Genomic DNA, 72089 nt, shown 5'->3' on the forward strand with positions numbered 1-72089 from the left:
GCTTCTGCTTTGGGTACTCCCTTCGCCCCTCGCTCTCCTGATGTACCTCTTCACCCTCCTCCTCCAGATGTGAATGAGTGGTACCAGCAGGCGTATGGGGTACCTTTCTCTTCAGCCGATGACGTCGAAGAAGAAACCTATGTTGATGATCCGGAGCAGTTTGACCCTCCCCCGTATCACGGGGATCCGGGTCAATCGTCATCTTACCCTCCGCCCCAGGACCCGTCTGGCAGTGCTCCTCCTCCGGCCCAGTCTGGAGAGGAACACTTTGCCTACGACCTGGCGCAACACCTCTTTGCTCCTCATCAACCTCCTCCCCACTGGTGATTCTTGGCTTGACGCGTCCCTCTCTCTCTTTTTGGTTCTTGGTGCCAAAAAGGGGGAGAACGTTTACTATTCAGTACTTTATTTTTGTAATGAACTCTTGGTCTGTAATAACTCTATTTGCTGCATGCATGGCTTGAGAGCCATAAACCCTTGATGATGTGTTGAGACGAGCTCTCACTATTGTAATAGCTGTAGACCTTTTTCATATCATATGCTATGCAATGATGAGCTTGAATGTGCTTTTACTTTTTATATTCAATTATGTTTCATATCTCATCATTTTTGTGTATGGTGTTGATTGTTCTCTCTTTCTAAATATGTTGCAAATTGACATATCAAGTCAATGTTAATATCGCAAAACTCATGCACATATTTAGGGGGAGCTACATATACACAAAAGACTTTTATCACAAGTATTTGTAACTTTTAATTATTATTTCCATTCTAGTTTGTTTTGGCATCAATCACCAAAAAGGGGGAGATTGTAAGTGCAATCAACCTTAATTGAGGGTTTTGGTGATTAATGACAAAACAAACTAAGATTCTAACAAATTTGCTCCTAGTGTGTACACAGTATTTTTACAGACAGGAGAAGCACAGATCCTACGAGCATAAAAGTATAAAGCACAGCGGATTTAAAATTCCACATCAAATGGCATGCTCCAAGTGCTATGAATCGTCGGCGGTACTAAGTTTATAATTCTTGAGTCATAGGAATCGCCGTACAATTAAGAGGGATCCGCGACGGTTAAGTAAGTTGTGAAACGAGCCAAGTTCAATTCTTTTGAAAACTCCTTGAGATCATCTTTTCCCAGATCATGAATGCTCTTGAGAAAAACAAATTTCACTTCCCACAAAGTCTCCACCTAAGTTCTCTTCAAAATTCTCAAAGTTTGGTTTCAGCCCCCAAAACCGGTTCAACCGGTCCCAAAACCGGTTCAACCGGTTTTGGTACTGTTCATCCTGCCACCTCTGCTCTGACCTGTCTGACAGTCAGAGCTGTCAGAAAAGTCGGAGCAGATATTTTTCTGAAACCGGTTGAGCCGAATTTTGACCCTACTCAGCCGGTTTTGAAACCGGTCCAGTGTCCGGCTGAGTAGACCAGTGGACCGGGATCCCCCTGGTAGAAACCGGTTCAACCGGTTTGAAAACCGGTTCAACCGGTTTTTGCCCTCTTTCTCCCAACGGCTGCCAGCTTTTGGGGGATCCTTTATATACCCCCTCACACTCTCTCTCTCATTTACTACTGCCTTTCCCACGAATCTTTGGCTGACCAACCCTCAAACAAGAGCATTCACTTCACCTCTCACACCCGCAATCGCATCTCCTTCAATCATTTGAAGGACCCTTGGTGTGAGGTGAACTCGATCGAACTCGCTGTCTATTTCATCTCGATTCTCCCATTCTCTTGTTCTTGAGCTCGTTGCAAACTTAACCGTGTGCGGATTTGTTACTCTTGGAACCTCGTGTTCCTTGACGGTTAGAGGTTGCTTGGGAGTCTCCAAATTTGTGGACGACCCCAAGAAGTTTGTATCACCCGCTCCTTGAGCAGATTTGAGAAGAGATTGCCTTGACCTTTGTGGTCGGCTTGTGGAGGATTAGGGTTGGAAAAGACCCGGCCCTTTGTGGGTTCCTCAACGAGGAGTAGGACACCTTTGTGGTGGTTGCCGAACCTCGGGTTATATCGCGTGTTCTTGTGTGTTCTTGATAAGCATTTCATATTCGTTGGTTGGTTCATATTATTCATTCAAGTAGTTCTTGTGTAGGGCAAATCTTTAGCTATTTTCTTTACTACTTCGAATTTGTTCAATAGATTATTAAATTCAAGTTGAGTGGGTTCAAACTTGTTCAGTTGTGATTAAAATCGACTGAACCGGTTTGCACCTGTGCAACTTTAATTTAACCTATTTCGAAGTTTTTAGTGAAAATTTTCAGGTGTAGCCTATTCACCCCCCTCTAGGCTACTTTCAACTACTCAAAGTGATAAAACAAATCACAAAAAAATAAATAATAACTCGTTATTTTTTGAATAAAACGATTGATCAAAGTTTTTTTAAAAATCAATTATATATTTATGAACGTAGCGAGTAATTCCTAAGCACTGTGATTATCAACAAGCCCAATAGAACTTGCACTGAAGTCCAGTGGACTGCCACCGTGGCCCCCACCAGCGTCTGTCCGGAGTCCGGACTCCGGACCCGCTCCTCATCCTCAGCGGCTCAGCCGTCCTTGGCTCGCCACTGGCTTCCGTTCCCCGCCTTCGTCTCCTCCCGCCCGGGAATCCTCCGGCCTCCCGCCCACCCAGATTCCCCCCACCACCGCCAAGCCGCCAGCGCACGAGACGACCCCCGACCTCGTCCCACTAAAACCCACACGCACGGACACGCCCCACTCCACTCGCTCCCACCGCCCGCGCACAATCCAAACGCAACCGTCCCGTCCTCGGGGCCGCCATGCCGCCGCTCGCCGCGCGCCTCCACGCCCCGCTTCTCCTCGTCCCCGCCGCCTCCCCTCGCCCCGCCACGCGTCTCTGCGCAGCGAGCGGGCCCCGCGGCGTCGGCGGTTTCAGGAGAGGCGCGTTGGCCTCGGAGAAGCCGCCGGTTGTGGCCGTCGCGGAGAAAGCGGGCGGCGAGGGTGGAGGAGGACAGGGCGAGGGTCCGTATGACGCGATTGTGATCGGGTCTGGGATCGGGGGCCTGGTGGCGGCGACGCAGCTCGCGGCCAAGGGTGCGCGGGTGCTGGTCCTCGAGAAGTACCTCATCCCCGGGGGAAGCTCTGGGTACTACCGCCGCGACGGGTTCACGTTCGACGTCGGCTCCTCTGTCATGTTCGGCTTCTCCGACAAGGTGAGTTCGCTAGTGTGTGCGTGTTGGGGCGGGTCCTTGGAATTCGCCTTCAGGTGTGCTGAGGTTGCGATGCTCCAGAAAACTTGGTGAATGTGATTATGTGATCGGCTGCTCAGTGGCAAACTGGGATAGGTAGTTTGCAGCACTATTATGGAGAATGATCCAACGGCAGCTGACTTGGCGCGGCCTCTGACAATGGGGCGTGCACTGCATGTTGCACACTGGTGTGCATTGTTGGTTCAAGGGTCATGCACGTTTATCTCTTCAGGGAATTGGCATGAGTAGGTGGGTTAATGGCCTCATATGTGCATGTGTTACTGTCGGATGGTACTTGACGGATTAGGATAGTAGTGTTGGTCTTATCGCTTCTTATATAACCACTCATTACAAACTTTAATCGTTATGACATATGCTGTTATCCAGGGTAACTTGAATTTGATCACACAAGCATTGGAAGCAGTTGGGCGTAAGATGGAAGTTCTACCTGACCCTTCTACAGTTCATTTCCATCTACCTGGTGATCTCTCTGTCCTTGTGCATCGAAAGTATGAAGACTTCATCAATGAACTGATCAGCAAATTCCCTCACGAGAAAGAAGGGATAATTAAGTTCTATGGCACATGCTGGAAGGTACTGTCTTCAGCTCCTTACCTGTATCTCGTACTCTTGTGTCATAATAGTGCAACGTTTAGAAATTATAACAATTGTCTAACAATCACATTGAAACAGATCTTCAATTCACTAAATTCGTTGGAGCTGAAGTCTCTAGAGGAGCCCCTTTATCTTTTTGGTCAATTTTTCCAGAAGCCTTTGGAATGCTTAACTCTAGGTATATAGACTGCAACCCTGTATACAAATAAAAAAATGTACCTTTCACGCTCTATAGAGTAACTGCACAAGGAATTAGCTAAATGAATATGAAGCAAATGCATTCTTACAAAAAAAAAATGTAAAAAATATCTGCTGTGTGTTGGAGTTTTTTTTAATAGATCATATTTGCAATAAAAGTCACAGATCTATCTTGCTTCCAGCTTATTATTTGCCACAGAATGCTGGGGATATTGCTCGCAAGTTCATAAAAGATCAGGAGCTACTCTCCTTCATAGATGCTGAGGTGTGAGAGATTTGTGAGTTGACTCACTTTTTAAGCATTCCATCTTCTGTCAATACTGGTTTAGTTGAAGACTCATGATTATTAATTGTTTTGTAGTGTTTTATTGTGAGCACAGTCAATGCCTTGCAAACACCCATGATAAATGCAAGCATGGTAAGTTCAAGCTTGATCTTCTGGATCTCCATTCCAAATTCATTTGGACTTCTGTTATCTCAGTATCAATATAACAGGTCTTGTGCGATAGGCACTTTGGGGGAATTAATTATCCAGTTGGTGGCGTTGGTGGTATCGCATTATCCCTGGCAGATGGCCTTGTTGAAAAGGGCAGCGAAATCCGTTACAAGGCGAATGTAACCAATGTTGTTCTTGAAAATGGAAAGGCTGTGAGTTATCTTACTGACTTAAATACCTGGACTTATTGGGTTTTGTATCTTAGCTGTGAACTTCTGTACTCCAGGTTGGGGTGAGGTTGTCAAATGGGAAGGAGTTCTTTGCTAAAACGGTGATATCAAATGCCACTAGATGGGACACATTTGGTAATTCAAATTATCTTCAATTGGAACTTTCAAAAGAGGAAAAAACTAGCTCTTTCTGTTTCACTCATTGCAGTTTTTAATTTACTTGAATGTACAGGAAAACTCTTGAAAGAAAAAGAACTTCCAGAAGAGGAGAAAAACTTTCAAAAGAATTATGTCAAGGCACCATCATTCCTTTCAATTCATATGGGTGTCAAAGCATCAGTTCTTCCTGCTGGTACTGACTGCCACCATTTTGTACTTGAGGTATGCCATACTGTTGAGTACTTGAGTTTGACATCAGTAGCGTTTTCTTTGTATGACCTGTTTGAGTCTATGATTGGCAGGATAATTGGAATAATTTGGAAAAACCCTATGGAAGCATATTTTTAAGTATTCCTACAGTTCTTGATCCATCATTAGCTCCCGAAGGACACCATATACTTCATATATTTACTACTGCAGGCATAGAAGCCTGGGAGGTAAGGACAGTGTTCTTATTGAAATGCAAGTTTCATTGATATTGAGATACCATGTATTTTAGTGTCATTTGTTTTCATCTTTGACAGGGTATTTCTAGGAAGGAATATGAAGAGAAAAAAGAGATGGTGGCCAACGAGATTATAAGAAGGCTTGAAAAGAAGTTGTTTCCTGGTCTTCAAGATTCAATAGTCCTCAAAGAGGTACTTTCCTGTTTTCAATTTTATTCTATTGTTACGTTTTCCACAGTTTGATTTTTATCAATTCTTTATAAACTTTAAAGTGCCTTCTAGCAACTGTTAAGTAGTTGATGATGAAAGGGAGATTGTTACATGCTTAATTATGTACTCCCTCTATCCCAAAATAAAATTCGTTTTAGGGCATTAGTGGATTCATACAATACTTGATGTATGTGTTTATTATATCTGTCTAGATTCATTATAATCTATTTGAATATAGACATAAAAATGAAGAGTTAAAGCGACTACTATTTTGGGGCGGAGGGAGTATATGATTATGGATCATAAAAGTTCACATATTATATTTATCATTTTTTATGACTTTCTCACGGCATATCTTTCCAGTATGTGGATACCCCCCTGAGGAGAGTAATGACCACTGACACAAATCTCTTGAGCAAACTCTTTCAAATGACCCATATCAAGTAATTATAGTGTGTTTTCCAGACCTTCCTTTTGGGTGCAGCTTCTTTATGGGCAATTGCCAAAGCGAGTTGAATTGTGAGTTAAAAAAATACCCATAATTTAACTCACAGCTCAACTGGAGAAATGAATCACATGTCTAGCAACATATAATACCACAGAAACTTTTGTAGCCTAGTCACATGTGCTTTAGTTATATGCAGCAAACTTTAATGGAACTGTTCTGACTGCTGCTATCAGTAACTCTTCTAATCAAAACTTGTTTTGTTTCATCAGGTAGGCTCACCAAAGACTCACCGGAGATTTCTTGCTCGAAATGATGGTACATATGGACCAATGCCGCGGGGTAAACCCAAGGGCTTACTTGCTATGCCTTTCAATACTACTGTAAGTATCAGAAATCATCTCCCTTTGGCTGACTTGATATACTGGATGTCTTCACAATGTTATATGATTTTTGGAACTGAAACTGGGCTTCTCAATTTACAGTCAATAGATGGCCTTTACTGTGTTGGTGACAGCTGTTTTCCCGGACAAGGTGTAATAGCTGTAGCATTCTCAGGGATCATGTGCGCTCACCGAGTCGCTGCAGATATTGGTAAGTTAATTTTACTGTGTCTGTCACTGAACAGGGATAGCTTAATGTTTCAGCAAGATAGAATTAGTCACGTGCTTGCTGCTAGGTCTTAGAGAGCTGAACTCTCGACGAACAATGCTACGAGAATGGTTCGTGACTCACAATTTCTTTTTACTGCTTTACCCTTATTCCAGGACTAGAGCAAAAATCTCCGGCTCTAGATGCTGGTCTTCTTGGGCTACTCAGATGGTTGAGAACACTTGCATAGAACGATATCAGACAGTTGAAAATGGACTTCATTTTTCCCCCCGGAAGGCTGATGTTTCACCAGAGTTAGGATTCTGCACGATCTGTTATGATGATCTTGTTATCTGTACCATCTCAGCATCGATTTCTTGAAACTCCTAACGGAAAAAAAAAGGAATACGAATGGGTGTACAGGTTTCAGATTTTGAATTATATGATTACGGTGTCAGGGCCATGGCATATTGGTATGCATATAAAGACTACATCATAGAGTAACCAGATGGTGTACATCATCTGATTACCGCAATAAGCAGAGCACTACATTTGGGAGCAATGTAAATCATGTTACCTAGGATTTTGAAAGTTCTGTTTTGAGATACCCTTCAACTTTCTGAATATGCATAAGCTTCATTGTTCGTAAGGCATGATGAAACCTAGAATGACACATCGTCTAAGAAAATTTAAAACTATGATGAAATAGTTTCACATATTGCCTAGTTTTATCTTTGTTGTTTCTTAGGGCATTGTTTCCTAGGCTACACACATTTATTGAAAACAGCATACGCAGGACACAGATACTAATATTTTGAAAACAGTATACATAGGATTTTATCCCCATGATTTCTATTTCGTATCTGTCATCTATTTAATGCCCACGGAAAAAAGAGCTTAGTTTGTCATCGAGGTTGGGCTAGCAGCATGTGATCGCCATCATGAGCACCTGCAGGTAATTGTGCTGGGTTTATATAGTACTATCTCCATCTAGAATATTTGTTGTCAACTAATTCATTTGGATTTATATAGTACTACCTCCATTCTCGAATATTTATCGTCAAAAAAAACAGAGAGAGTAATTGGCTACACATTCAGAGTCCAGCACAAAATGTTAAACAAAGTGTCTGAAGCTGCGTGTACATGGTTCAGTGCGCTTCTGATAGAAGGCAAATGCAACATTTCCTTCTCTTTTCCTGGTGAAACCAATTATCAATTGCAATATTACATCACTTAGTACTTAGATACTAAGTTACATGTTATGCCAAACAGTATATTTGTTTTCAGCTAAATTCTTCAAAAACACACTAAATTGTACAAGGATACAGGCTGCACGGTACAACGACAATGCAATCGTTCTTGCGCTGAATTATATCAAAAATTTTGATGACATTAATGTAGCAGCTCATTGTACAAACTAAATCAGACAATCAGTTAGCTGGATTCCCGGTGAGCGCCGTGCCAATCAGAGGGCCCATGATCATTGTCCACCGGGAAGGTACTGCAGACTGCTCAAGGAAAAATGGGCATACAAAATTTCTTAACTACCAAGAAAACTGGATCCAACCAAACATGAAAATCAGAGACCTGGTTGTTGTGAAACTCAGAAGGAGAACTTGAATCCTCCATTCTTGGCATCGACAGCAGAATCCCAGAACGACGCTTTCTTCTTCCGAGCAGCGGCCTTCTGCTGAGCCTCAAGCTCGAGCCGCTTGATCATGCCCGGGTGAGCTGCCTCGATGGCACCACGGAACTTGTTGTGCAGATTCACTCTGTCTTCAGTCCCAGAGACAAGCTCACTTGCGTTGGGCTTCTTGAGGAAATCAATAACGTTCAACAAATTCCTCCTGGATGTTTTGCAGGAAACGAAAGAGGCAACACATCAAAAATAAGCTAAAATAGTTTGAGCAAATAGACCAAAAATTCTCAAATGAGTTGCATAGTGGTGAAAAACGTCCAAGCAATAGTTAAAAATTATTTGAGAATTCTCTATCCATGCCAAACTCTTGAGAAAAAACTCATATGCACTTACAAAATAATCAGGATAGACAGCATCAGATGACCAGATAGCATCGAGTTCACAGAACAGATTATAGTGCACAGCAAGCAGCTAAGAAGGCTAACTGGACAACCTTTGCTCAATTGTGAATGTACAGATTGAACTCACACACAAATGGTGTGTTTGGTTTGTGGAGTCACCCAATGCTTCATGAGATGATGCATCATAAGTTCATTCCATCAATTTTGGTGGAATCAACTCACTCCTCATGTATATACTAATTATTAGCTTATGAGGAATGAGGTGGCAATAGATCAACTCATTCTATTCAACAAACCAAATAAAAATGTGAGGAGTGAGAAGAAGATGGATCACTTTATTTCTCAAACCAAACACACCCAAAGAGAACTTAGCTTCATCATTCTTCCTTATCTAATCAGAACCCTAAACAAAAATTCAAAGATGAATAAAGGGCAGGACCACAGGATCAAGTAGAAAGCAGAGAATTTATGTTCTCAGGTAATGTTGGACCAAAATACAATTCTCATTCATCTATTCATTCATATATTGATCATGTTAAACAAACAATTTCTTAATTTGGATGCACCTCATAATTTTTACATTGACAGAGAGACCTGCACTTTGGAGGGTAAAGTAGGATAGATATAACTAACATAACATGAAGCATACATGATCAAACATTGGTGTCATTTGGCTTTGTATCGAGTAACAGAATCCCTTCTAGTTCTGGCTGTTCAAGCATAGTTCGTGAACAGCATTCGATGGAGTGCGACGATTCATATATTAGAAAAAAGAGAATTCTTTTAAGGCGATTGCTTAAGCAAAAGGTGTATATGACGTGATTCCAGAAAAAAGAATGGAAGGGTTTGCGCCTGTGAAATCTAACCTGCTCACATAATTCTGGGTAATGGCAATTGACTCCTCAAGATTGATCACCAAATGCCACCATCCATTAGGCACGAAAACCACCTCCCCAGATCGGCACACACACTCGATAGGCCTCTTTTCCCAGGTCTCACAAGCCCCATAGAAGTTCATGAACCACTCCATGATAGACACAGGGCTGGTGACCTCTGCTCCATCAGCACTCGGGTGGACACCAGGCGGCACAACCTCTGGTGGGAACATCACCCACTTCTTAGCCCCCTTGATTATAGCATTCCATGCGGATGTCGAGTTCGGATCAACATGGAACGATGAACCAGACCCAGCTGGTCCAATGATAACCCATCTGTAATCCGGCCTCTCCTTCCCAAGAACACTAAACAGGTCCTCCCTGAAGTACACCGGAACCTCATAGTCCCTCCCCATCTCTGGTACTCTCTCAGCAAACTTCGCATCGAACAAGTACAATGGCCTCTCCTCCTGGACATTGTCAGCATACCGGAAGTACCTATCTAATGGCATGCTCACTGGCCCGACCGCGAACTCCTTACCCGCTGAGATCTCCAGCAGGTAGTCTCTGTTCCATTTCTGTAACGCCGGCCACATATCAATGCACCCCTCTAGCAACACCGGCCTGTTGGGCTCCTCGACCTCGGCAATGAACTGCTCCACCGACAAGCCGCGGCGGCGCTCGATGTTGTCGCGCGCAAGCCACTCGTGCCGCATCTCCATGTTGGCACAGAGCCAGCTCTGGAAGAGGTAGTCGGAGTAGAAGCCCTTGATTCTCAGAGCGCGAGGAGGGATGAGGTAGGCCTGGCCGCCGGAGGCGGCGGCGATGTAGGTGGCGCGCCAGGATCCGGCGAAGTCGAAGGCGCCGCCGAGCTCGTCGAGGACGAGGGTCCGCCAGAGCGGGTCGTGGGAGGCGACGACGTAGAGCGCCTTGGACGCCACCGAGAGCGCCGCGAGGTCGCGCGCGGGGAGCAAGCCAAGGACGTCGAGGAGCAGGTCGTCTGGAAGAGGCCGGAGCGCGCCGAGCCCCGCGTCCCGGAGGTTAGCTCGCGGGGTGGCGGAGAGGAAGAGGTTGCCGAGCGGCTGGACAAGGAGTCCGATGTCTCTGGGGGAGACAGAGGTGCAGCTTTTCAGGTGGAAGGACGGGTCTCCAGCGGCGGCGAGGTGGTTCTTGGATATGTTGGGGTTGTTCTCCTTTCGGTGACCGCGTCTGCTGCGGCGTTTGGATTTGCGCTTCCGTTTGAGGGGAAGGAGGAGGGAGTGGAAGGCACCCGGCATGCTCGGCTCTGGGCGGCGGCGGCGGCGGCGGCGGCGGCTGGAGAGGGAGGGAGGACAAGAGCCCAGAGGAGTTTGGGGTTTTGGGAGTGAGGGGGAGGAGTTATTTGAGTTTGTAACAATCTCGTCGCGCGGCTTCGCCACTATATTACTCCGCAGCTGCGCATCGCCAATTTGGTATTATGCAGCACATATCTGCGCCATATTGGGACTGTTATTCTTCCGAACTCTGTTACCGTCTATGAACTGTGGTAAAAGTCAAGTTTGTCCCTGCTGTAACCACGACGCAAGCAGCCCCTCCCCTGCTCCTCCTATCATCTTCCCCAAGGCGAGCTCCACCAGCTGGATCTCCAGGGAGCCCCTGCGACCTTGGCCATGGCCGACCTCCACTTCTCCCTTGGCAGGCGCTGCCCTCCTCTGGTCCGAGCTCGAGCAGGTGAGCTCGCCCCATGGCCTCGGCTCCTAGCCTCCAGGCTCGGCTACGAGGACACCACGCTCGCCCTCACCCTCCGCCTCCCGGGCTCCGACTCCGGCCGTTCCTCCTCGCTCGCCGCGCCCTCCGCTGCGCCGTCACCCAAGGCGCGGGTGGTGGGGTGGCCGCCGGTGAGGTCGTACCGCAAGAACGCGCTCGCCGACTCCAGCAAGGCCAACCGCGCAGCCAATTTCGTGAAGGTGGTCGTCTCCCGCCGCTCCTCGGCCTCTGCTCCTCCCGCGCCCGGTTCCCATCGCCGCTCTCTTCCCCAGCGCGTCTTCTTCCCCAGCCGCGCCGTGCCGAGCTGCTTCTTGCGCACGCGCCGTGCCGAGCTCGCCCCCGACCTCTGCTCTTCCCTGGCGCGTCGCGTTCTTCCCTGCACTTGCCCATGGCGGCCGAGCTCCCAGCCTGCGCGCCCTCCGGTTCTCTGTGTCGCGCGCTGCTCCAGCTCCCACGGCGCGCAGCCTCCCTCTCGGCTCACCGGATCTCCCAGCGCCGCGCCCAGCTTCTTTCTCCCTCAGCTCCCGCGGTTCTCTCTCCATCTCCCTCCGTTCTCTGTTGCGTGCCCAGCAGAACTCCCCTGCGCGCCCGGATTCTCTCCTTCCCTACTCGAATTTGGTCAGGCCCGTGCAGCTCCCTGGCGCCCTGCTTCCTCTGTTCTCTCCCTGGACGCGCACAGCGTTCCGTCGAACTCCTGCGCCGTGCCCTGCTCAGGTTCCATGGCCGCACCAAATTCCCTGCGCGCGCTGGCCTACAACTCGACTGCACACCTCCCTACTTGTCATGGCCACCGTGCCCTGCTCCCTGATTTCTGCTCGCCGCGCGCGCTCATCTCTCTGTTCGCCTCTGCGCACAACTCTCCGAGCTCCATGGCCGGTTCCCTGCTCGCCGGGGATGCTCCTGCTCCAGCTCAACCTCGCCTTGTGCGCTCTGTTTTCTTGGTCTCACGCGCGGCAAGGTAGTACTCCGGTCAAGGGTAGATTAGTACGAAGGGGTACATAACCTGCATCAAAAGCAATAAAACAGACGTTAATGGAGCGCGGGAGATTAACTGTCCCAATCTGGCGTGACTTTGAACTCCATAATACCAAACTGGCGAAGTACAGCTGCGGAGTAATAAACTGGTGAAGCCGCGCGACGAAAATGTTAGAGTTTGTAACAATCTCGTCGCGCGGCTTCGCCACTATATTACTCCGCAGCTGCGCATCGCCAATTTGGTATTATGCAGCACATATCTGCGCCATATTGGGACTGTTATTCTTCCGAACTCTGTTACCGTCTATGAACTGTGGTAAAAGTCAAGTTTGTCCCTGCTGTAACCACGACGCAAGCAGCCCCTCCCCTGCTCCTCCTATCATCTTCCCCAAGGCGAGCTCCACCAGCTGGATCTCCAGGGAGCCCCTGCGACCTTGGCCATGGCCGACCTCCACTTCTCCCTTGGCAGGCGCTGCCCTCCTCTGGTCCGAGCTCGAGCAGGTGAGCTCGCCCCATGGCCTCGGCTCCTAGCCTCCAGGCTCGGCTACGAGGACACCACGCTCGCCCTCACCCTCTGCCTCCCGGGCTCCGACTCCGGCCGTTCCTCCTCGCTCGCCGCGCCCTCCGCTGCGCCGTCACCCAAGGCGCGGGTGGTGGGGTGGCCGCCGGTGAGGTCGTACCGCAAGAACGCGCTCGCCGACTCCAGCAAGGCCAACCGCGCAGCCAATTTCGTGAAGGTGGTCGTCTCCCGCCGCTCCTCGGCCTCTGCTCCTCCCGCGCCCGGTTCCCATCGCCGCTCTCTTCCCCAGCGCGTCTTCTTCCCCAGCCGCGCCGTGCCGAGCTGCTTCTTGCGCACGCGCCGTGCCGAGCTCGCCCCCGACCTCTGCTCTTCCCTGGCGCGTCGCGTTCTTCCCTGCACTTGCCCATGGCGGCCGAGCTCCCAGCCTGCGCGCCCTCCGGTTCTCTGTGTCGCGCGCTGCTCCAGCTCCCACGGCGCGCAGCCTCCCTCTCGGCTCACCGGATCTCCCAGCGCCGCGCCCAGCTTCTTTCTCCCTCAGCTCCCGCGGTTCTCTCTCCATCTCCCTCCGTTCTCTGTTGCGTGCCCAGCAGAACTCCCCTGCGCGCCCGGATTCTCTCCTTCCCTACTCGAATTTGGTCAGGCCCGTGCAGCTCCCTGGCGCCCTGCTTCCTCTGTTCTCTCCCTGGACGCGCACAGCGTTCCGTCGAACTCCTGCGCCGTGCCCTGCTCAGGTTCCATGGCCGCACCAAATTCCCTGCGCGCGCTGGCCTACAACTCGACTGCACACCTCCCTACTTGTCATGGCCACCGTGCCCTGCTCCCTGATTTCTGCTCGCCGCGCGCGCTCATCTCTCTGTTCGCCTCTGCGCACAACTCTCCTCGGGAGGGGGCCAGGGGGGAACTGGCGACTGGCGAGGCCCTAGTATGTGTGTGTTAAATTTAAAAAAAACTGTCAAATTTTCGAGCACAAACACTTGTTCGCTTTCCACCGGATAACTTTTTGGTCCACAAATGGGATGATTGTGAAATATACTTCAGGCTCCTTAATTATTTTTAGTCCTTTAACATAACTTTTAAGTGATTCATTCTAAATTACTCGGTATGCTTATCAACTTGAATTCAAACTTTAAATGGACCATTTGAAATGTCGAAGGACTCACCTCATAGATTATGAACTCAAATGAGAATTGTTGTGAGGATGGAAATGTTAGTCCCTCCTCTCTTCTTGACTCTGTCTGCCCCAAACTGCATGGGTCGAGGGTTGTTTTACTTTACTTGCATCACTAGCGGTCATAAAACAATCACGAATCACTGTTGACAAAGGGCCATATGACAAAATGGTTGAGAATGAATGTGTCATGGGTTTTCCGGGTATTGCCTTGTTTTCGCCCATCTTGATGGGACTTCGTGGAGTTCCATTTCGCTACCTAGTGAAGGTCTTCGCAGGGGAGAAAGAGGGACAACGTGGCGACACAAGGGAAGAGGAGAAATAGTCCACACACGACAAGAGCAAAGTTGAGGCCACACATTCCCATTCTGTGGGCCCCCTTTCATGACTGTTGGAGTGTTTGGTGCTTGAAGAAGAGGTTAAAGTTTTCTAATCAGATTGTCCTCAGTATATCCATGTAGGGGATATACCTCCATTCTAGAGCAGGTAGAAGAGCAACCTGGTCTCATATAATCCCTATGGACTCCTATAGATAGCGCTTCCATGGGCCCTTGTAAGCAGGTGGTGAATAATCATGTCATGCATGCCAAGATCTCCTTTCTCATTGAAGTTGATTCCATTGTGATTTGTTTTTTTTTGGAGTGGGGGTGGGGCAGCTAGTTGATTCGATAATCCTGAGGTTCAATGACTACTATTTAGAACAACAGTATCACCCATCGGGTTTGTTCAAACCTTCCATGGTCTTGAGGAAGTCTGCCAAGGTAGGGATCAAAGATGTTGAATCATCAAAGGCGACTAAGGTTGTTGCGAAGGAGGTAGCTAGAGGCCTAGAGCGAAATAAGCCATAGCCATAATCACTACTGTCGTGGTGATGATACCCTCGCTAACTGACACATTCGAAGCTCAAGTTCTAGCTGACAAGAACATGGCAGCCCCAAGCAAGCTCAACCTTTAAAAGGGCTTTCTTACGATCTCCCTTTCAAAGAAGATGATGACAAAGATCATGAAGTGCATCAACAAGCTTGGGCACTAAAGACTTGAAGAGGGTAGAGCATTTGAACCAAAAAATGAAAGGCTAAAGCAATACAAGCAACGGCTCCTACAACAAGCATCCACCAAAAATAGAGTAGATCAATTGCAAGATTCACAAAGATATGCCAAATTGATTAGAAATAGACTCAGAGAGGTAACTTCAACAGGCAAATGTAAAGGTCCTAGAAGAATATGAAGGTTCAAGAAAAAATCTAGGGTTACCTAAGTACGATTGGACCTCCCCATTCTCTAGGCAACTCCATGAATACCCCTAGTCTCTGAATTGTAAACCTTTTATTCCACATTTCGACAACTAGTTGAACCCTAGAAAATTCTTGCCAGTTACAAAATAATGGTCGTTTCTACAGAAGGGGACACCCCAGCATTGGTGAAGTCGTTCTGCATGACCGTTGAACACATTGATACAATTCTTTGAGGCTACTCTTGATAGGATCATGGGATCAAATCAAGAGCGAGTTGCTTGTCTCAAGGATATCAACAAAACTAAAATGGTTGGAGATCTCATGAATTGTAGCAAGATGATAGGTTGTTATATGATTACTTAAAAAGGTTTATCTAGCTCAAGGCATAAATACCTAACATCCTAGAGGCAGTTGTCATCACGGAGGCCATTGAAGGCCTCACCATAGTTCAATGCACAACACATTTCGTCAAAATGCCTCCCAAACCTGTAAGCGAGTTGTTCAAAGTAATGAATGAGTGTGCTTAATTCAGCATGGATTAGCAAAGATGGAAAGTGTTGGGTACTTGAGAACCGGGTACCAAAGAAGGCTCAAAGGCCTCCCAATGATGGCTCGCCCAGCTGACCGACCCGACTGTTGAGCAACCCGGCAGGGCAAGACTGCCGACCAACCCGCCCGCCGAGCAACACGGCGAGGCAAGACTGCCAACCAACTCGCCCACCAAACAAATACTACCGAGCAACCTAACGAGGTGGGGCTACCGATCAACCTGCCTGTCGAGCAACCCAGCAAAGCGGGGCTAAAAACCAACCTGCCTGCCGAACAACCTAGTGAGGCGGGGCTGCCAACCAACATGCCTGCCAAGCAACCCAACAAGACGACAATCATCTCTCAGGCGAACACCTCTACTAAAGGGAAGAGTCGACCCAATACTCTTAAGCCACGACAACACGATGGGACATATCATCACCAAGCCATGTCTAGACCATGGAAGCAGTACCAATGGGTCTCTATCAAGAACGACGTCGGATACGTATCCCCGCTGACCAGTGGGACCATACAACTCCAGTCGTAGGGACCTCAGTATCGAGGTCTCTATAGTGACCCATACGCCATAAGGGACAGAGCAATTTGTCGTACCAGGCATACGCCTACGCATGATGAAAGGTGATGCTAAGGGGATGACGAAAGATGAAGTTGTACTGTAGACATCCCTAAACCTCACCTCAAGCTAACTCGGCAGGACCCACCAAGCACCGCTACGTCTATATCATAATAGCTACAGGAACCCATTGGCGAATAGACGAGACGCGATACCATACCAGGGGTATGGCTGCGCACGACCCAGCAGACAACACCATAGGGGCTATGAGGCCTAGAAGAAGGAGGACGAACTCCACCCCAGTAGAATACATGTTCTCATTGTAACGTCTACCCTTGAGCTATAAAAGGGCAAGACAATCCCCATCATCCAAGACATCCCACAGTTTCACACAAGCACCCAATTGTAACACGCTCCAAGCAATACTACTATCAGCACTATACTGGACTAGGCTCTGGCCTGAACCAGTATACCCCCTCGTCGCAGATCCACCTTCGAGCCCCTTGTAGCTCACCATTCAAAGTGAGTCTGCGGAGGCACCCCTGCCGAACACAAATTTTGTTGTCCCTCGGTTCTAGAAATCACGACAGTTGGCGCGCCAAGTAGGGGGCGGGGTGCTTAGCCTGACCCCTTACCAATGACAATCTGTTCATCCGCTAACGAGCTCGGTCGAGGAGGATTCGCTGACATATGGCGATGGACGGAAAAGCGACATCTCAAGATGCTCGTCGTTGATCTCAAGTGGCGCCTCAACAGCCGCGTCGACGCCATCAGGAAGAAGGCAGTGGAAGCCTCAAGCATTTTGATTGAGGTTACCACCATAGGCTCTCCCCCAGGCTCCGTCATGCCTAGGGTCATAGGCGGTGACCTCCGGTAGAGCACGGTGGTATTCGAGGTGGCCATTGCCATTCGATAGCCAAGAGCGAGCAAGGCCGTCGCAGGCTATCGCCCGCTATGCTCCATAGTAGGTGGAGTCATCTCCCCCGCTCGCGGGGAGTGACTTCTTCTACCCAACAATGGGTTTCAGGAAGCCATAATAACGAAGTCTACACATTCGTTAACATGACCTCCCTAGAATCCAATGGTAGGGCCCTATGGGCCAGGAAAAGGTGCTAGCGCAGTCTGTTGCGCTGGTCTATATCCTGGTCCCCCGGCACGTGTGGTGACCATCATCGGCCACCGTACAAACTCATGGCATGCTCAGTCTCCACCGTCACCCACACTCGAGGGGGTTAAGTCCCAAATCCCTCGGCGTGCTGGTGGAGACTAGCAAGCAAGTCATTGATGGGTTGCGCCTTCGGCAACCTCATCATGCATGAGGTGGCCAGCAGCACACGAGGAGGGCCCATGGAAGCTCCCCACGCACATCAGTGTTTTTAAGACCCAACCCGTCCACCATAAGCTCCATGGCGTTCGGGGTAGCAGCCAACAACCTTCGCTAGGCGCTGCTTACCCTTCGAGCGAGACACACAATGGAGCTCAGATGGTTTAGGTCGCACCCAAACCTTATGCCCGGAAGGTAGCATGAGAACAAACTCTTCCTTTGTAACTGGGTTACATTTATCTATGTCCCAGTCCGATAAGGTTGGCCTCTATAAACCCAGTTTTTGGCACCATCTGAGGCCCGACCTAGTGAGAGCCACCCTTATGAACATGGTCTCGGGTGATACATGTTTCCCATTGCGAAGGAAAAGTCAGTCCTCATCCATCGATTTCTTTTCCTATTTACTCATGTTGATTCCTTTTACCCCTTTCGGGGATCTAAACTTTTGTTGTACTCACGAAAACCAAATAATAGTGCCTATTATTGCACCCAGTTTGGAGCATCACTTGACATTGAATGAGGATCCAATCACTAAATGCTTAGTCAGGGAAAGGACCACATTCTCAGGGGTGGTCCGAGGCCGTGTAGCCACTTAGCCTGGTCATGTACCCTAAGGCAACACACTCCACCACCCTAGAACAGCTGACCGAGTACCTCAGAATGAGTACTTGGAGGTCTAGACCTCGTCCAAACTCAGGGGATGCTCCAAACTAGGATTGACTAGAAGAAACACTACTATTGGAGAATTGATTACAACAACACTCGAAGCATTTCTAATTGCATTCATGAAACCTAGATTATGTTTCCACCTTGTCACCCGGTTTTAGGACCCTCCCTTGTAACGGGTAAGGGTCGGGTCACGAAGGGCTAGATCCAGGGGAAAGGAACACGTTCTTAGGGGTGGTCCGGAGCCATGTAACCGCTTAGCCTAGTCTTGTACCCTAAGAACGCATAATCTGACATCCTAGGATGACTGTTCCAGAACCTAGGGCTTGGCCCCTAGAGGCCTAGGCCTTATCATAACAAAGGAACAGGTCCCAAGACCTTGCTCGGCAAGATATAGAAACAAAATAAAAAAGATTGAAAGCGTTTGGAACGGTGACCCATAGATACGTCATTGAGCACCATAACAAGGTCGTGTGTAGGGACTCGTTTTTTGTAGGTCACCATGCGACAGGTAGACTGGAGTTGTCACAAGGAAGAGGGGTTCCAGCCACTGCTCCCTTCACAAGGTGAGGCATGGCGTTGTCGTGTATTCTGTGACACAATGTGGACCACCAAGGAAACCTGATGTTGCCCTCCGGAGTTCGGTGCGCCTATGCATTAACTGCAAACGAGACGTATACCTGCCTACTCAAGCGGCAGGTGCTACAACTGAAGTACATGAGCCGCACAATGGCTCGCGTGTTACCAAGTCGACACCTTTGACTCCACGCGCGAGTGGGCTGCTGCCATCATGATCCCCCACTGTAGCACGTGCGGTACCGATGCAAAGGGTGACAAGCAGAGAAGATATGACGTTGTCGCCTGAGTATCCCTAGGCACGATAGCGCTTCAGCCTACGCCACAACCTACTCCTGCGCTCTGCTTCGATTAGACGAGGCAAGGGCACGACAAGCTAGGAGATCTACACAAAGACGAGGAGAAGATATTTGTTCCCCATGCACATCTAGCCGACGCGCTCGCGCGCACCACAGTGGTCGATGGACTCACACCCGGTGCGTGATGAACCAACACAGAAAAGGGTCTGCCCCTTACACTGCATAAACCCCTGAGAAATCCACATGGATTACTCAGGGGCTCGGGGCTACATCTAACAGATGCGCTCGCGCGCACCCAAAAAGGCAATCGCTCAAGAAAAGCCTCTACACAACTCTAAGGAGTTACATAAAGGCTCAAGGGTTGTTGTTGGGTACCTGAGAACTGGGCACCTAAAGAAGGCCTAAAGGTCTTGTGATGACGGCCCACCAAGCCAATCGACCTGACTGTCGAGCAACCAGGCGGGGCGAAACTGCCGACCAACCTATCCACCGCTGAGTTGAGCTTTTTCAGCTGAGTTGAACTTCTTCAGCTGAGTTGAGTTTTTTCAGCTGAGTTGAACTTCTTCAGCTGAGTTGAGCTTTTTCAGCTGAGTTGAACTTCAACTTCAACTATGAAACTCTCTGACCAAAACCAGTTGAACTTGCCTCCGGGCTAGTTGAACTGGGGTTTCTCTCCTAAGCCTTCTGGTCAAAACCAGTTGAACTGGTCCCTAGGGGCGGTTCAACTGGTCTCTAGGACATCTACCCAGTCTGACCTGTAGTGTGCTAGTCAGACTGGCTGTCAGCTGGCACCTGGGCGGTTGAACCGCCCCCAAGGGCCGGTTCAACCGGTGTCATGTCAACTTGACTAGACTGTCCAGTAGTCTACAAGTCAGACTGGCAGATAGGATGATAGTCAGCCAGGGGCGGTTCAACCGGTCCTCCCCGAAAAAATCGAGCCCAACGACTCTTTTTGAGGAGAGTCTATAAACGCCCCATCTCTCTCCTGATAACTACTGGTCACCCACACATTCATTGCACACCTAACTTGAGACAAAGGCACACTTCCTCTCCCTCTCACACTCGAACTAGCTCTCAAATTAAATCGATTGAAGGAGCCCTTTGGTGTGAGGTTGTGCTTGTGCTCTCGGATTTGGTTTTCCTCTCCCCTCTCATTCTCATCTCTTGAGCTTGTTGCAAACACCTCTTGCGTGATATTGTTGTTCTTGAAACCCTAGGGTTGACGGATTAAGGTTGCTTGGGAGTATCCAAATTTTTGGACGACCCTAAGAAGTTTGTATTCCTCGCTCTTGTGAGCAAGTTTGAGAAAAGAATCCCTTGACCTTGGTGTTCGGGTTGTGGAGGATTATGGTTGAAAAAGACCTGGCTCTTTGTGGGCTCCTCAATGGGGAGTAGGGCACCTTTGTGGTGTGGCCGAACCTCGAGATAAAATCTTGTGTCTTATGTTCTTGCTTGATCTGTGATTATGATTTTATTTGGCAAGATAGACATATAGGTTTATTCGACATGTGGATCTTGTGGTGAATTAACTCTCGTATTTCTCACCATCCACACTTAGCTTATCCCTCGCGTTTTCCATTCTAAGAGACCCCTCTTCTATTTTCCACGTAGTTCATAGCCTAGATTTATTCTAGCAGTTGGACTGGTTCAGAGTAGTTGAACTAGTCTTTATAGCAGTTGAACCGGCCTGCACTAGTTGAACTGTAGATTTAACATTATTTCAAAGTTTGTGGTGATAATTTTCAGATTTAGCCTATTCACTTCCCTCTAGGCTACTTTCAATTGGTATCAGAGCTTCGTGCCTCGTTTTACGCTTAACCGCGTGAGGAAACGATCTTGTCGACTCAAAGGGACCATGTGGATCCTCTTCTTGAGGAGATACCAACCACATCCACCAGCGAGGAAATGGACCCAAAGGTCCTCGACCTCACTATGAAGATTACTGAAAGGATGTTCCTCAAGATGAAAGAGAAAGACACAAAGAAAAAGACCGAAGAAGAAGAATCAAGAAAAAAGGCCGACGAAGATAAAGGAAAGGGAAAAATAGAGTACAACCACGACTTGGTTGAGCTCTTGGTGTCCAAGGTGATGAGTAAGGTAAGTCTCAACACCGAGGAGTCATCCACCAAGAGTAATGGTAACGAGTTCAACCGAGTTCATTTCAATTATTCTCGTAATTTTTTCCCTAACTTCTCTTCGGCGCCCCTCGAAAAGCTTCCAACTCTTAAGGAGTTGAACTATGACGAGTGGGCCGACAAGATGAAGTCACATTTGATCGGTGTGCATCCTAGTCTTTGGGAGATTGTTAATATAGGTATGAACAAGCCCGCCCAAGGCGAAGAGATGATGCCACAAATGATGCAAGAAGTGCATCACAATGCTCAAGCAGTGAGCATCATCAAAGGAAGTCTAAGTCTGGAAGAGTACCAGAAAGTACATGGAAGAGAGAATGCTCGTGATATTTGGAGCATTCTCAAAATGTCACAAGAAGGAGATCCTAAGGCCAAGAGACATAGAATCGAGGCCTTAGAAAGTGAGCTAGCTAGGTGTTGGGGGTCTTCTTTCCAGCCGAAGGTCCTCAAGGTAAAAACACCTTCGACAAAATTCTACAAAGGTATACGCGACATGAAGATACAACACGAAGATGATGTGAACACAAGCCGAAGCTATGATTGAAGGAGCTTCGGCTTAGTATTATAATGAAGGCGAAGGACGATACCGACTTAAGGAGGAAAATACTATCTAGTCCTTAATAGTTCACATTATTATTATAGTTAGTTATCAGGGACATAAATGTAATTTTGCCCAGGCTACGTCCTGTGCCTATAAATAGATGAACAGTACCCCGTACTGTTCACGCTGGATTGTAATCTCTCTCGCGTCACTCTCGCATCTTCACCTTCTGGCAAGCCGAAGGTATCAATGTAATATAAATATTATTGATGTTTATTCATGTTTATGAAATGAGAATATAAATAACTTACTGATTCATAATCGTTATTTATATACTTTTGTATCTCATGTACCCTTATTTATATTTGTTCACTGAGATGATGAAGGTATGCCCTTCATGACCTTCGTCTGGAGACCATTATATCCAAGAGGAGATAATGCTTCGAAGGACGAAGGTCTCTAATTATTGACAATCATGTTGTCTTGTTCTTGATGTATAGCATTTGAGAACAAGGACCAATATTGGTGCCCACCTCCGGTGAACTCACTTCCACAGTTGCGACGATGGCTTCACAAAACAACCAAGCTATAGCACCTTCGGCCATGAAGTTGGTGCTCCCAATCATAGGCGGCTCAAGTTCTGAACCAGCCAACAAGAAGCAGAAGAAAGAAGCATAGAGAATGGTACAACATGTTGGGGTGCAAGGACCCTTCATCAAGTCCAAGTGGTCTCATATTCCAATTACCTTCTCTCAGGAAGACCTTCAGCTTAAGGACTATCCTCACAACGATGCAATGGTAATATCTTGCGTTATCATGGGATTTCTGGTCCACAATATCTTAGTGGACATAGGTAGTGCAGCAGATATCATCTTTGCAAAGGCTTTCAGGCAAATGCAAGAGCCAGAGAATAAGATACATGATGCAACACACCCTCTTTGTGGCTTCGGAGAAAGACATATTGTGGCACTTGGCAAGATAACAACGCCAGTTACCTTCGGCTATATGTTCATAACACAAGAACAGAACAGGTTGTCTTTGACATTGTTGATATGGAAAATATCCATACAATGCAATCATTGGTCGAGGGACGCTTAATGCCTTCGAAGAAATACTTCATCCAACATATCTTTGCATGAAGATACCTTCGGAACATGGGCCCATTGCTGTACACGAGAGTCAAGAAGCTGCCAGGAGAGCTGGAGGGAGTTGGACGAATTCAAAGGCTATTCATAATATAGATGAAGTCGAAGCTTATCAGTAGTATAAGCATAAAAGAGAGAAGGCTGCTTCAGCAGATCAACCGAAGCCTATGCTCTTGTGTGAAGACATAGCAGAGCAAAAAGTATTGCTGAGATCCCAGCTGTCTGATGAACAGGGAAAAACTTTGTTAAGATTCTTGTTTAACAACAAATATGTTTTTTCTTGGACAACCAATGATCTTTGTGGTGTCAATAGTGACATTATTGAGCACTCACTCAATGTGGACTCGTCCTTCAGACCAAGAAAGCAGAGGCTTCGGAAAATGTCCGATGATAAAGCCGAAGGTGCACGAAATGAAGTGAAGAGACTTCTAAGTGCCGACATCATCAGAGAAGTAACATACCTAGAGTGGCTGGCCAACACTGTCATGGTAAAGAAAGGTAATGGAAAATGGAGAATGTGTATTGACTTCACAGATCTCAACAAGGCATGTCCGAAGGATGAATTCCCACTACCAAGAATAGATTCTGTTGTGGATGCAGCAGCTTCTTTAGAACTCATGAGTTTACTGGACTGCTACTCGGGTTGTCATCAAATCTAGATGAAGAAGGAGGATGAGCCAAAGACAAGCTTCATAACTCCTAGTGGTACCTATTATTACATTCGAATGCCTGAGGGGCTCAAGAACGTTGGAGGAAGCTTCAGCAGAATGACCGTCAATGTTCTTCACTCCCAAATTGGCAGGAATGTGCTGACATATGTCGATGATATCATAGTAAAAAGCACAAAGCAAGAAAACCATGTTGCTGATTTGCAAGAAATATTTGCCAATTTTAGACAAACTGGTCTCAAGCTAAATCCAGAAAATGTGTTTTTGGAGTGAAGAAGAGCAAGTTTCTTGGGTGCTTGGTATCAACAAAAGGCATCAAAGCTAACCCAAGCAAGATCAAAGCTATCCTTCGGATGGAGCCACCAAATTCAAAAAAGGGGGCTCAACGGTTAGCAAGAAGGCTGGCATCGTTAAACAGATTCATTTCAAGATCAGCAGAGAGAAATTTACCTTTCTTTGAAATAATGAAATCAGCCGAAGTCTTCCAATGGGGCCCAGCTCAGCAGAGAGCCTTTGAAGAGCTGAAGCAGTATTTGATAGATCTAACAACTCTAACCCAACCTTCATCAGGAGCTCCGTTACTTCTATATGTGGCTGCCTCCCATGCTGCGGTTAGTGCAGCACTTGTGTAAGAGAAACAAGAGGGCCAGGTAAAAAAGCAAGCACTGGTATACTTTGTTTCCGAAGTACTCAGCCCTTCAAAGAGAAATTACACAGAGTTGGAGAAGGTACTGTATGCTGTATTGATGGCCTCCAGAAAGCTTTGGCATTACTTTCAAGCATATCATATAATAGTGCCTTCATCGCAACCCCTGAAGGACATAATGAGGAATAGAGAAGCTACCGGAAGGATCGGGAAATGGGCCGCGGAACTTAACAAATTCACCATTGATTACGTGCACAAATCCTCAATACAATCTCAGGCGTTAGCAAACTTCATTGCTGATTGGACGCCAGGGGCTCAGGATGAATAAGCAACAAAAGATGCCAAAGCTTGGACGGTATTTTGCGATGGATCTTGGGGGACCTTCGGCGCAGGGGCAACTACTGTTCTAGTTGCACCTTCTAAAGTCAGAACATGTTATGCAATAAAGTTAGACTTCAGCTGTACAAATAACATTGCCGAGTACGGAGCTTTTCTTCTGGGGCTTCGGAAGCTATGGGCAATGGGAATAAGAAGGGCAATCCTCAAAACTGATTCGCAAGTTATCTCGGGCCATGTGGATAAAAATAGTAAGGCAAGAGACCTGAAGCTTGAAAAGTATTTGGATGCACTCCGAAGGTTGGAAGCTTCTTTTGAAGGTTTTTCTGTAAAAAATATCCCAAGGGGAGAGAATGAGCATGCAGATTTATTAGCTAAATCAGCGGCACAGGGGCTCCCTTTTCCTTCGGAAGTATTTTTTGAAACAATAAAAGCACCTTCAGTCGAGCTCATAGAAAGAGCAGTGCTCACAATTTCACTTGTACATAGTGAAGACTGGAGGACTGAAATAGTATCCTTCCTCCATGGCAACTATTTTTCAGATGACGAACCTTATAACAAGAGAATGGAAGCAAGGACAAGACCTTATGTAATAATACAAGGGGAGTTATACAAGCATGGACTTTGCTCCCCGTTGCTCAAATGCTTGTCCAGAACTGAAGGACATGAATTAATGAAGGAGATACATGCAGGCTTATGTGGAGCCCACATTGGGTCCAGACCTCTGCTAGGAAAAGTTTTCAGACAAGGTTTTTACTGGCCGAAGGAAGCTTCGGATGCGGCAGATTTAGTTCAGAAATGTGAAAATTGCCAAAGATGTGCCAGAGACTAGAAACAACCTTCGTCTTTTACCCAGTTAATACAACCAACATGGTCATTGCAAAGATGGGGGTTGGATTTGTTAGGGCCACTACCACCAGCGCAAGGCAACCTGAAATATGTTGTAGTGGAAGTGGAATACTTTTCTAAGTGGATTGAAGCAAAGCCATTGGCTACAATAACTTCGGCCACAATGCAAAAATTCTTCTGGCAGAACATAGTTTGTCGCTTCGGCGTACCGAAGGCTATTACCGTTGATAACAGAACTCAATTCGATGCTAAAACTTTCAAACCTTTTTGTAGCCAACAAAAATACACTTTGCATCAGTGAGGCACCCAGAGTCAAATGGGTTGGTAGAAAGGGAAATGGAATCATAATAACAAGAATAATGAAGTCAATCTTCAATCAGCCGAAAGGGAAGTGGCCAGATGATTTAATAAAAGTTGTTTGGAGCCACAACACCACTGCATCAAGGTCAACAGGGTTTACTCCATTCAAGCTTCTGTTCGGTGACAAAGCAATAACACCGGAAGAAGCAAGAATGGGTTCAATAAGAACCTTAGCTTCGACAAAGGATGAAGCCGATTGCCAAGTAACAAAAGACACTATAGAAGGGACCAGACTTTAAGCCATAGTGCACATCAATAAATACCAGGTCGAAACAATAAAATGGCATGACAGAAAAGTTCGATTGAAAAATATCAAGCCAGGTCATTTGGTGCTTCGAAGGATAGCTAACCCTGATACAGTGGGGAAGCTTCAGCTAAAATGGGAAGGCCCTTTTTTGGTAGTATCTTCGTCAAGACCCGATTCTTACAGACTGAAGGACATGGACAACAACGACATACCCAGGTCTTGGAATGCGGATGAGCTTCGGCGATATTATGTGTAATTGATGAAATTTTCTTATTTTTTCCCTTTGGCACCCTTTTCCTTTCAAGAGGGGAGAAAGGTTTTTAATGGGGTCATAGGTTGTAATTTTCAATTTTTCTTGTTTAGCCCTATGAAATACAAGAGCCAAATTCCCCCAAGAATGTAACATGTAACATCAGAATCCACACCATCGAGTGCAAAAAGAACAGGGAGAAGCTCAAAAGTTGTCCCTAAGGGGATGCAGAGCTACAGTGTCACCTGGAGGGTGACGAAGCTACAAAAGTCATTCCTAAGGGAGCGCAAAAGTCGTTCCTAAGGGAATGCAGAGCCAAAATGCCACCGAAATAAAAGGTGAAGAAACTCAAAAGGCGTTCCTAAGGGGATGCAGAGCTTAAATACCACCAAAATAGAAGGTGAAGAAGCTCAAAAGTCGTTCCTAAGGGGATGCAGAGCTTAAATGCCACCGAAATAGAAGGTGAAGAGACTCAAAAGTCGTTCCTAAGGGGATGCAGAGTCTGGGTGTGGTTTCGTGTGTGTTCGGGTCATACATTTGCATATCCCATCACATTATTCTTTGCATTCATACAAACATTCATTAGACATTTGTAGGATCATCATTATCATGACATGAAGCATAGGCGTTAACAAGAAAGAAAAAAGATGCCTGTTTTTGGTGACAAAATGCTTCGTTGAATACGAAGATGCTTCGATGTGAACGAAAAGAAGGGAAGGTGTTTTTCGCCTTCGGCTCAAAAATTGTAAGTGTGGGTTTCGTCCACAGCAAAGCAATTCACACATGGACAAAGAGATAAAATTATATTACAAGGTATGGACAAATATGTACAATGTTGTGTTCAACTCTCAATTACAATCTTTCGGCAAATAATGCAAAGAGATCCCAAGTTTTCTACAGGTAATTACAAAAGAAGCTCTAAGAGTCTTCAGCCCTTCGGAACAAGCTTCGGCTCAGCGACCTTCGGTGCCACCATCCTGCAGACATATGACGGTATAAGGTAATCGCAAATGTAATAAAGAAAAACCAAGGTAAAAGACAGGTAAAAGTTTCATACTGAATTGAGCTCTTTCCGAGCTTCATCTCCAGCTAGCTCGCACCTGCCCTTTGCCCAAATTTGAGTGATAAATATGTTCCCAATGCTACAGGCTTCACTGGGAATATCAACTAAGTCTGATGATGAGAGGCTGAAGGTTGGTTTGTTAACTGTTTTGGCATGAGTACATCCGTCCTTCAAAAATGCAGCAGTTGTGCCACATTTAGCTAACAGAGCACAGAAATCCCCGTGCCCAGTTATAACTTCATCGAGTGCTTCAACTTCGTTTTCAATATGCTCGAAGGCTTTAGGGATATCTTCAGCCGAAGGAGCAATTTCTTTAGAACTAGCCCTAATTGAGTTGAATATTCCTTTTAGTCGGTTCACACAACGGGTGGCGAAATCCGTGCACTTATTCCGAAGGTCTTTCAATGACTCCCGTAGCTTCGTATTTTTCTCAATTTCGGCTTCAGCTTTTGCTTGCAATTCTTTTGTTTCCTGCTCGAAGCGCTCTGATTCTTTCTTTAAAATTGTTTGAGCATTGTCAAGTTCCTCGCTTAATTTAGTATTTTGAGACTGTACATCCGCGAGGGAGCCTTCGACTGCTCGCAGCAGAAAATCTTTCTCCTCTAGAGAAGCTTCAAGATCCTTTATCTTATTCTCCAAGCCTTCAATTATAATCTCATTTTTCTTATCTTCATAATCTCGCTGCATTTTCAAAGCTTTGCTCAGTAGCATGCTCTGCAACAACAAGTCATGGTCAGAACATTTAATTCACCGCGAAGATGATAATAATAACAACCTAGTCAAAGGCCTCACCTTGAAGTTGGAATAAAATAAGCTACCGACAATATGTTGTCGTCGGTAGCAGCTGATATCAGCCTCTCGCTTCGGAAAGCCCACACTCTTGGATAGAGTGTCGACTATCTTCGCCTGGCGCAGTCACGGACGCATCCTAGGATCTCCTCGTCAACCCCTCAAAGAGCAAAGCCCCTGGTTGATATCCGCAGGATACATCAAATTCCTACAACTCTAACTTGTCCTCTTCAGACAATTCTTGGTCGTCCAGGTACCGAAGATCGAAATATTTTTCGCCCGAAGGACTAGCGTCAATTACCCTTTCTTTGCTTGGCGCTGCAGCCATTTCTTGCTCTACAGCCACATCTTTAACCACATTTCATATGAGCCTATCAGTATCTGATGTTGTTGTTTCGGCTTCATCAGTGTTTTTTACTTCGGCAACAACATTAGCTTCGGCACTCGCAGCGGTCACTATTTTAGCCGCTGAGGCTAAAGGCGGTGTTCACTCGACGGCTTGCATCACGTTAACTATTCGTCGTTTCTTTTGCCCTTCAACCTTCTCCTTTGCAGCCGAAGGTTGTTCTTTCTTCTGTAAAAATTGTGTCAGTTCTGATCCCAGAGGACTTAGCAGCTTGAAGTGCGGAGAATCAGTCATTACCTTTAAAATTTCCGCTACTTCGGCAGCAGAGGGCGTTGAAGGAGCTTCTTCTCCTGTCTCATCCACCTTCGGCTCAGTAGAGGGCGTTATGTCAAGGTTTTGCTTTTTATAGATTGTCGTTTTTGGTTCAGGAGCCGTCTTTGCCTTCTTCAAAATTTTCTCATCTTCCTTTATTAGCCGAGTAGCTTGTCTACTCAGGATGCTGACAATCCTTTTCCTTTTCACCCCTTTGGCCCCTTTGTCAAGCCTGTCATAGTCTGGATATTCGAAGTTTAACGTGTCCATCACCTGATTCAACCTTCGTTTTGGCTGGGTGCCGAAGGCGACAGTCATTAATTGATCCTCTTTCTTGGTGTAGTTGCCAAGAATTTTATTGCACATTGTTTCGATCATTTCTAGCACTCTTTGCATGGCTTCTTGAATTGTTTCTCAAATTTAAATCGGTAAGGGAGCCTAACAAGTTCATACTTTCCCCCTCTGTATTTAGGTGGTGAAGTTTGGCTAAGACTTGCGAATGTGACGTGAGGTGCTGTTGATGGCTATATAAGCGATGGGTGATGTGTAATGGAGTTAGTATTGTGTAGGTGTGCTTGATGTACTATTTCATTTCATGAGGTGTTTCTACTGGCTTGCCGTCTTATTTGACTAGAATTATGTGAGCCAATTATATGGATACAATGATGACTTGTTGTAGAATTTGTCGCGTTCGGTGTTTGCTGATCAGTGAAATGTCATAGATGGATCATCGACCATTTAAATTAATAATCTTGAATAAATATTTATCGTTGTCCTAAGTATGTGGAAGTGAGTAGTGTCGGCAAGTCAACTTAAGCTAAAATCCGAGAAACCCCATGTGTCGGTACCTTGAATTAGGGGTATCCCCTTCCTACAGTATAAAGGCGCCATTGCCGAGCAACGCCCCCCGGTCGCACGAGAAGCAGCACCTGACCCCACCATAAGGGTGGGGTTAGGAGCACCGCGTGACAGGAGGAGATAAAACTCCCCAGGATGCATCGATAGGTCCTGACCTCCGCAGAAGGGCGCCAGACCTCTGTACTAACGGGACCGGGGCTCGCAAAAGGGAATACCGGGTCCCTCGGGTAGGTCCCAGGGCCCTTAGGGTAGGGACCGGGCCCTGGCAGGGCTCCGGGATGTGGGAGACCCCGACATGAATGGGGGTCCGGTGCCGACACGTGTCCACCTCTCGAGGGGGACTTTCTGCTCAGACGGAGCCCCTTGGCCTGAGGCCCGTGACGAGAGCCAATGGGCCAAGCCTGACGTAAGGCCCGCCGCAGCCGCTCGACCTCAGCATTTATTGCGGAGGGGATGCGCCGCCTGCCACTACACTGACAGGCGACAAGCCCTCTCGGCATGAAATGTGCCTTGTCCAATCTGTTGGCAGGCGACGTCAGGGTCGTCCAGTAGGCGGCACGCCTGACCAGTCTGCTGGCGGATTGCAAGACAGTTCGGAGCGGAGCACTGCACCCATCTTCTCTTCCGCCAGAAGCTTCCCCTGTACACCAAGGATACGCAGATTTTGGACATCAGGGCACAAGAGGATGGTCTCGACAACAGAGATTAGAGGATCCAAGCACTATATTCTTTATGTCCCTAGGCCCACATGTCAGGGCCCAACCCCTTTGTGCATGCCCCCTTTAGCTATAAAAGGGGAGGCATGCGACGTTGCACACACACACGCAATCTCAGACTCGCCAGCTCATACAAGCTCTCAAGCAATACATCTCACAGTGGAGTAGGGTATTGCGCTCCGGCGGCTCGAACCACTCTAAACCCTTGTGTGTTCTTATGTATTCCCCCTTCTCTCCAACAATCAAGCGAAATGCCTAAGCCCCTCCTCATCTCAGGACTTAGGGCGGGTGCACTTCGCCACCCGGCCGGAGATCTACTCTCCGACATTTGGCGCGCTAGGTAGGGGTCTAGGCGTTAGGTTTTCGCTTGTATTTCCAGCTCAGCACCATGGTCCATATCACCGAGCTCCGCGGCGAAACCTCTGGAAGTTTTTCCATGGAGGAGGAGGATGCATCTTCTACGCCGCAGAGTTCTGGCCATCTGACGCTTGGTGCTGCAGCCATGCACCCTGCACGACAGCACACGCCAGGGTGGGCGCCCCGGACTCCGACGGGGGATACGCCCGCCGGCGCGCTCTCTACGGCTAGAGAACTGTTGCACCACTTGCCCAGCCTCACAGCTTCCCCAGGGGCTATGAGGCAGTGGCGCGGCGACGTAGACCGCCTCCTTGGCGTGGCACACTCTAGCTCAGTCAGACCCAGGCCTCGATCGTCCTGGTGTCGGCACGAAGCATCTACCCCGGAGCGTACGTCCTCAGTAAGGGCTGCCCCGACTGGAGACCTCCGGGATGAACTCAATCGCAGACGCACGGGCAGAGATGCCTATGCCTCTTTGGAGAAGACGCGTTGGCGCTGTGGCAATCTCGGGCAAGATTCCATAGCGGTTGCACCGCGGGTCCCAGGGGATGCTCGATTCTAGGACAGCATCCCATTGGCCGGAGTAGGCTGTGCTGCCCTAGCAGACCATCTCCACGCGGCGACGTGGCTGCCCAAGTTTCGGCCACATCTGCCGGAGGAGTACGATGGCACAACGAACCCATCAGAATTCCTCCAGGTTTATGTCACTGCCATTACGACAACGGGTGGAGACACCGCCGTATTGGCAACCTACTTCCATGTGGCCCTGTCTAGACTAGCCCGGACTTGGTTCATGAATCAAGCCCCAGGATCCATTTGCTCCTGGGAAGAGCTCTGTGCGTGGTTTGTGGCGAACTTCGCCAGCGCTTACCAGCGGCACGGAGTGGAGGCACACCTCCACACAGTGTGGCAGGAGCCCGGGGAGACCCTCCGAGCTTCCATTTCTCGCTTCACCAAGGTACGTGGGACAATCCCCCGTATCTCGGATGCTTCCATCATCTCTGCTTTCCGCCATGGGGTACGCGATGAGAAGATGTTGGAAAAATTGGCCACACGCGATGTGGACGACGTCACCACACTCCTTGCTCTGGCTGACAAGTGTGCCAGAGCCGCCGAGGGCCGTGCTTGGCACTCGGCACCACAGGTGGAGGTTACCAAGAGGGGTGACTCGGATGTCGTCACCTAGGGTGGAAGCAGGAAGAAAAAGAAAAGCAAGAACCACGGCCACGAAAAGCCACGGTTCGCTGTTTCAGTTGCTGCCGCCACCGCTGGGGGCCAGGGCGAGCGCGACAAGCGCCCATGGCCCTAGGGTTACAATGGAGACACGTGCCCAGTGCACCCCAAGAGCCGCCACCGAGCCGCTGACTGCCGTGAGATTATCAAACTCGCACGACGCGTCAGCGAGCGGCGCAAACTGTCCCTCAAGGACGGCATGCCACCCCACCACCAACCAAGCCAGAAGGGAGCTGACGGGAAAACCACGGCTACGGTAGGACCAGACCTCGGCTACCAGTCGCCCGAGGGGTGCCTAAAGGACGTTTCTACCGAAGATTCTGACTCCAGTGACGGTGGCGACCGTTGCAAGAAGCTGTACGTAATGTACGGCGGAAGCTGGGAGCTCACCTCCCGCAGGAGTGTCAAGTCCCTACACCGGGAAGTACTTTCGGCAGTCCCAGGGGTCCCCAAAACTGCTCCGCACCAACGGTGGAGGAGCACTACCATCTCCTTCGGGGCATCCGACTGCCCCTACAACATGGCGGGAGCCGGCATGCTGCCGCTCATCACCGCCCCCGTTGTCGCCAACATGCGGCTACATCACGTGCTGATCGAGGGAGGGGCCGGCCTCAATGTTATCAGCCACGCAACATTCAGACAGCTGCAGGTTCCGGGGTCACGGCTGGGGCCTTCCCGCCCATTTTCCGGGGTGGGTCCATAGCCCGTATACCCCCTCGGGAGCATAACGCTCCCAGTTACATTTGGGATGGAAGAGAACTTCCATACAGAAAACGTCCAGTTCGATGTCGCGGAGGTCAACCTTCCTTTTAGCGCCATCATCGGGAGGCCAGCCCTGTACCGGTTCATGGCCATTGCCCATTATGGGTACTTGGTCCTCAAGATGTCGTCCCCCGCTGGGATCCTCACCGTGCAAGGTGACCGCACCACCGCTCTAGCAGCCGTCGAGAAGCTGCACACTCTGGCGGCCGAGATCGCTGAGCCGGACGACGGGGGAGGAGGCCCCAGTGCCAAGGCGCCCTCCAAGGCGCCGAAAGTGCAGCCGACCGGGGCAGACGATGGGCCCGCAAAGACCATCCAGGTCAGCGCGGACTCCTCCCAGACCACCCGCATCACAGGGGATCTGGGAGAAAAATAGGAACTCGCGCTCGTCGCCTTCCTCCAAGCAAATGCTGACGTCTTCGCTTGGGAGCCTTCGCAAATGTCGGGGATTCCCAGGGAGGTGATCGAGCACCAACTAAAGGTTTACCCGGACGCCAAGCCAGTAAGCCAGAAGCTACGAAGACAATCTGTGGAACGGTAGGACTTCATCCGAGAGGAAGTCCGGAAGCTGTTGCACGCGGGCTTTATTGAGGAGGTTCATCACCCGGTGTGGCTGGCCAACCTAGTTGTCGTGCCGAAGGCCAACAGAAAGCTTCGGATGTGCATCGACTACACCAGCCTGAATAAGGCATGCCCCAAGGATCCGTATCCACTGTCGCGTATAGATCAGATTGTGGACTCTACTTCGGGGTGCGACCTCTTATCCTTCTTGGACGCTTACTCTGGTTTCCACCAAATACGGATGGCCAAGGAGGATAGGAAGCATACCGCTTTTGTGACAGTAGATGGACTATATTGTTATGTTGTAATGCCCTACGGTCTGAGGAATGCCTTGCCGACCTTTGTACGGGCAATGAACAAGACCTTCGAGGATCTGATCCGGGATAAGGTGGAAATTTACGTCGATGACATCGTGGTCAAGACTAGGGAAATGTCGACTATAGTGGAAGACCTGACCCTAGTTTTCGGCAAGCTACGAGCAACCCACACCAAGCTGAACCCAGAGAAATTGTCTCGGTCGGGAAGTTGCTGGGGTTCCTGGTTTCATACCGAGGCATTGAAGCTAACCCAGAGAAAATCAAGGCTATTGAGGTAATGAGATCTCCCACTTGTGTTAAGGACATCCAAAAGCTTATCGGGTCGCTGGCAGCCCTTAGCTGCTTCATTTCAAGGTTGGCTGAGAGGGCACTGCCTTTCTTCAAGCTCCTGCGGAAATAGGGCCCATTTTCCTGGTCCGAAGAGGTGGAACAAGCCTTCAGGAAACTGAAGCAGCACTTAGCTTCCCTGTCGATCCTAGTTTCTCCAGAACCAGGAGAGCCGCTATACCTGTACATTGCAGCAGCAGCGGAAGCAGTAAGCATGGTGTTAGTCACCGAGAGGGAAGCATAAGGAGGACAAGAACCTGGAAGTCTAGGGGTGACTATAGATACCCGGACTATCCAGAAGCCGGTCTACTACGTCAGCGAGGTCCTCCACGAGGCAAAAGCCAGGTACCTCGAGACACACAAACTCCTCTATGCCATGTTGGTCACGTCCAGGAAGTTGCGTCATTATTTCCAAGCGCACAAGGTTGTGGTGGTGACCTCCTTCCCATTATAGGCCATCCTCTATAACCCAAACGCCACTAGCAACATCGCCAAGTGGGCAGCAGAACTCGCTGAGTTCCAACTGGACTTCCAACCCCGCCACGCCATCAAAAGTCAGATCCTGGCCGACTTCATCGTGGAATGGACTCCACCCCCGTGTACCCCCGGGGGGGCGGACCCCGCACCGGGTCCCGTACCGACGGAGCGCAGGGGCCCGATCTTCACCGAGCCCCACTGGACGCTCTTCTTTGATGGGTCCGCCCGCCAGCAGAGTGCTGGCGCGGGAGTAGTCCTCGCCGACCCAGGTGGAAACCAGCTGCAATATGTGGTGGGGCTTGAATTCAAGGCCACCAACAATATGGCAGAGTATGAGGCGCTGATCTTCGGCCTAACCGCGGCCCTATCCCTGGGGGTCCGTCAACTCCTCGTGAAGGGGGACTCCCAACTCATCATCAAGCAGGTCCGCGGAGAATGTAGCTGCAACGAGCCTAGACTCGCAGCTTACCTCCTCCATGTGAGGAAGCTGGAGAAGGATTTCACGATCCTGGAACTTCAACATGTTCCCCGGGCCGACAACTCAGCAGCAGATGACCTCTCCTAGAGGGCATCAACTCGGGCACCCGTGCCCGAGGGCGCCTTCGAAAGACGGCTGCTGAGACCCACCGCCCAGCCAGCTGGACTGGACGAAGGGGGCGAGACCGGCACCTCAAAGCTGGCAGTCCCGGTGGCGCCCCAAGACCCACAAAATGTTGTGTGTGCTCTAGGGGCCCCCTGACCCCTTAGCGCCGCAGTCGGCAACTCAGAGCGGTCCCGATGCATGGATCTCCGAGATCCGGGACTACCTGAAGGAAAATATCCTTCCTGAAGACCATGTCTCCGCTGAGCGCATAGTGCGGTTGGCTAAGCGATACACGATGATAGAAGGAGGTCTCTACAGCCGTGGCGCCAACGACATTCTCATGTGGTGCATTACCCAGGAAGAGGGTCGTGAGTTACTCACGGAGATCCATGGAGGGGAGTGTGGAAGTCATTCTTCATCCCGCACGCTGGTCGGTAAGGCCTTCCGGCATGGTTTTTATTGGCCAACTGCCCTCCAGGATACGGCCGAGCTAGTAAAGTCCTGTGAAGCGTGCCAGTTCCATGCAAAGCAGATACACACACCAGCTCAGGCTCTGCAAATGATCCCGCCCTCCTGGCCGTTTGCTGTATGGGGAGTGGATATCCTGGGACCATTCCCCAGGGCTGTCGGCGGGTACCAGTACCTATTTGTCGCCATCGACAAATTCACCAAGTGGCCGGAAGCCACCCCTGTGGTCAGCATCACCCAGGGCGCTGCTGTTGCTTTCCTCAAGTCGATTGTCTGCAAGTTCGGGGTCCCAAGTCGTATCATTACAGACAATGGGACCCAGTTTATAAGCCGAGCTTTCCAGGAATACTGTGAAGGCATCGGCACCCGGCTCTGCTTCGCGTCCGTGGTCCACCCCAGGAGCAATGGACAAGTGGAGAGAGCAAATGCGGAGATCCTCAGGGGACTCAAGACACGTACTTATGACTGCTTGGGAAAGCATGGCGCAAATTGGGTTAGCGAGCTACCCTCCGTGCTATGGGGGAACCGAACCACACCCAGCCGAGCCACCGGGGAGACCCCATTCTTCCTGGTCTACGGGGCTGAAGCCTGCCTCCCCTCGGAAATCATTATGGGTTCTCCACGGGCCTAGTCGTTCGATGAGTCTGCGCAAGAATAACTACGACGCGAAGACGTGGACTTCATCGACGGGCACAGGTGGCGAGCAGCAGTCCGAAACGCACGGTACAGCCAGGCGCTCAGGCGCTACCACCAGAGGTTCGTGCATAGTAGGAAGTTTGAAGTCGGGGACCTGGTTCTAAGGCGAATTCTGAACCGAGAAGGGCTCCACAAGCTCTCCCCCAGCTGGGAAGGACCCTTCAAGGTGACAGAAATATGCCTCCTCGGATGTGTTCGCCTTGCCACAGATAACAGAGTACGTCTCCCAAACCCCTGGAATATAGAGCATCTCCGTAAGTTTTTCCCTTACAAATAGATTCGCGGGTCCGCCCTCGACACGCCCGGTCTGTTGGCCCGCTCTCATGTATATCCGGTTACAAGGAAGGGGCCCGACCCACAGGGTTGATTTTACTTCTAAAAATACAACCATTATTACGACTACAGGGCTGTCTCCCTCCCTGGCTGGTATGGCGACATCCGAATCAGGTAACCAGGCTCGGCAATTAGGCGATGGGGTGGTTAGGGGCCGTATGGCCGCATGGTCAAGGACCACAAAGACTAACACACGCCCCACCGCCCTGTTGCCGGTCTTGTTGCGTGAATCAAAGGATAAGAAATACCAGCTGGTGGACCTTATGGGTGCGTTGTTAAAGATACCTGGCCTAGGCCGTATCCAGTAATGGCACCAGTGCCACCCTAAGAATCCTGGCATCCGGCCCCGACAAGTCGAGGCCATATCCCAGGGGGCCAAGTACCGGGAAAGAAGCCGACAACAATGCATACAACAGAGAAAAAAAGAGAGGCATGCAGACAAGTTGTAATGTCACCGACAAGTAGTACCTAAAGAGTATCTTACAAAATCAAAGACATATTGCAACCCGCTCCCCAGGGGAACCCTCGTTTTTCTCCATGCAGGCCTAGCTACTCATCGTCAATAGGATCTCGCTGGAAGCGCCCAACCACCACGTCCACAACATCGTATACGCCCTCCCGGGCAGCATCTTCAGTGTCGGCCACCGGGCCCGCAATAACCGGCCCCAAGGAGACAGTCGGATCATGGCTCCGGAAGCACGTTAAGACGTACTCAATGGCCGACCGGCAGAGTCTGCCGCCCTCGGCCTCCAAGCGGGCGCCAAGAACCTGATCCAGACGTCAGAGGCGGTCAGCAGCAGAATCCAGTATTGGGAGCGCGTCGGAGATGGTCGCTGGCCACACCAATGCTGGGATGGGACTCATCCCCAATGGTACTAGCGCTGTGCTCACCTCGCCAGCCCAAGCAGCGATGCGCTGAGCTCCGGCGCATTGCTCTGCCCGGAGGTCGTCAAGTGTCTTCCTCAACACCTCCATAGCCTAGGGGCCCGAGGCCGACTACGTCGCCTGTACCGCCTGGAACTGGCGGACCTGCCCCTCCAGCGCCCGCACCTTCCCTTCCAGACACTTCACTTTCTCCTCGACCTCGAGCTCAAGCTCATCCAGTAACTTGTTCCGCCTTGCCCACATCTCCTCCCTGAAGGCGAGGTCCTCCTCTTGCCAAGCGAGGTCAGTTGTTCGTTTCGCCAGGGAGGCTTCCTTTGCCTTGAGGTTTCCCTCAACACGAGCAATGTCGCTGGCCTTGTCGGAGAGCTCCTGCTACAGCTTCTTCAGCTTCACCTCTGCCGCAGCTTGCTTGTCCCGCTGTTTCTCCAGCACTGTATTATAAGCTTTCAGCCTATCATGGAGCGCTGTGACGGCCTCCTCTTTTTGGTCTAGGTGTTTTTTTATTCCTGGCCAAGCTTCTTTCCTTTCGGGTCACTTCCTCCTCTTGGTCAGACACCTTCCAGATGTCCTCCTTGAAGTCCTCACGCTCCTACTCAAGCTCGGCTCGCTCCGAGGCGAATTGGCAGGATGCCGCCTTAGTGCACCTCTCCAGTTGGGAGCACCAGTCGCCAAGGCGCTGGTGCTCGGTCTCGAGCGCCTTCCACTCTCGTCGGATAGCCGCCTCGGTTTCCTGGAGGGCCTGGTGAGCGTGAATCAGCACCTGAGGGAGAGGAGTCAGCGTTGCTCCAGGCTCGACACCAGACCGGAGTGGGCGCCCAAGAATAACCTCAAGACCCTCCGGAGTTGGCTGGGGGACAGAGCTGGACGCGTCCCCCACGCCTACCTCCGGTGGTGCATCCGGTGGTATCGCCGTTGGAGGGTCTGCAACAGCTGCTGGCGGCACCGCCGCTTCCGAACCCCCGGCTGAAACTTGGGAACTCGAGAGTGTTGCCTCGACGGTGACAGGCGAATCCTGGGGGCTCGATGACGCCACCTCGGCACCAGCGTCATCCTGCGCGTTGGGGGCAGATCCAGCTGGAACCCCCTCGGCCGCTGCCGATGATGGGCTTGGCGCCAACACTGATGGGGCCGCAATAGCTGTTGGCAGATCGCCGGTAGCACTCCCAGCAGATGTATGCTGATGGGGACCAGACCCGCTGGCGGGCATGGCGGCCGACGAGGAAGGAGCATCCATGGTGGCTGCTGATGGATCGCCGACGACGTTCCCGGCAGGCGTATGCCGGTGGGAACCAGACCCCCCAGCATGGCGGCCGGCGGGGAGGGAACACCTACGGACGCCGAGGAAGAGGAGGCACTGGCTGGCAAAGGTAGGATCAAGACCTGTCGACATAAAGGCTACGATCGAACGAACATCGGGAGGGCCTAAGCTTACTTGGGACCATGAACCTTCCAGTGGCCTTGGAAGCGGGGCACACGTTGCTGTTGCTGCTGCTGCTGCCGCCCCTGCTGCTGTTGCTGCCGCTGCCCCTGCGGCGATGGAGGTCGGCCTGACACAGGCGGCGGTGGTGGTATCTGATCTGAAGTGTAACACTCAAAAATGTAATAAAGAGAATAGGGAAAATCTCAATAGTTTGTGGCCTCTACTATTCATTACATGTGATCAACCCTAGTTGAAAGTGGGTAATTAGAACAAGGAACACATAAATAACATGTACATCATGCTGGATTTTATTTTGTGTGCATTTTGTGACAATATAAAAAAATGATGTTACAAGAAATGGATTTAAGTCCAAAGTAGAATTGGACATCTAAAAGAAATCCTAGAAAAGGAAAGAAAGAAAATTTTATTTGAGTAAAAATAATATAAAATAAATAAATAAAATATTATTTCTATACTAGAATTTTAATGTGACACCTCATTCATGGGTGAGCTCATAAGCAGATTCAAATTCAAATTTGAATTCAAAATATTTATGAATAAGAAAAACAGAAAATAAAAATAAAAGAAAAACTAAACACACCTAACTCGGCCGCAGAAACCCTTTTTGACCCAACTTCGAATCACCTGCGGGCGCGGCCCAACTCCACGCTCGCGGGCGCGGCCGCATCCACTCTGCAACTGACCTGGTGGACCCGCGTGTCAGTCGCTGTTTCACATCCACGTTGAATCGGCCTCTCGCTGCTCAGCCGGGCCCACGCGTCAGTCGCTGCTCCCTCCCCTTCGTAACGAAGCCGCGAGATCCTCGCCGCGCGGACCGCGCCTACCTCGCGCGGGGAGCTCTCCGGGGACCTCGGAGTTGCGCAACGACCGCGCTCCTACACGTTTTAATGACCGTGTTTCCGTCACCCCGACACCCTTGACCGCCTCCCGTTCTCTAGAACTCAAAAGCGCCACCGCCGTGGTAGAACTCAGTCCGCCGCGCGCCAAGTGTCGCTCGCCGTCGATTTGCCCTCCGCTGAGCGTGCGGGTTCACCTCCGTGATCCCTTGAAGCCGGCGCAAGGATCTCCCGGGCTTGTCTTCGTCCCTGGAGCACTGAATTGCTCGTCGGTGTCGAACTGGACCAGGGAGCCGCGCCATCACGTCGTTGGACTCGTCCTCGCGACGAAAGGCTGGTATGACCGATCTGGCGAGTTCGCCTCCCTCTCCCCTTTCCCTCGGTGTAGTTTCGCTCGGTTTAGGTTGGTAGGCCACCGATTCGCCGACTCCGGCGAGGGCGCCACCGCGGTCTATGCCGCGCCACCGCTCTGTCGCGCCAGGGGTAGAAGATGGACTAGGCGCCGTTCATCTGTTGCACGACGGCCGCGATTAGAAGTTGGATACCGGTTCGGTGGGACCTGGTCCGTGCCACACGATCTTGATCCAACACGCTAGGTTGTTCCTTGTTATTTTAAATCTTGACCGCGCGTGCTCGATCCGACGGCTAGGAGCGTATATCTGTTTATCTGGGTCTCGATCTAATCCTGACCGCAGATCAGGATCCAACGGCCGAAGTCTTTCCATACCACTTCGCGCTGGCACTTTTGTTAAAGAGCCCCTCTGGATGTAGGAAATGAACCCACAGTCCGCAGGGCTGTTCCCTGTGTCTTTGGCAACTTCCCCTGAGGCCCCTGAGTTCTCTGTAAAATAGTGCGCCCAGTCCAGAGCTCGTTTAAATCGAATAAATGATTTGGAAATTGGATTTTTAATATGAAAATAAACCCTAGAACTTGTTTATTTCATAGAAAATTCATATGAACTCCAAATTGATCCATTCAACTTTCTAATTTTTTGTAATATTATTCTCTGTCACTTATAGTATCTGTTGTGTCATGAAAGCAGTAAGAAAAATAATTTCTCACTTAATCATATTTTAAGCACATAAAACCTTTGAAAATTCATATCTTAAAATCTATAACTCCAAAAATTATGGGTCCTGTTCCTAGGATTTTATTTTACTATGTATATTATTATCATGCAATTTATTCTTATGTTTGGTGTGATGTTAATTTTGCCTATACCATGCTTGTTTGTATTGCTACGACTAGCGCGAGGTTACGAGTCACCTGAAGATCATCCTGTTACCTGGAATCTCAAGTCCCAGGCAAGTTGTGCCCTTGACCACTTTTTACCCAATAATGTTCTTTAATATCATTTATTCATGCATAGGTTAATTTTGATGGGACCCAATAGGTTACCCTAGATTGTTTATCTCATTACCTTGTTTACCCCTGAATCACTTGGGTAGTTTGCTATTGCTTTACATGGATTTGGGATAATTATTTATCATATCTATGTTCCAGTTATTTTGTTATTCTATTTATGTTCATGTCAAGATCATTAATGTTAATTGGAACATAGAGCTTAACTTGAGAAACACGTGCCACCACAAGGGTTTATGGACGCCCTTGGCTGGTTAATTAGGAAAGCTAGCGGAAGACTACCTTACCCGAAAGGGGCAAGGGCAGTAGGGGAGTTGCATGCAAGGAGGTTCTCGGGTTGATTTTGCTGCGATGGCGGTCAGACGGGGGATTCTTGCAAGTGCGCTTCTCATAAACTGTAGCGGGTTTTCGGAAGCTAGTGGAACTTTGTAAAGGCCTCGTAGTGGATCCCTAGCCATTCACCTCGGTAGTGTCTAAGGGTCTAGCTAACCCTGGCGACATGGGATACACGACTTGTGGGTAAAGGGTACAACCTCTGCAGAGTGTAAAACTGGTATACTAACCGAGCTCACGGTCATGAGCAGCTCAGGACTCTCTGATGATTAACTTATGGAACTAAATTCAATCTGTCATATGCATTGCATCGCAGGTGATGTTATTACTTTTGTTCTACTATTTAATTGGGTTGGTATTTACTTATACTTAGTAATTGCTAATAAAATTTTGACCAACTTTAAAAGCAATGCTCAGCTTCAACCATTTCCGTTGGTAAGCCTTACACTTCACGTGAGCTCCCACCTTTGGCGAGTTCATGCACATTGTTCCCCACAACTTGTTGAGCGATGAACGTATGTGAGCTCACTCTTGCTGTCTCACACCCCCCACAGGTCAAGAACAGGTACCGCAGGATGAGGCGCATGGAGGATGCTGCGATGAGTTCGTGAGAGAGATCTAGGCCGTCGTCTCCCAGTCAACTTTGGGTTGCTGGACCGTTGTCTCCTTATAATGTAATTATTTATTTATTTTGTATAGAACTCCTGTTATGTAGTAAAGATGTGACATTCGATCCTGTGCCATGATTCATCATATGTGTGAGACTTGGTCCCAGCACACCTGGTGATTATGTTCGCGCCCGGGTCTTGGTGTCCCAAAATCCGGGTGTGACAGAAGTGGTATCAGAGGAATGTTGACTGTAGGACGAAACCTAGATAGAACTGGACAACCATTATCTACTTACCTTTGCTACTCTGATTCTTTTCTAAATTTCTCTTAATCTTTTCTCATCTATTTCCGCTTTACTCTGATTATTCTTACCTTTTCACTTCTAAAGACAAACTTGGATTTCACACTTTGAAATCCTGTGGTTAAAGTGACTTTTTGGAATAGGAGACCTACTCTTAGGAACAAAAATAAAACTATTTTTATAGATATCTATGAATTTGAATGTTTTGTTCTTATGATACTTGTCTGATTTGGATCTTTGATTGAGTGTGATGAGTTGTGGAGTAATGTCCACAATTACATCTGCATATACATATAGAAAAAATGCTTATAAAAATAACTAGACAAACTAGATTATCCCCCATTAAAGTATCTAGCCTAACAATATCCATCTCATCTTAAAATATTCTATCCTACACTCATAAATCCATCTTATCCTAAAAAAATACTCATCTTATCTTGAAAAGGGTCTTATGACATCCTAATAGATCTAACTGACCTCAAAAGATTCTACCTTATCCTTATGGAATCATCTTACCCTAATAAGCATATTTACCCCCACACTAGTAACAACCGGGATCTAATCCAAAATAATGAGATCTTAACTAGTCTAATCTAGTCATATCCAATCTAATCTCGATCCTATCTAATCTTATATGATCTAATCTAGTGTGAGTTACTTAATGCTGGTACAAAGGATAAGGCCATACTTCTAATTCACTTACGCCTAAATTGGTGACTTAGATCAACTCGGCCATACCCAACAACTTGACCTACATGATAGGTTACATAACCTATCCCACCCGTCTAGAAGCAAACGACCAAACCAGATTCTGACTAACCTCATTAAACTCATAGCCATCTACTAAACCAGCTGCTCTACCTACGTGTTACATACAGATCTATCTTAACCAAGACACCAATACGAAGAAGATCAACCTCATCAAGGAAAGGATAAGAGTCAACGTCAAGGAAGGTAATCATCAAGGATAAAAGTCAAACCAGATCTCTAGATGCATCAAGATCCACCATCCGGAATAGAAGTTTTTCTTGCCTAACCTTGTCTTATCCTAAGCTTTTCTAAAGCTTACTTATTAGCTAAAACATAATATGTGCATGTTTTCTAGCCACACTTGCTAATGAAGAGAAACTTTTGGGAGCATTAAAACTAATTGAAAACAAAAAGTTAAAAAAAAACTTTCTATATCCCTTCCTTGCAAATCTTGAGGACGAGATTATTTTTAGGGGGGTAGGATTTGTAACACTCAAAAATGTAATAAAGAGAATAGAGATAATCTCAATAGTTTGTGGCCTCTACTATTCATTACATGTGATCAATCCTAGTTGAAAGTGGATAATTAGAACAAGGAACACATAAATAACATGTGCATCATGCTGGATTTTATTTTGTGTGCATTTTGTGACAATATAAAAAAATGATGTTACAAGAAATGGATTTAAGTCCAAAGTAGAATTGGACATCTAAAAGAAATCCTAGAAAAGGAAAGAAAGAAAATTTTATGTGAGTAAAAATAATATAAAATAAATAAATAAAATATTATTTCTATACTAGAATTTTAATGTGACACCTGATTCATGGGTGAGCTCATAAGGAGATTCAAATTCAAATTTGAATTCAAAATATTTATGAATAAGAAAAACAGAAAATAAAAATAAAAGAAAAACTAAACACACCTAACTGGGCCGCAGAAACCCTTTTTGACCCAACTTCGAATCACCTGCGGGCGCGGCCCAACTCCACGCTCGCGGGCGCGGCCGCATCCACTCTGCAACTGACCTGGTGGACCCGCGCGTCAGTCGCTGTTTCACATCCACGTTGAATCGGCCTCTCGCTGCTCCGCCGGGCCCACGCGTCAGTCGCTGCTCCCTCCCCTTCGTAACGAAGTCGCGAGATCCTCGCCGCGCGGACCGCGCCTACCTCGCGCGGGGAGCTCTTCGGGGACCTCGGAGTTGCGCAACGGCCGCGCTCCTACACGTTTTAATGACCGTGTTTCCGTCACCCCGACACCCTTGACCGCCTCCCGTTCTCTAGAACTCAAAAGCGCCACCGCCGTGGTAGAACTCAGTCCGCCGCGTGCCAAGTGTCGCTCGCCGTCGATTTGCCCTCCGTTGAGCGTGCGGGTTCACCTCCGTGATCCCTTGAAGCCGGCGCAAGGGTCTCCCGGGCTTGTCTTCGTCCCTGGAGCACTGAATTGCTCGTCGGTGTCGAACTGGACCAGGGAGCCGCGCCATCACGTCGTCGGACTCGTCCTCGCGACGAAAGGCTGGTATGACCGATCTGGCGAGTTCGCCTCCCTCTCCCCTTTCCCTCGGTGTAGTTTCGCTCGGTTTAGGTTGGTAGGCCACCGATTCGCCGACTCCGGCGAGGGCGCCACCGCGGTCTATGCCGCGCCACCGCTCTGTCGCGCCGGGGGTAGAAGATGGACCAGGCGCCGTTCATCTATTGCGCGATGGCCGCGATTAGAAGTTGCATACCGGTTCGGTGGGACCTGGTCCGTGCCACACGATCTTGATCCAACGCGCTAGGTTGCTCCTTGTTATTTTAAATCTTGACCGTGCGTGCTCGATCCGACGGCTAGGAGCGTATATCTGTTTATCTGGGTCTCGATCTAATCCTGACCGCAGATCAGGATCCAACGGCCGAAGTCTTTCCGTACCCCTTCGCGCTGGCACTTTTGTTAAAGAGCCCCTCTGGATGTAGGAAATGAACCCGCAGTCCGCAGGGTTGTTCCCTGTGTCTTTGACAACTTCCCCTGAGGCCCCTGAGTTCTCTGTAAATAGTGCGCCCAGTCCAGAGCTCGTTTAAATTGAATAAATGATTTGGAAATTGGATTTTTAATATGAAAATAAACCCTAGAACTTGTTTATTTCATAGAAAATTCATATGAACTCCAAATTGATCCATTCAACTTTCTAAATTTTTGTAATATTATCCTCTGTCACTTATAGTATCTGTTGTGTCATGAAAGCAGTAAGAAAAATAATTTCTCACTTAATCATATTTTAAGCACATAAAACCTTTGAAAATTCATATCTTAAAATCTATAACTCCAAAAATTATGGGTCCTGTTCCTAGGATTTTATTTTATTGTGTATATTATTATCATGCAATTTATTCTTATGTTTGGTGTGATGTTAATTTTGCCTATACCATGCTTGTTTGTATTGCTACGACTAGCGCGAGGTTACGAGTCACCTGAAGATCATCCTGTTACCTGGAATCTCAAGTCCCAGGCAAGTTGTGCCCTTGACCACTTTTTACCCAATAATGTTCTTTAATATCATTTATTCATGCATAGGTTAATTTGATGGGACCCAATAGGTTACCCTAGATTGTTTATCTCATTACCTTGTTTACCCCTGAATCACTTGGGTAGTTTGCTATTGCTTTACATGGATTTGGGATAATTATTTATCATATCTATGTTCCAGTTATTTTGTTATTCTATTTATGTTCATGTCAAGATCATTAATGTTAATTAGAACATAGAGCTTAACTTGAGAAACACGTGCCACCACAAGGGTTTATGGACGCCCTTGGCTGATTAATTAGGAAAGCTAGCGGAAGACTACCTTACCCGAAAGGGGCAAGGGCAGTAGGGGAGTTGCATGCAAGGAGGTTCTCGGGTTGATTTTGCTGCGATGGCGGTCAGACGGGGGATTCTTGCAAGTGCGCTTCTCATAACTGTAGCGGGTTTTCGGAAGCTAGTGGAACTTTGTAAAGGCCTCGTAGTGGATCCCTAGCCATTCACCTCGGTAGTGTCTAAGGGTCTAGCTAACCCTGGCGACATGGGATACACGACTTGTGGGTAAAGGGTACAACCTCTGCAGAGTGTAAAACTGGTATACTAGCCGAGCTCACGGTCATGAGCTGCTCAGGACTCTCTGATGATTAACTTATGGAACTAAATTCAATTTGTCATATGCATTGCATCGCATGTGATGTTATTACTTTTGTTCTACTATTTAATTGGGTTGGTATTTACTTATACTTAGTAATTGCTAATAAAATTTTGACCAACTTTAAAAGCAATGCTCAGCTTCAACCATTTCCGTTGGTAAGCCTTACACTTCACGTGAGCTCCCACCTTTGGCGAGTTCATGCACATTATTCCCCACAACTTGTTGAGCGATGAACGTATGTGAGCTCACTCTTGCTGTCTCACACCCCCCACAGGTCAAGAACAGGTACCGCAGAATGAGGCGCATGGAGGATGCTGCGATGAGTTCGTGAGAGAGATCTAGGCCGTCGTCTCCCAGTCAACTTTGGGTTGCTGGACCGTTGTCTCCTTATAATGTAATTATTTATTTATTTTGTATAGAACTCCTGTTATGTAGTAAAGATGTGACATTCGATCCTGTGCCATGATTCATCATATGTGTGAGACTTGGTCCCAACACACCTGGTGATTATGTTCGCGCCCGGGTCTTGGTGTCCCGAAATCCGAGTGTGACATGATGATAGTGGCAGTGGAGGGCTCACGCCCCTCTTCCCGTCCTAGACTCGGGGTTCGGGCTCCTTAGCCCTACCAGCTGTTTTCTGACGCTTCTGGGGAGAGCCCGAATCTCGAGGAAGATCCCCAACAAAGGATCCATCGGCGCGGCGCAGTCGGTGCCGCCTTGCTTCCTCCGACCTCCCGGCGATGTCCGGAGTGGAGGAGCTGCTTGCGGGACCCTTGCCCTTGTCCGAGGGGCTGGGGACTGCAGAGGAAACTCTAGGGGCCACAATAGCTGGTTGGGGGTCGCGGCCCGACGCACCAGGAATGTGGATCCCCCGGTGGTGATCCCGACAACCAGTTTGGCGGACCGCCACACCACTCTCATCGAGGGTCGGCAGGCGGGCTAGGACCGCTGACCGCAACCCAAGGTTGTCGTAGAGCGGCAAAACCCCTGGGGAAGCATCAAGGATTTAGGGATAAAAGCCTCGCCGGTGACCCCCGTCACCGAAATTTCCAACTCCTCCCAAGTCAAATCGGTCCCAGGCCCACGGTGGATCCTACCAATGTTGCTGGGGCCGGTGAACCAGCAATTTAGACGCGGCCTCCCCTGCAGCGGCATGACTCGGCGCTTCAAGAAATCCTCGAGTACGTGCATTGAGGTAAAGCCTCCAACCATCAGTTCCCTAATCCTGTCCAAGATGGGCCCGAACTCCGGCACGAGGCATGGTTTCACCCTCCATTGTTTCTGCTCGAGGCTGGGCCTATCACTTGGAAGAGCAAGGCGGTCGCTGGCCTCAGCGCTGGCGATCACCCAGTCGCTTTGCCAGTTCTCCCACCTCGCACCGCCAAGGGAGGCAATATAGGTCACTGTCGGGTCTTACCTTGACTGGAAGTAGTAGGCCCCGAGGTGATCCTTGCCCTTCCCAGATCTCACCAGCACGAAAAACTGGCGGAAAAGGGAGGTGCAAGCCGCCACTCCCACAAACATCTCACAAAAGTGGACAAAGATGGCCACTTGGAGAATGGAGTGGGGTGTGAGGTGCTGGAGTTGAAGCCCGAACTCCTCCAGCAATAGCAGGAAGAACGGCGAAATCGGCAGCGCCAACCCGCAGGAGAGATAGGGAACGAAGAGCACAAACTCCCCAACGGCGAGATTGCCGAGGGGAGTGGTGCCGGCCCGGATCCTCCCGGCAAACGCAGGCGTGCCCCATCCAAGTAGGCAACGCACTGTGTCGAGCGCCGCCTCGGTCTGATAGCGATCGGGACGAACCAGCGTGGCCATGGCAACCGCGGCGACGAAAAGCTGAGGAACACGAGCGCGGAAGGCTTGGAGGCGAAAGGGCAGGGCAGTTGGGGGAAAATGCGAAAGCAAAACCACTGCGTGCGGAAGACCCCCTTTTCAAGGAAGGGCCCCCGCGCGCCCTAGGTAAATCCCCCTGGCACACGCCTAGCGCCCGGATAGCCCGGTCAATGACAAAGAGGCTCGGGCCCATGAGTCAGGCGACCTGGGCACCGACCTCCATGCGCAGGAGAGGCGAACCGCCGCGCTCGCTCCCACGACGCCTCAGGGCCACCACCGGGGGACATGACTGAACCGCCATACATTGGGGCCACGCGCCAGTTGACCGCGGAAACCGACACGGCGGTTGGTATGGCCAGTGGCAGACTGACAGCATGCGCGCGCTGAGATAGTACGGCGCGCGCTAAGAAGATGCCCTAGTCGCGCTATGGCTATGCAGGATATAGATTTTGGCCCTACCTACAGGCTCGCTCCCTCCCCTGAGGTAGGCCCGGGGGCCACTGTCGGTACCTTGAATTAGGGGTATCCCCTTCCTACAGTATAAAGGCGCCATTGCCGAGCAACACCCCCCCCCGATCGCACGAGAAGCAGCACCTGACCCCACCACAAGGGCGGGGTTAGGAGCACCGCGTGATAGGAGGAGATAAAACTCCCCAGGATGCATCGATAGGTCCTGACCTCCGCAGAAGGGCGCCGGACCTCTGTACTAACGGGACTGGGGCTCGCAAAAGCGCATACCGGGTCCCTCGGGTAGGTCCCAGGGCCCTCAGGGTAGGGACCAGGCCCTGGTAGGGCTCCGGGATGTGGGAGACCCCGACATGAATGGGGGTCCGGTGCCGACACTTTCTGCTTAGACGGAGCCCCTTGGCCTGAGGCCCGTGACGAGAGCCAATGGGTCGAGCCTGACGTAAGGCCCGCGCAACCGCTCGACCTCAGCATTTATTGCGAAGGGGACGCGCTGCCTGCCACTACACTGACAGGCGACAAGCCCTCTCTGCATTAAATGCGCCTTGTCCAATTTGTTGGCAGGCGGCGTCAGGGTCGTCCAGTAGGCGGCACGCCTGACTAGTCTGCTGGCGGATTGCGAGCCGGTTCGTAGTGGAGCACTGCACCCATCTTCTCTTCCGCCAGAAGCTTCCCCTGTACACCAAGGATACACAGATCTTGGACGTCAGTGCACAAGAGGATGGTCTCGACAACAGATATTAGAGGATCCAAGCACTATATTATTTATGTCCCTGGGCCCACATGTCGGGGCCTAGCCCCTTTGTGCATGCCCCCCTTCAGCTATAAAAGGGGAGGCATGCAACGTTACACACACATGCAATCTCAGACTCGCTAGCTCATACAAGCTCTCAAGCAATACATCTCATAGTGGAGTAGGGTATTACGCTCCGGCGGCCCGAACCACTCTAAACCCTTATGTGTTCTTGTGTATTTCCCCTTCTCTCCAACAATCAAGCGAAATGCCTAAGCCCCTCCTCATCTCAGGACTTAGGGCGGGTGCACTCCACCACCCGGCCGGAGATCTACTCTCCGACACCATGGTAGATGTGTAAATGTTTTAGGTGTTTAAGTTGATGAAACTGTAGTTTAGGCGAGGAGTGCCTTGGTATATAGGTATGCCTAGTACTATTGAGTTGATTTGAGGTTATTGTATTTATAATTATGCAGTAGGCGCCCTGTGCTTACGTAGTGAAGTTTAGGTTGAAATGCCAATTATGTGTAGAGTGGTAAGTTAGTAATTTAAATGTTTTGTAGGTAAGTGATGTCAAGGTTGCGGTGATGATTTAGTTGTTTGAGTGAATCTGTATGTGATGGATGCTATACCTGCTAGCTCACAATTGTGATGTCTTAGCTAGTACATGATTCAAGTTACTTGGACATGGTGATTTAGAATGTTAGTAGATTGCTTCTATCCATATTTGTTTTGGTGTCTGTTAGTGAAGAATCTAATGTTATTAGTTTTTCGATGAATTCTTAATCTTATAAGAATATAGAACCCGAGTAAAACATGTTGCTAGATGTTTGGTTTAGGTCCATTTGACTTGAAGGTCATGTTTGTGTAAAGTTAAAAGCATCTAGTGCTTTTGTAGTAAAGTTGAAATGTCTTGCTTTAAATGCTTAATCTACTTCGAGTAGCAATATCTAGCTTATGTAATTTATACTTGTGCTCATTCATGTGCATCTTGCGTATCATATAGGTACGTTAATTCATCACGTGATGTGGAGGACAAGAGCTGGATTGATCCCAAGATGATGCTGATGAATAAACTAGAAGAGTGGATGATCTGATCAAGTACCAGGATGGAGATGCTCACCAAGTGATCGTCATCTAACAACACTAACGTAGTGTTTATCCCAGGCAAGCCCCGGTGCATTTGCCCCCTCCTTTTGTTTTTAAATTTTTTATCACTTATATGATGCATTAGGTGATAGGAGTTGTGTGAATAAACAATTGATGCATCACCATCCCTTGGAATTTGATTATCCTCCTTGCTACCTGTTTTACAAAGAGAACTAATGAGGCTTAGCCCTGCTTAGAAAAACTAAAAGTTGTTTCTTTTAAAAAGAATGATGTGTAACATTGGATATGGGTTTTATGAAAAAGGAACTTGCAATAATGAAGGCATCACTCGCGATGATGAATTCATTGTTCAAGTATTGTACCTCTATCAGGTACATGGTTTTGGGAGGTAAATAATAAGATGAGACCAGACGTTGAGCAGGATAGGTCGCCTGTCTATGTCGTTTAAGGACAGCAATGATTGTTGGCCTGCTGATCTAGGACACTTTAACTGGCCACATGCCTCGTCATGGGTAAGCTTAGCCTCGACCGGTCCAATACCAGAACAGCTCGCATGCACTGGGAGTGGAGAGATGGCGGGAGTAACGTGTGCCCACCTAGCAAGTGGCTAGATGGTGGGGGTACTGTGCTCTCAGGTCGCGTGAACCCGTTCTGGTCTTGAGAAACCCGAGTGCAAGTTGACATATGCAAGGGTTAAGTGCTACATATGTTGTGTGGTTCGAGATCCCCAACTGGGTATTAATCGATTTGGATCGCCGTACATCTCGGATATGAAGACTGGATCTTCGACCCTCATCGTAGATAACAAGTGAAACTAAATTGATAAAATGAAGCTAGGGTAGGACAAGTGAATGCTCTAGATTAGGCAAATCTAGATTCAGAAAAAGTACTTAACTTGTGAACTAAAATTTTGCCATAAGGATCCACTACTAGTAAGCTTTTCTGCAAAAACGAGTCTTTGAAATTTGATAAGCTTTACCTTGATTCCCAACAAACCAGCATACCCTTGAGAGTCTTTTCTTTAGTCGAGTAAGTCTTGCTGAGTAATTGTGTACTCAGGGTTTTATTCCCTATGCTGTTGCAGGTTACGAGTCGCTTTGATTGTGATTGATGTTAAGTACCAGTGGGCTCGGCCTTCTTATATAAGTAAATCCCATCTTTAGCTTCTTTATTGAGGATTGTCACTTAAGCTAGCATGTATTTTAAAACTTATAAATGTTTTACACATTCAAATTGTAATCTTTTGAATCAATTTCTTTGGTAATTGACTCCGATGATATACATTGTAATATTGTTATAACTTGTAAATGTTGTAACTTGTAACCATTTTGTAATAAAGAATTTCCGCTGCAAATGTTGGTGTGTGATGTGTTTACTTAATCCTGTGATCTTGGCGATAAGTGGTTTATCCGAGGTCCTTGGGACACTCGGACAGATCTTGTTAAGTTGTTTGGTACACATGCACAGTCGTATGAGGTCCTTAGGACAAGGACATGTGCATGTGGACCCGATAACTTGGGAGGTTCTGCGACAATAGGGTCATCCCGTATCCTACCCTAATGTATTTCTCTCGAATACAGGACCGGATACGAGTAGTTAAGATTCGGGGCGGATACAAGACGGGACCAGGTAATAATCCGGGCGGGTAAGAAACAGATAACAGATACTACTCGGGTAGGTACCGGATAGTTGTCGGGTAGTACGTCCCAATGATATTAATTGCCCAACCACCCAACAAACACATAAATTAAGCGATACATAATCATGTATATGATAGATCAAATGTAGGAAAGGAAATCGATAAAATTGCCATCATGCAGTTCAAAGTTACTAATCATAAGGACATTGTGGAATCAACACCACAATATTAAAAATTCGTAAAATATTCTAGTTTCACTAAAAAATTACAAATAAGTTACAAAAACTAATAAACATTTTATACGAAGATAACTAAAGTCCTCATATGAAAATGATAAAGTAAAGTACTGATTATGTTGAAACTTTGATACTTACAGTGATTTCACATGTAACTCATACAAATAAGTGAAAGTGAAATAGAAGAAACACGGGCATCTTATAGATCTTATGATCCAAACATTTTTATGATTATATGGACAAATGTTGTGTCTCTGTAAAATTTCACGATTTTTTGAGGCTATTTATGTATTATTAATTTCTTGTCATAGAAAATCATCAAAATACAATTAAATCCATAAAATATTGCAGTGTCGACCAAAAATTGCAAATAAGTTACCAATACTAATAAATAGTCTATAAAAAGATAACCTTAAGTTCCCACATGGAGATAACCTTAAGCCCCCCACATAAAAATGATTAAGTTTATTAATTTGATATAAATTTGGACATTATTTCAATGATAAAGATGTGTTTAAACAAAAAATTAATGTACTACAAAGTTATAGATTTCTTCGAGCTCTACAATTTTCATATAAACTTTATCTTCATCCGTTCATATGTAAAAGTTATGATTTTATAACTATATCATGCATAAAAAGAAAAAATGGGTACCCATATCCGACCCGAATATCCAGATATTTACCGTGTAGTCCTCGCTCCGTATCCGACCTGAATCCAAAGTTGCACTATCCGAATATTACCCGTATCCATCCTGAATATAAAAATACCCGAATTTGTATCCGAAAAACAGGTATTTGCGCTATCCGTATCCGTTACCCGACGGGTATATCCGACCCATTTTCACCCCTATGCATCAAACACGCACGGATAACATGTTTTCAACAACTCCACTTGTCTTGTTGAAATAGTGGTAGATGTGATGTTTGATGAGACTAATGGCTCACAATGGCACATTTCTAGTGATGCTGCAAGAAATGAAAGACAGCCTTGTGAGGCTATCAAGAAGCTAGCAATTGGTGAAGTAAGACCACTCGAGAAGGACGATGATGATGAAAGGGTTTGGATGACCAATGGGGCTACTATTGGGGGTACAAAGGTGGTAGATGATGAATCTTCCACTCAAGTAAACCCAACAACCTCAAGTCATCCAACTCTTGAGGAACTTGTTCAACCACAAGATATGCCAAGCATTGTGGAAGATGAACAAGAAGCAGTTGAAGGAGAAGTTCCTCTTGAAGAAAAGGATGATGATGATCAAATCCAAAGACAACCCTTGGTGCCTCATCCTCGAGTACATCAGGGCATACAAAGAGATCATCCAGTGGACAACATCCTTGGTAGCATCATGAGAGGGGTAACAACTCAATCTCGCTTAGTAAACTTTTTGTGAATTTTACTCGTTTGTTTCCTCTCTTGAGCCACTTAAAGTAGAAGAAGCTCTAGGTGATCTAGACTGGATAGTTGCAATGCAAGAAGAGCTAAACAACTTCACCAGAAATGAGGTCTGGTCCTTGGTCGAAAGACCCAAGCAAAATATAATTGGAACAAAATGGGTCTTTCGCAACAAGCAAGATGAGAATGGCGTGGTAACAAGGAACAAAGCACAGTTGGTTGCTCAAGGTTACACCCAAGTTGAACGACTTGACTTTGGGGAAACTTACGCACCGGTAGCAAGGTTAGAGTCCATTAGAATATTAATTGCCTATGCTACTAACCATGATTTCAAGTTGTATCAAATGGATGTCAAGAGTGCGTTCTTAAATGGGCCACTACAAGAGTTGGTCTATGTGGAGCAACCACCGGGTTTTGAAGATCCAAAGAAGCCAATCCACGTCTACCTCCTACACAAAGCACTTTATGGGCTTAAACAAACAAGCCCCTAGAGCCTGGTATGAATGTCTTAAGGATTTATTGCTTAAAAATGGTTTTGAAATAGGAAAAGTAGATTCTACTTTATTTACTCACAAAGTTGCTAATGAATTATTTGTTTGCCAAATATATGTCGATGACATTATATTTGGTAGTACTGATGAGAAGTATTGTGAGGAATTTAGTAGGGTCATGACAAATAGGTTTGAGATGTCTATGATGGGTGAGCTCAAATTATTCTTGGGATTCCAAGTGAAACAACTCAGGGAAGGAACTTTTATGTGCCAAACCAAGTACACGCAAGACATGCTGAAGAAGTTTGGCATGGAAAAGGCAAAGCCCGCCAAGACCCCAATGGCTTCAAACGGGCATCTCGACCTAAATGAAGAAGGTAAATCAGTAGATCATAAACTTTATAGATCTATGATAGGTTCTCTGCTGTATTTATGTGCATCTAGATCGGATATTATGCTTAGTGTGTGCATGTGTGCTCGCTTTCAAGCTAACTCGAAAGAGTGCCACTTAGTGGCTGTTAAGAGAATCTTAAGATATTTAGTTCACACCCAAAACCTAGGGCTTTGGTATCTTAAAGGCTTCCTTTTCCATTTATTTGGCTATTCTCACTCAGATTATGTTGGTTGCAAAGTAGATCGAAAAAGCACCTCGTGGACTTGCCAATTCCTTGGGCGGTTCCTGGTGTCATGGAGTTCTAAGAAACAAAATCGTGTTGCACTTTCCACTACCGAAGCTAAATACATAGCTGCTGGTGCATATTGTGCCCAGTTGCTATGGATGAAGAAAACCTTGTGAGACTTTGGTTGTGATTTTAATAGGATTCCATTACTTTGCGACAATGAGAGTGCCATTAAACTAGAAAATAATCCCATGCAACACTCTAGAACCAAACATATTGACATTAGACACCATTTTTCGAGGGAACATGAAGCAAAAGAAGATATCGAATTATGCCATGTAAACACCAAAAATCAACTAGCCAATACCTTCACAAAACCCCTCAATGAGACTAGGTTTTGTTTTCTTAGGAGTGAACTAAATATTTTGGACTCTCGTAACGTATGTTGAAAGTTGGCACACAAAATTGATTGAATGTTTATGTGAATTTTAAAATTTTCAAAAACATATGTTTTTCAATCATATATGTCTATATTAGGTTGAGAATGGCAATATATTAGCCATATAAAAATTCTTAACCCTCTTAAAAGTTCACTGGTGAAGACCAGCTTAACTTTGTCAGCTCAACTGGTATTTTCCAGTTTTCACTGGTCAAGACCTGTTGAACCGGTTTGCCGGGGCGGTTGAACCGGTCCCTGGTCAAACGGTCAAATCTGACCGTTCTGACGCCTGCCATCTGATCGGCCAGACTGCGATGACTGTCAATCGGTCAGTGTGGTAGCTCTAGCAGACACCGGTTGAACCGGTCGAGGACCGATTGAACCGGTACGAGTGACCGGTTGAACTGATTTTCTGCATCAGTTTTTGGGCCTTTTTAACCGCCACCCCCTTCCTCCTCATCACTCCATCTCGCATTCACAGCAGCCTAGCCTTCACTTTGAGTGCAGAACCTCTCCCAACTCTAAATTTTCCAACTCCAGGTCACGTCAATCCGTCCGTCCAAACTCGTTCAACCTTTGAGGGATTGTTCCTCAAGGGATTCTCCTCCATTCTCTAAAGTCTTGTGTAAGTTCGTCCGATGGATCTTCAGATTGAAGTATTCCCTTGTTTTTCACTATTTTGCCCCAATCTATGATTCTAGCCATCATTTTGTAAATCCCTTCGAGGTGTATGCTAAATTATACATATTGAACATTTCCCTTCAAAAATTTAGCTTTGTTCTTCACATTTATTATGGTGAGTGTGTTGGGCGTTCATGGCCAGTTGAACCGTTCATATGAACAGTTGAACTACTCATGCCACACGCCCTCTCCTAGCATTTGTTATCTCCTTCCATGCACGAATCCATCTCATTTTATCCATTCTTTTCTTCAAGATGGTTCGTTGTAGGAATCCCTCTGTGGTGGACTTCAACAGCGATGAGGAGGAGATTCAGGAGGAATCTCCAGTTCCTTCCCCTCTGCCTCATTGTTCCCTCTCCAAGAGGGGCCAAGGCTCTGGGAGGATTGAGGGGACGGAGCCCTCCATTCCCTCTCAGCACCCTCATGAGGGAGTCAAAAGGTGACCTCCTCTCGCTCTCGCTGTAGAGGCTCTTCGGCAGGGAACTTTCCCTGTAAGGAGGAAGACGACGCTCAAGACGATGGTGTTGAGCTGCCTTCGTCTGACCTCTGGCGCCCCTTATGTCGGGGGCCTCATCATGCATTGGGCCACAGTGTCTCGGGGCCCTCAAGACACTAAGATTGACTTCTCTTTGAAGGGAGAGGATGCATGATGTTGATATGACTCAGGCTCTCAGGATATGTGAGCGTAAGGGGCTAAATAACATTATGACTTTAGAATACCCCTGGAACGATGATGTAGTGGCTCAGTTTTATGCCACTCTCTGGATAAAGAAAGTTAATGAAGAAGCTGATAGATATGACTACCCGATCATGTAGTTCTTCATACAGGGAGTGTGGCACAAAGTTAGCTACCGTTGTTTCGCTCACATCTTGGCTCTCCGATGAAGATATTAGAGGCAGCAATCTCAAAGTCCATGACATTAGATTGCCTCGATGGGAAGATCAGGAAATTGTTCACATTTGCAAAGAAAGAGAGTTTTGGGTAACCTCCAACATGCATAGGTACTATCAGTACCTTAATTCACTTTCTAGGATGACTGTTCTTCCCAAGGGAGGAAATCAAATGAACGTCCTTGGGGAGAGTCGTGTTCTCCTTGTTCTCCTTACTCCCAACAACATTGCCCGCCTAAATGTGTTTGACATGACCTAGGAAGAAATTCTTCGGGCTTCTTGGTCTCCTCTAAAGGGGTGTCTCCATGCACCCTATATTATGAAGATGATCGAAGCCATCACCTAGATTCAGTTAGACAAGCCCATCAAGCACTCCCGTTATGTGTTGTACTAGGTTGACTCCATTAACCCAGCTGCAAGATCCAAGCGGGCTCCCGCAGGGTCATGAGGCCCTGCTTCTTCTGATGAGCCGGCTCCTCAGCCTCCACTTCATGAGACCTCATCTCGTGCTGCTGCTGCCTCGCGTTCGATGGACCATAGCGGTCGCGGCAGGGGTTAGGGCCGGGGCCTGTTTGTGCGCCTGGCAAAGGCGATCGCCGGGGTCTTCGCCATGTGCCACAGTCATGTTGTCGAGGAGGCTGTGCACATGCACGAGACTCAGACTCTGCACGATGACATGCGAAGCTTCACGGCTTCCATGGGCCATCCCATGCCACAGCTCCCTCCTTCGCCTCCGATCCCTGCCTACCTCGAGACTATTAATGAATGGCACCAACAGGAGTATGGTGTGCCATTTATTACTCTTGAGGATGAAGCTGAGGAGTTTGATGATTCCTTCTTTCAGTCTGCTTCCGCTGCCGCCCCTGGACCTATCTCTGGTCACCCTCCTCCTCCTGCTCCTCTGTTCCAATGTCCTTCATCTTCATCAGCTTTTCCTTCATCTAACGAGCCTCAAGGGGGTTCGACATATGAGGAAGAGATGATGCATTCTTTTTTTGGTTATCCTCTCTATCCTCCTCCTTCGGGTCACTACGGTGGTATTGACCCCAAGGATTATTGAGTTTTGTGTTTCTATCTGTTTTTGGTACTTGTTGCCAAAAAGGGGGAGAAGATCTAAGGATGTAAAGGTAGTTATTTTGAAGCAGAGTCTGGTAGTTTTTTTTATTGCTTAGCCACTTTATGGTTTGTATCCTTTTATTTCTGTAATATTGATGTAATAAACATTTGGTATGTTCTAAATATTAACTCTATGATGTGATGGTCATCTGGCCATCAACATTTGTTTTAATCTCATCTGTTAAAATTATTGTATGATCATATGATACTGGCTGTTGTTGCATGATGTATGATGAGATTAGTCAAGAAGTAGTCATATGCATCATGTTTTTATGACACTCTTGCACCCCTCAGATAATTGTATATAGTATGGACTTGTTCACCTTCTCCAAATGTGTTGCTATCTTGACATATTAAGTCAACACGCTAATTCAAATTTTTATGCACACATTTAGGGGGAGCCATCTATGTACAATTATCTAAAATAATTTTACCGCTTCAAATATTTATCTATTTGACCTTATATGTTTTGGCATCAATCACCAAAAGGAGGGAGATTGAAAGTGCAATCAACCCTAACTGAGGGTTTTGGCGATTTGATGACAAACAAATAAGGGTACTAACAAGTTTGCTCCTAGTGTATGCTCACAATCTACAAAAATTAAAGGAGTTACAACTTTTGTTGAGAATTCAAAAGGGAAGTTTCAAGGACAAAGAAAATACATCAGTGGTGCCTTGAAAAGACTCCATGCGACGAACGTGTAAAATTTCATATATATCTTAAGTCGCAGGATCTATTTCTTCGTTAGTAGTTTTCGCATAGGTAATGGTGTTTGCTATAGCTCAAGCCTCCAAATTCAAAAGCTATTTCGAAAACCAAAATTCTTTAGACACTCTGTGTATGACTATTATTAGGATTGGGAAACAAAGAATGTTCCTGTTGAAAAGCAGTTGAGCTTTTTCAGCCGAGTTAAACTTCTTCAGATGAGTTGAACTTTTTTAGCTGAGTTGAACTTCTTCAGTTGAGTTGAACTTTTTCAGCTGACTTGAACTTCTTCAGCTGAGTTGAGCTTTTTCAGCTGAGTTGAACTTCAACTTCAACTGTGAAACTCTCTGACCAAAACCAGTTGAACTGGGGTTTCTCTCCTAAACCTTCTGGTCAAAACCAGTTCAACTGGTCCCTAGGGGCGATTCAACTGGTCTCTAGGACATCTGCCCAGTCTGACCTCTAGTATGCTAGTTAGACTGGCAGACTGGCTGTCAACTGACACCAGGGTGGTTGAACCGCCCCCTAGGACCAGTTCAACCGGTGTCAGGTCAACTTGACCAGACTATCTAGTAGTCTGTAAGTCAGGCTGGCAGATAGGCTGACTGTCAGCCAGGGGCTGGTTGAACCGGCCCTAAAATCGAGCCCAAGGGCTCTTTTTGAGGACAGTCTATAACCCCCCACATCTCTCTCCTCATAACTGCTGGTCACCCACACATTCATTGCACACCTAACTTGAGACAAAGGCACACTTCCTCTCCCTCTCACACCCGAACTAGCTCTCGAATCAAATCGATTGGAGGAGCCCTTTGGTGTGAGGTTTGTGCTTGTGCTCTCAGATTTGGTTTTCCTCTCCCCTCTCATTCTCATCTCTTGAGCTTGTTGCAAACACCTCTTGTGTGATATTGTTGTTCTTGAAACCCTAGGGTTTCTATGCGGATTGAGGTTGCTTGGGAGTCTCCAAATTTGTGGACAACCCCATGAAGTTTGTATTCCCCGCTCTTGCGAACAAGTTTGAGAAAAGAACCCCTTGATCTTGGTGGTCGGGTTGTGGAGGATTAGGGTTGAAAAATACTTGGCCCTTTGTGGGCTCCTCAACGGGGAGTAGGGCACCTTTGTGGTGTGGTCGAACCTCGGGATAAAATCTTGTGTCTTGTGTTCTTGCTTGATCTATGATTGTGATTTTATTTGGCAAGATAGACATATAGGTTTATTCGACGTGTGGATCTTGTGGTGAATTAACTCTCGTATTTCTCACCATCCACACTTAGCTTATCTCTCACGTTTTCCATTCTAAGAGACCCTCTCTATTTTCCGCGTAGTTCATAGCCTAGATTTATTCTAGCAATTGGACTGGTTCAGAGTAGTTCAACTTGCCTTTATAGCTGAAAGGGAAATGTACCCTTGGGACATTTCTATATAGATTTTGGTGATTAAGTGCTCCACACAAATGCTTTGAGTAATATTTGTGCCAAAGACTTAAGAAGTGCAAATCAAGAGTAAAGGTATGTTTCTAAGGCTTAGTACATTGTTTTGGAGACTAATGTATTGTGTCTAAGTGCTAGAAACAGGAAAAGACTAATTTGGAAAAGACTTGGCTGGGCAGTCAAGACTCTGCGCAGTCTGGGTGCACCGGACTGTCCGGTGGTGCACCGGACTGTCCGGTGGTGCACCGAACAGTGTCCGGTGCGCCAGGCTGGCTCTGGCGAACTGGCTGCTCTCGGGTTTTGTCAGCGGCGTACGGCTATAAATCACCGGACTGTCCGGTGAGCCAACAGTCGGCCGGGCCAACGGTCGGCCGCGTAATCCCCGCGCGACGCGTGGCAGAGCCAACGGTCAGAAGGGGGCACCGGACTGTCCGGTGTGCACCGGACAGTGTCTGGTGCGCCAACGGCTCTGAATCTCCAACGGTCGGCTTCGCCAAAGAAGGAAAGAAATCCGCACCGGACAGTGTCCGGTGGTGCACCGGACTGTCCAGTGCGCCAGGCGACAGAAGGCAAGAATTGCCTTCCTGGAATGCTCTCAACGGCTCCTAGCTGCCTTGGGGCTATAAAAGGGACCCCTAGGCGCATGGAGGATAACACCAAGCATTCTCTAAGCATTCCTAAGCACCAAGACTCCAATTCCGCGCATTCGATTCTTTGTGATAGCAACTAGAGCTCCATTTGAGTAGAGAACTCTTTGGGTTGTGTTGTGAGCTCGAGTTGTGACTTGTGTGTGTGTGTTGTGCTCTGATTTTGTGTCTTGTGTGTGTTGCTCATCCCAGCCTTACTTCCGTGCTTCTTTGTGAACATCAAATTGTAAGGGCGAGAGGCTCAAAGTTGTGGAGATTCCTCGCAAGCGGGATATAGTAAACAAAGCAAAACACCGTGGTATTCAAGTGGGTCTTTGGACCGCTTGAGAGGGGTTGATTGCAACCCTCGTCCGTTGGGACGCCACAATGTGGAGTAGGCAAGTGTTGGACTTGGCCGAACCACGGGATAAACCATTGTGCCTATCTGTGTTGATCTTCTTGTGGTTATCGTGTCTTGCAAGAACTCCTCTCTAGCCACTTGGCTTTATTGTGCTAACTCCTAATCTTGTTTTGTGGCATTAAGTTTCAAGTTTTTATAGGATCACCTATTCACCCCCCTCTAGGTGCTCTCAATTGGTATCGGAGCCGTTCTCTTCAAGAAAGGGACTAATCGCTCGAAGAGATGGATCCTAAGGGAAAGGGGAATGTGGTCAACGACAATGAGAAGGAGTCCATCTTCAACGAGCCAAGGGGCGACAAAGCCAATGACTCTGGCTCAAGTCAAAAGAAGAAGGACGGAAAGAAGAAGAGGCGCATCAGGAAGGTTGTCTACTACGACGACAGCGACGAGTCCTCTTCTTCGCAAAAGGACAACGACGACAACGACTACGAGAAAAAGAAGACGGTTAACTCGAACTTTTCGTTTGATTACTCTCGTATGTCGCAAAGTTCAAATGCACATTTGCTTTCCATTCCTCTTGGCAAACCTCCACACTTTGATGGAGAGGACTACGGATTTTGGAGTCACAAAATGCGTAGTCACTTGTTCTCTCTCCATCCAAGTATATGGGAGATAGTAGAGAATGGAATGCAATTTGATAGTACGGATAGTCCTTTGTTTATTAATGAACAAATTCATAAAAATGCATAAGCTACTACTGTGTTGTTAGCCTCATTGTGCAGGGATGAATATCATAAAGTGAGCGGCTTGGATAACGCCAAGCAGATTTGGGATACCCTCAAGATCTCACATGAGGGGAACGATGTCACCATGCTCACCAAGATGGAGTTGTTGGAGGGCGAACTTTGGAGATTCACAATGATCAGGGGAGAGGAGCCAACCCAAACGTACAACCGGCTCAAGACCCTCGTCAACAAAATAAGAAGCTATGGAAGCACGCGATGGACGAATCACGACGTCGTCCGCCTAATGCTAAGGTCCTTCATTGTCCTTGATCCACATCTTGTAAACAATATTCGTGAAAATCCTAGGTACACCAAGATGTCGCTCGAAGAAATACTTGGAAAGTTCGTAAGCGGGCGGATGATGATCAAGGAGGCAAGATACGTCGATGATGCGTTGAATGGCCCAATCCACGAGCCTCAAACCATGGCTCTCAAAGCAACAAGGAGCAAGGAGGCGCTACCTAGCAAGGTGGCGCAAGTTGAGGCGGCCGGGCTTAACGAAGAAGAAATGGCCCTCATCATCAAGCGATTCAAGATAGCACTAAAGGGTCGCAAGGAGCATCCCAACAAGAACAAGACGAAGGGGAAGCACTCATGCCTCAAATGTGGTAAGATTGGTCATTTTATCGCTAATTGTCCCGATAATGATAGTGACCAGGAACAAGAGAAGAAGAGGGAAAAGAAGAAGTCTTACAAGAAGGCTAAGGGCGAGGCACACCTTGGCAAGGAGTGGGACTCGGACTGTTCGTCGTCCGACTCCGACAACGAAGGACTCGCCGCCTCGGCCTTCAACAAGTCGTCCCTCTTCCCCAACGAGCATCACACATGCCTAATGGCAAAAGAGAAGAAGGTAAACACTCGAAAGTCTACTTATGCTTCTAGTGATGATGAATCTAGCAATGATGAAATAGACTACACTAGTTTGTTCAAGGGCTTAGATAAAACTAAGATTGATAAGATCAATGAGTTGATTGATGCCTTGAATGGTAAGGATAGATTATTAGAAAAGCAAGAGGATCTTTTGTATGAAGAACATGATAAGTTTGTAGAAGCACAAAATTCTCTTGCTTTACAAGTTAAAAGAAATGAAATGCTTTCATGTGAATTGTCTACATGCCATGAATCTATCTCTAGCCTAAAAAGTGTTAATGATGATTTGAATGCTAAGTTAGAAATAGCTAGTAAATTAACCTCTCGTGAAGAACATGTTACGATTTGCATTAGGTGTAAAGATTTTAATGTTGATGCTTGTAGTGAACACCTAGTTTGCATTTCTAAACTAAATGATGAAGTGGTTAGTCTTAATGCTCAACTTAAGACTAGCAAAAATGATTTTGATAAACTGAAATTTGCAAGGGATGCCTACACGGTTGGTAGACACCCCTCAATTAAGGATGGGCTTGGCTTCAAGAGGGAAGCCAAGAACTTGACAAGTCATAAGGCTCCCATCTCCGCCAAGGAGAAAGGGAAGGCTCCTATGACTAATAGTAGTCAAAAGAATCATGCTTTCATTTATGGCGATAAGAGATATTCTAGAAATGTTCATAGGAGTTGTAATGATTCAAATGCCATGTTTGCTTCAAGTTCTTCCTATGTGCATGGTAGAGATATGCCTAGGAGAAATGTCATTCATCATGTGCCTAGGAGAAATGTTCATGTTCCTAGGAAAATTAATGAACCTTCTACTATTTATCATGCTTGCAATGCTTCCTTTGCTATTTGTAGAAAGGATAAGAAGGTGATTGCTAGGAAATTAGGGGCAAAATTCAAGGGAGATAAAACTTGCATTTGGGTCCCTAAGGATATTGTCACTAACCTTGTAGGACCCAACAAGAGTTGGGTACCTAAGACCCAAGCCTAAATTTGCCTTGCAGGTTTATACATCCGGGGGATCAAGCTGGATTATCGACAGCGGATGCGCAAACCACATGACGGGGGAGAAGAAGATGTTCACCTCCTACGTCAAGAACAAAGATTCCCAAGACTCAATCATATTCGGTGACGGGAATCAAGGCAAGGTCAAAGGACTAGGGAAGATTGCCATTTCATCCGAGCACTCTATTTCTAATGTGTTTTTAGTTGAGTCGCTTGGATATAACTTATTGTCTGTGAGTCAGCTTTGTAATATGGGATATAATTGCTTATTCACAAATATAGATGTGTCCGTCTTTAGAAGGAGTGATGGTTCATTAGCTTTTAAGGGTGTATTAGACGGTAAAATCTACTTAGTTGATTTTGCAAAAGAGGAGGCCGGTCTAGATGCATGCTTAATTGCTAAGACTAGCATGGGCTGGCTGTGGCATCGCCGCTTAGCACATGTGGGGATGAAGAACCTCCACAAACTTCTAAATGGAGAACACGTGATAGGTCTAACAAACGTAACCTTCGAAAAAGATAGACCTTGTGCAGCTTGTCAAGCAGGTAAACAGGTGGGAAGCTCTCATCATGCCAAAAATGTGATGACCACATTAAGATCTTTGGAGTTGCTTCATATGGACCTCTTCGGACCCGTCGCCTATCTAAGCATAGGAGGAAGTAAGTATGGTCTTGTTATAGTTGATGATTTTTCCCGCTTCACTTGGGTATTCTTTTTGCAGGATAAATCTGAAACCCAAGGGACCCTCAAGCGCTTCCTAAGGAGAGCTCAAAATGAGTTTGAGCTCAAGGTGAAGAAGATAAGGAGCGACAACGGGTCCGAGTTCAAGAACCTTCAAGTGGAGGAGTACCTTGAGGAGGAAGGAATCAAGCACGAGTTCTCCGCTCCCTACACACCACAGCAAAATGGTGTGGTAGAGAGGAAGAACAGGACGCTCATTGACATGGCAAGGACGATGCTTGGAGAGTTCAAGACGCCCGAGCGGTTTTGGTCGGAAGCCGTGAACACGGCTTGCCATGACATAAACCGGGTGTACCTTCATCGCCTCCTCAAGAAGACTTTGTATGAACTTCTAACCGGTAACAAACCCAACATGTCTTACTTTCGTGTATTTGGGAGCAAATGCTATATTCTAGTGAAGAAAGGTAGAAATTCTAAGCTTGCTCCCAAAGCTGTAGAAGGGTTTTTGTTAGGTTATGACTCAAATACAAAGGCGTATAGGGTCTTCAACAAGTCATCGGGTCTGGTTGAAGTCTCTAGCGACGTTGTATTTGATGAGACTAATGGCTCTCCAAGAGAGCAAGTTGTTGATCTTGATGATGTAGATGAAGAAGACGTTCCAACGACCGCAATACGCACCATGGCGATTGGAGATGTGCGGCCACAGGAACAAAAGGAGCAAGATCAACCTTCTTCCTCAACAATGGTGCATCCCCCAACTCAAGACAATGAACAGGTTCATCAAGAGGAGGCATGTGATCAAGGGCGAGCACAAGATGATCATGTAATGGAGGAAGAAGCACAACCGGCACCTCCAACTCAAGTTCGAGCGACGATTCAAAGGAATCATCCCGTCGACCAAATTTTGGGTGATATTAGCAAGAGAGTAACTACTCGCTATAGATTAGTTAATTTTTGTGAGCATTACTCTTTTGTCTCTTCTATTGAGCCTTTCAGGGTAGAAGAGGCCTTGCTAGATCCGGACTGGGTGTTGGCCATGCAGGAAGAGCTCAACAACTTCAAGAGAAATGAAGTTTGGACACTGGTGCCTCGTCCCAAGCAAAACGTTGTGGGAACCAAGTGGGTGTTCCGCAACAAACAAGACGAGCACGGGGTGGTGACAAGGAACAAGGCACGACTTGTGGCAAAAGGTTATGCCCAAGTCGCAGGTTTGGACTTTGAGGAGACTTTTGCTCCTGTGGCTAGGCTAGAGTCCATTCGTATTTTGCTAGCATATGCCGCTCACCATTCTTTCAGGTTGTTCCAAATGGATGTGAAGAGCGCTTTCCTCAATGGACCAATCAAGGAGGAGGTGTACGTGGAGCAACCCCCTGGCTTCAAGGATGAACGGTACCCCGACCACGTGTGTAAGCTCTCTAAGGCGCTCTATGGACTTAAGCAAGCCCCAAGAGCATGGTATGAATGCCTTAGAGACTTTTTAATTGCTAATGCTTTCAAGGTTGGGAAAGCCGATCCAACTTTATTCACTAAGACTTGTGATGGTGATCTTTTTGTGTGCCAAATTTATGTCGATGACATAATATTTGGTTCTACTAACCAAAAGTCTTGTGAAGAGTTTAGCAGGGTGATGACTTAGAAATTCGAGATGTCGATGATGGGCGAGTTGACCTACTTCCTTGGGTTCCAAGTGAAGCAACTCAAGGACGGCACCTTCATCTCCCAAACGAAGTACACACAGGACTTGCTCAAGAGGTTTGGGATGAAGGACGCCAAGCCCGCAAAGACTCCAATGGGAACCGATGGACACGTCGACCTCAACAAAGGAGGTAAGTCCGTTGATCAAAAGGCATACCGGTCTATGATAGGGTCTTTACTTTATTTATGTGCTAGTAGACCGGATATTATGCTTAGCGTATGCATGTGTGCTAGATTTCAATCCGACCCAAGGGAGTGTCACCTTGTGGCCGTTAAGCGAATTCTTAGATATTTAGTTGCCACGCCTTGCTTCGGGATCTGGTATCCAAAGGGGTCTACCTTTGACTTGATTGGATATTCAGACTCCGACTATGTTGGATGTAAGGTCGATAGGAAGAGTACATCGGGGACGTGCCAATTCTTAGGAAGGTCCCTGGTGTCGTGGAGTTCTAAGAAACAAACTTCTGTTGCCCTATCCACCGCTGAGGCCGAGTATGTTGCCGCAGGACAGTGTTGCGCACAACTACTTTGGATGAGGCAAACCCTCAGGGACTTTGGCTACAATCTGAGCAAAGTCCCACTCCTATGTGATAATGAGAGTGCTATCCGCATGGCGGATAATCCTGTTGAACACAGCCGCACTAAGCACATAGACATCCGGCATCACTTTTTGAAAGATCACCAGCAAAAGGGAGATATCGAAGTATTTTATGTTAGCACCGAGAACCAGCTAGCCGATATCTTTACCAAGCCTCTAGATGAGTCGACCTTTTGTAGGTTGCGTAGTGAGCTAAATGTCTTAGATTCACGAAACCTGGATTGATTTATAGCATACATGTGTTTTATGCCTTTGATCATGTTTCTTATGCATTGTGTCGTTTATGTATGGTGCTCAAGTTGTACAAGCACTCACCGGACCTCATAAGTCCATTTGCAAGTGATGCACATATTTAGGGGGAGTTGTGCTACAACTTGATCCTTTGAGACTAACCATGTGCTTGAGTGTTCTTAATTTAGTCTCAAAGGTGGATTGAAAGGGAATGTTGGACTTGGACCATGAAAGACTTCCACTGCACTCCGATAAAAGAGTAACTAACTCCAAGTTCATCTTCATGCTCTTATTGCCTTTTTACTCTTAATTGAAGATTTTGGTGAGGCAATGGGGTTTAAGGGCCAAGATTGATCCCGTTTTGGTGCTTGATGCCAAAGGGGGAGAAAATAAGGCCAAAGCAACAAATGGATCAGCTACCACTTGAGAATTTTGAAAATAGTAGAATAGAGCTTTTGGTTTGTCAAAAATCTCTTATTGTCTCTTTGGTAAAAAATTGGCCTCTTGTGGGGAGAATGGTTGATTATGGGAAAAGGAAAATTTTTGAAATCTTTGATCAATTTCTCTTGGAACAACTCTCTTTATGTCTCAACAAGTGTGTTTGACTTAGAGATAGGAAATTGAGGTTGATTTGCAAAAACAAAACCAAGTGGTGGCAAAGAATGATCCAAATATGCCAAATTTGAATCAAAACAAATTTGTGTTCTCATGTGCATTGATATTGCACTTCTTTTAGTTGCTTTTTGTTGTGTTGGCATTAATCACCAAAAAGGGGGAGATTGAAAGGGAAATGTACCCTTGGGACATTTCTATATAGATTTTGGTGATTAAGTGCTCCACACAAATGCTTTGAGTAATATTTGTGCCGAAGACTTAAGAAGTGCAAATCAAGAGTAAAGGTATGTTTCTAAGGCTTAGTACATTGTTTTGGAGACTAATGTATTGTGTCTAAGTGCTAGAAACAGGAAAAGACCAATTTGGAAAAGACTTGGCTGGGCAGTCAAGACTCTACGTAGTCTGGGTGCACCGGACTGTCCGGTGGTGCACCGGACAGTGTCCGGTGCGCCAGGCTAGCTCTGGCGAACTGGCTGCTCTCGGGTTTCGTCGGCGGCGTACGGCTATAAATCACCGGACTGTCCGGTGGTGCACCGGACTGTCCGGTGAGCCAACAGTCGGCCTGGCCAACGGTCGACCGCGTAATCCCCGCGCGATGCGTGGCAGAGCCAACGGTCAGAAGGGGGCATCGGACTATCTGGTGTGCACCGGACAGTGTCTGGTGCGCCAACGGCTCTGAATCTCCAACAGTCGGCTTCGCCAAAGAAGGAAAGAAATCCGCACCGGACAGTGTCCGGTGGTGCACCGGACTGTCCGGTGCGCCAGGCGACAGAAGGCAAGAATTGCCTTCCTGGAATGCTCTCAATGGCTCCTAGCTACCTTAGGGCTATAAAAGGGACCCCTAGGCGCATGGAGGATAACACCAAGCATTCTCTAAGCATTCCTAAGCACCAAGACTCCAATTCCGCGCATTCGATTCTTTGTGATAGCAACTAGAGCTCCATTTGAGTAGAGAACTCTTTGGGTTGTGTTGTGAGCTCGAGTTGTGACTTGTGTGTGTGTTGTGCTCTGATTTTGTGTCTTGTGTGCGTTGCTCATCCCAGCCTTACTTCCGTGCTTCTTTGTGAACATCAAATTGTAAGGGTGAGAGGCTCCAAGTTGTGGAGATTCCTCGCAAGCGGGATATAGTAAACAAAGCAAAACACCGTGGTATTCAAGTGGGTCTTTGGACCGCTTGAGAGGGGTTGATTGCAACCCTCATCCGTTGGGACACCACAACGTGGAGTAGGCAAGTGTTGGACTTGGCCGAACCACGGGATAAACCACTGTGCCTATCTGTGTTGATCTTCTTGTGGTTAACGTGTCTTGGAAGAACTCCTCTCTAGCCACTTGGCTTTATTGTGCTAACTCCTAATCTTGTTTTGTGGCATTAAGTTTCAAGTTTTTACAGGATCACCTATTCACCCCCCCTCTAGGTGCTCTCAATAGCATTTGAACTGGCCTACACCAGTTGAACTGTAGATTTAACATTATCTCAAAGTTTGTGGTGATAATTTTCAGGTTTAGCCTATTCACCCCCTCTAGGCTACTTTCACATATCGAGCAACCCAGCGAGGTGGGGCTATCGACTAACTTGCCTGTCGAGCAACCCAGCGAGGCGGGGCTACCGACCAACCTGCTTGCTGAGAAACCCAGCAAGGCGACAACCGGCTCTCAGGCGAACACCTTTACTGAAGGGAAGAGCTGACCCAATACTATCAAGCCACGGTAGCACGATGGGATAGATCATGACCAAGCCATGTCCAAACCGTGGAAGCGGTATCGAAGGGTCTCTATCAAGCACGATGTTGGATACGTATCCCCGCTGACTAGTGGGACCGGACAACCCCAGCCACAGGGACCTTAGCATCGGGGTCTCTACATTGACCCATATGCCAGAAGGGATGGAGCAATACGCCGTACCAGGCATACGCCTATGCATGATGAAAGGTGACGCTAAGGGGATGACAAAAGATGAAGTTGTACTGTACACATCCCTAAACCTCACCTTGAGTTGACTCGGCAGGACCCACCAAGCACTGCTACATCTATATCAGAATAGCTAAAGGATTCCATTGGTGAACGAACGAGACGTGACGCCATACCAGGGTACGGTGGCGCACGACCCAGCAGACGACACCATAGGGCTACAAGGCATAGAAGGAGGAGGCCACACACCACCCTAGTAGAATACAAGTTCTCATTGTAACGCCTACCCTTGAGCTATAAAAGGGTAAGACAACCCCCGTAATCCAAGACATCCCACAGCTTCACACAAACACCCAACTGTGACATGCTCCACACAATACTACTATCAGCACTACACTGGACTAGCGCTCTGGCCTGAACCACTATAACCCCCTCGTCTCACATCCACCTTTGAGCCCCCTATAGCTCACCATTTGGAGTGAGTCCACGCTAGCACCCCTGCCGAACACAAATCTTATTGTCCCCCGGTTCCAGAAAACCACGACAGAAAGCATCATGCAACTCAAGCAAGAAGCTGCAAAAATACCTACGCAACCACAACCTCTAGTTCAACAAAACATGAAGACTTTTTTTTGCAGAATCAACAACCTCTAGGAAGAAATAACATTGTCCAATCAAGAAAGCACACAGGCTTAGTACAACACTTTGGAAACACACCAATGCTACGAGGAAGAGAAGGACGAGGACTTCACGGTGGCCATAAAAGTCATGGAAGAGGAAGACGCTGAGTCATGCCATATTGTTTCATATGTGGCAAATATACATGGTATGTCACCAGAGGCTAGATATAGCAAGTTAGCAAAGGTTTTTAAAGAAAAGGATGACACGTCCAAAGCAAATAATCCATCAAAATAGGTCTTTCGCAACATTACACGTGAAAATGCTTATGCATAGCCATATAGTCAAACATACCATCCAACAAGTATCAACACCATTCATTAGGCAATTGTCACACAAGGCTTCACCCAACTACCTTTCTTATGCCCACACCTTTTGAACATATAGTTCATGTCGCCCTCGACTTATATCCACCACCTTAGCTAATCCGCAATAGTGAATTCACCTCTCCACCAGGAGCAACATCACTCAAATCAACTAACTCCAATCGGGCAAGAAAACCCATAGGATAATTAAGCGATGAAAGTGTATCTAGCCCTTTAGTTGGTTTTGGTGAATTGAATGACAATGCAATTAAATGTCTAGTAAGTTTGCTAAGTGCCGAACAAAAATTTGGGTATATTTCATACACTTAAAGAGAAGTGTTCAAAGGTTCCACAAGAAGGAAAACTTGATGATATTCCACATAACAAGCCAAAGTTATGTATTGTTGTGCTAGAAGATTATGTAAACAACCTAGTTCAAGGAGAAGAAAACAATGCAAATGGGATTGATGAAATGGTTTCTATGTTGTGGGATATCATAATTTAATGTGAAAGCAAACACATTTGGAATATGGTAAATGAGACATGAGTTGATGATTTGTTCTTAATATGGTTTACTTTGCATGAACAATAAGAGTTTGATATTGGATTGGCTTTGATCAAGTATTGAAGAATGAATCAAGAGTGCATAAGTGAAGAAATACCAAGAAAATGTCAAGTTACAAAGGAAATAATGTGCAATGGAATATAATAGAAAATTAGAAAGTAATTTCTAAATGTATTCAAACGAGTCTGGTCGAGTTAGTTTGTTCTTGCTACTCCTGGCAGATCCTAGGACATCTGCATTATATAGCACATTATGTATCGTCTGCCTTGTCCTTTCTAGGACTTCATGTTTTAGTAGCTTTAGTTATATCTTAGCATGCACAATAAATTTCGTGAACATATAAAGTGTTACTAGTTTTTGTTCAAAATCTGTGTAGTTGATCCAAGCCCTTCAAATGCAACATGCTTCCATGGTGACTGAAGATCGAGCAGATACATGTGTTGGTTGCTCATTGTTCAAATGTAATTTCCAAATTTAATAATAGAAGTTTGATATAATTTACCCAAAAAACTGATGAGCTCTTTTACTAAACTATTGAAGTGCACTCCCCCTTTTTTGGCTAAAAATCAAAATATAAAACTATTTTATAAAACTCTTGAAGCCGCTCTTAACCTTTGTAAGACTTGTACCAAGTGGGATCCCCGCTAACACACTAACTGAGCCGTATTGAGTATTTGACATAGATCAATTCAATTGCAGCCAATGATAGCAGTTTTTTAGGAAACTCGAGGGTTCGCGAGTCATGACTCTACAATGAATATAAAACCAAAGCAACAAGGGCCGATCTCTAAGGGCATGATTGGTTGCTTGGTTGGTCACGTTCAGGCCTGCCGCATGCGTTGATCACACACACATATGTGATTAGTTGTCTGCATGGTACGGACGCGGTCTTTACATGTGGGCGCAGGCCAAACATTTTCCCACCCCTCAGCCTGGACGCACGGAGACGTGTGGAGGAAGGTTCCCTGGTGAACAGGCAGGCGTGAGCGGGAACATCAACTAATCACGCCCTAAGATTCTGCCACTACGAGCAATTCCCTAATATGACCACTGGGTAAAGATAACTTGAATTGATGTAATCTGTTCATGTCGGTCCCATACAAAATATGGCATAATGTCCTAGAACGCACATTAGTAAGTACAAAACCCGATTCTGTATTCTATCGCCAATTGATCTGGGTCTGTTAGTTTAGTTTAAATTTGTATCGGCTTCTACTTTTTTATAATATTTTGTTTTTATGGATTGCAGTTGCAGTAGTCCAAACAGTTGGCT

At 47.2% G+C, this 72089-nt stretch overlaps 2 protein-coding genes across 3 annotated transcripts; one reads left to right on the plus strand and one right to left on the minus strand.

Annotated features, from left to right (window-relative positions):
* The first annotated feature begins 2576 nt into the window (after positions 1-2576).
* LOC100281747 (carotenoid isomerase) lies at positions 2577-7163 on the plus strand. Its single transcript, NM_001154667.2, is given in 13 exon segments — positions 2577-3173; positions 3597-3803; positions 3903-4002; positions 4205-4287; positions 4384-4440; positions 4518-4670; positions 4745-4823; positions 4921-5069; positions 5150-5284; positions 5372-5485; positions 6221-6331; positions 6434-6542; positions 6716-7163. Coding segments are annotated over 13 exon segments (1764 nt in total). The 5' UTR covers positions 2577-2780; the 3' UTR covers positions 6790-7163.
* A 473-nt stretch (positions 7164-7636) lies between these two features.
* On the minus strand, positions 7637-10813 carry LOC100281525 (uncharacterized). 2 transcript variants are annotated; one of them, NM_001154443.3, is made up of 3 exons: positions 9446-10813; positions 8127-8386; positions 7637-8047 (listed from the first exon to the last, which is right to left on the minus strand). In NM_001154443.3, the coding sequence occupies exons 1-2, from the start codon at positions 10729-10731 to the stop codon at positions 8143-8145; spliced, it is 1530 nt and encodes a 509-aa protein (NP_001147915.1). In that variant the 5' UTR covers positions 10732-10813; the 3' UTR covers positions 7637-8047; positions 8127-8142. The 2 variants fall into 2 exon arrangements, with proteins under 2 accessions (NP_001147915.1, NP_001398558.1); NM_001411629.1 differs by having other exon boundaries at positions 7637-8386.
* Between the last annotated feature and the right edge of the window lie 61276 nt (positions 10814-72089).

Source organism: Zea mays, chromosome 4, assembly GCF_902167145.1.
Source record: "Zea mays cultivar B73 chromosome 4, Zm-B73-REFERENCE-NAM-5.0, whole genome shotgun sequence".
Classification (NCBI taxonomy): Eukaryota; Viridiplantae; Streptophyta; class Magnoliopsida; order Poales; family Poaceae; genus Zea; species Zea mays.

Coding starts and splice junctions, on each gene's coding strand:
- LOC100281525 (NM_001154443.3), bottom strand. CDS start 10,731: ATGCCGGGTGCCTTCCACTCCCTCCTCCTTCCCCTCAAACGGAAGCGC. Junction 8,387..9,445: donor ACCCAGAATTATGTGAGCAG/GTTAGATTTCAC, acceptor CAAAACATCCAG/GAGGAATTTGTTGAACGTTA.